Here is a 58,550-nt window from a genome sequence, read left to right on the forward strand (position 1 = left end):
ACATGCTAGTCGCATGCTAATCATGCTAAAATCATGCTAGCAACATGCTAGTCATGCTAAACTCATGCTAGCAACATGCTAGTCGCATGCTAAATTCATGCTAAAATCATGCTAGCAACATGCTAGTCGCATGCTAATCATGCTAAAAATCATGCTTAATCATGCTAAAATCATGCTAGCAACATTAAAATTTTACATTTCAGACTGAAACGTCAAACTTAAAACTTTTTAAACTTCTTATAATTTTTAAACTTTTCAAACTTTTCAAACTTTTTAAACTTTTCAAACTTTTCAAACTTTCTGGTCAGGCTTTCTCAAGCCAACTTAAAGTTTGTCTTGACGAACTTTTTTATCTAGTTATTATTATTATTCTTCTGAGACTAAATTTCTGACTGCTACTCCTCCTAGACGTTAACTCTACAGACTCCAAACTCGGCCAAACTCTCCAGACTAATCTGACTCGAGTTGCTATATCTTTTCTAACTGATTGGACTTACAGTTTTCATAAAAAATTAAGATTAAAAATCATAAAAATCCCATAGACTTGCATTGAAAAGCCTCTGCTCAACTGAACATCCGTAAACTCCAACTGTCAAAAATTCAAATCTAAACACACTGAAGCCCATTAGACTCAATCAGACTTCCTATGTACTATTACTAACCCATTCAAACCCATTCAAACTAATCTATCTATCTATCTATCTATCTATCTATCTATCTATCTATCTATCTATCTATCTATCTATCTATCTATCTATCTTCTGACTGTTTCTATCTATCTATCTATCTATATATCAAACTCTATCTATCTATCTATCTATCTATCTATCTATCTATCTATCTATCTATCTATCATTGAAACTTTTTTCTATCTATCTATCTATCTATCTATCTATCTATCTATCTATCTATCTATCTATCTATCTCTTTCAAAACATGCTATCTATCTATCATTAAAAACTTATCTATCTATCTATCTATCTATCTATCTATCTATCTATCTATCTATCTATCTATCTATCTATCTATCTATCTATCCTAACAACATGCTAGTCATGCTAAAATCATGCTAGCAACTTGCTAGTCGCATGCTAGTCATGCTAGAAACATGCTAGCAACATGCTAATCATGCTAAAAATTATGCTAGCCACATGCTAGTCGCATGTTAATCATGCTAAAATCATGCTAGCAACATGCTAATCATGCTAAAATCATGCTAGCAACATGCTAGTCGCATGCTAATCATGCTAAATCATGCTAGCAACATGCTAATCATGCTAAAATCATGCTAGCAACATGCTAGTCGCATGCTAGTCATGCTAGAGACATGCTAGCAACATGCTAATCATGCTAAAATCATGCTAGCAACATGGTAATCATGCTAAAATAATGCTAGCAACATGCTAGTCGCATGCTAGTCATGCTAAAATCATGCTAACAACATGCTAATCATGCTATAATCATGCTAGCAACATGCTAGTCGCATGCTAATCATGCTAAAATCATGCTAGCAACATGCTAATCATGCTAAAATAATGCTAGCAACATGCTAGTCGCATGCTAGAAACATGCTAATCATGCTAAAATCATGCTAACAACTTGCTAGTCGCATGCTAGTCATGCTAGAGACATGCTAGCAACATGCTAATCATGCTAAAAATCATGCTAACAACATGCTAGTCGCATGCTAATCATGGTAACAACATGCTAGCGACATGCTAGTAACTTGCTAATCATGCTAGCGAAATGCTAGCGACATGCTAGTAACTTGCTAATCATGCTAGCGACATGCTAGTAACTTGCTAATCATGCTAACGACATGGCTAGTCACCTGCTAATTATGCTAGCGACATGTTAGCAACATGCTAATCATGCTAGAAACATGCTAACCATGCTAGCAACATGTTAGTCGCATGCTAATAATGCTAGAAACATGTTAGAGACATGATAGTAATTTGCTAATCATGCTAGCGACATGGCTAGTCATTTGCTAATTATGCTAGCAACATGCTAGATACCTTGCTAATCATGCTAAGGACATGCTTGTCACATGGTAGTCACTTGCTTGTAATGCTAGCAATATGTTAATCACTGTCATTTTTATACTTCTTAAACTTTTAAATCTTTTTTAAACTTTTCACATTTTTCAAACTTTCTGGTCAGGCTTTCTCAAGCCAACTTAAAGTTTGTCTTGACGAACTTTTTTATCTAGTTATTATTATTATTCTTTCTGATCCAATTTTAAACACTATCTCCTCCTAGAGCTTTCAAGCTAGAACCACCAAACTCGGGTCAGACCTTCAGACTGGTCTGACTCGGGTTGCTATATCTTTTCTAACTGATTCAGGCTTATGGTTTTCGTAAACCAGACTACCAAAACCACCTTAAATCCCATAAACTTTCATTGAGGGGGGTACAAACTTTTGAAAAATAAGGCTTATAATATATTTAAGCTGTCTACTACCATAGCAAACCTTAAAAACTCTCTACTGAGAATACAGCTAAAACCAGCCTAAGCTGATCAGTTGTTTTGGCTAGTCTCCCAAACTGGTTTTTTAAGTGGTTTTGACCACTCTCACGTTGGTCTTAGCTGGGTTTTAGCTGGTTTTTACTGAATCCACTGTTTTTAGCTGGTTTTGGCCAGATTCGCATAGAAACATGCTAACAACATGCTAGTTACTTGCTAATCAGACTAGAAACATACTTCTAACAAGTTTTAAAGTGGTTTTGGCCACTGTCACGCTGGCCTTAGCTGGTCTTAGCTGGTTTTAGGTGGTTTTCTTTACTGAATCAACTGGTTTTAACTAGATTATCATATAAACATGTTAATAACATGTTAGTAACTTGCTAATCAGACTAGAAACATACTTCTAACATGGTTTAAAGTGGTTTTGGCCACTGTCAAGCTGGCTTTAGCTGGTCTTAGCTGGTTTTAGGTGGTTTTCTTTAATGAATCAACTGGTTTTAGCTAGATTATCATAGAAACATGTTAACAACATGTTAGTAACTTGATAATCAGACTAGAAACATACTTCTAACATGGTTTAAAGTGGTTTTGGCCACTGTCAAGCTGGCTTTTAGCTGGTCTTAGCTGGTTTTAGGTGGTTTTCTTTACTGAATCAACTGGTTTTAGCTAGATTATCATAGAAACATGTTAACAACATGTTAGTAACTTGATAATCATGTCAGAAACATGCTTTTAACATGGTTTTAAAGTAGTTTTGGCCACTGTCACGCTGGTCTTAGCTGGTTTCTAACTGAATCAACTGGTTTTACCTGGATTAGCATAGAAACATGTTAGTCACTTGCTAATCATGCTAATGACATGCTAGTCACTTGCTAGTCATGCTAGCCACATGCTAGTCACATGTTAATCATGCTAGCAACATGCTAGTTGTATACTAATCATTCTAAAAACATGCTAGAGACATACTAGCAACATGCTAATCATGCTACAAACATGCTAACGACATGCTAGTCACTTGCTAATCATGTTAATAAAATCATGCTAGCAACTTGTTAGTCACATGCTAGTCATGCTAGAGACATGCTAGCAACATGCTAATCATGCTAAAAATCATGCTAGCAACATGCTAGTCGCATGCTAGTCATGCTAGAGACATGCTAGCAACATGCTAATCATGCTAAAAATCATGCTAGCAACATGCTAGTCGCATGCTAGTCATGCTAGAGACATGCTAGCAAACATGCTAATCATGCTAAAAATCATGCTAGCAACATGCTAGTCGCATGCTAGTCATGCTAGAGACATGCTAGCAACATGCTAATCATGCTAAAATCATGCTAGCAAACATGCTAGTCGCATGCTAATCATGGTAAAATCATGCTAGCACCATGCTAATCATGCTAAAATCATGCTAGCAACATGCTAGTCGCATGCAAATCATGCTAAAATCATGCTATCAACATTGTAATCATGCTAAAATAATGGTAGCAATATGCTAGTCGCATGCTAATCATGTTAAAATCATGCCTAGCAACATGCTAATCATGCTAAAATCATGCTAGCAACATGCTAGTCGCATGCTAATCATGCTAAAATCATGCTAGCAACATGCTAATCATGCTAAATCATGCCAGCAACATGTTAGTCGCATGCTAATTCATGCTAAAATCATGCTAGCAACATGCTAATCATGCTAAAATCATGCCAGCAACATGCTAGTCGCATGCTAATCATGCTAAAATCATGCTAGCAACATGCTAATCATGCTAAAATCATGCCAGCAACATGCTAGTCGCATGCTAATCATGCTAAAATCATGCTAGCAACATGCGAATCATGCTAAAATCATGCTAGCAACATGCTAGTCGCATGCTAATCATGCTAAATCATGCTAGCAACATGGTAATCATGCTAAAAATCATGCTAGCAACATGCTAATCATGCTAAAAATCATGCTAGCAACATGCTAGTCGCATGCTAGTCATGCTAGAGACATGCTAGCAACATGCTAATCATGCTAAAATCATGCTAGCAACATGCTAATCATGCTAAAATCATGCTAGCAACATGCTAATCGCATGCTAATAATGCTAAAATCATGCTAGCAACATGCTAATCATGCTAAAATAATTCTAGCAACATGCTAGTCGCATGCTAGAAACATGCTTATCATGCTAGCAACATGCTAATCATGCTAAAAATCATGCTAGCAACATGCTAGTCGCATGCTAGTCATGCTAGAGACATGCTAGCAACATGCTAATCATGCTAAAATCATGCTAGCAACATGCTAATCATGCTAAAATCATGCTAGCAACATGCGAGTCGCATGCTAATAATGCTAAAATCATGCTAGCAACATGCTAATCATGCTAAAATAATGCTAGCAACATGCTAGTCGCATGCTAGAAACATGCTAATCATGCTAGCAACATGCTAATCATGCTAGCAACATGCTAATCATGCAAAAATAATTTTAACAACATGCTAGTCGCATGCTAGAAACATGCTAATCATGCTAAAATCATGCTAGCAACTTGCTAGTCGCATGCTAGTCATGCTAGAGACATGCTAGCAACATGCTAATCATGCTAAAAATCATGCTAGCAACATGCTAGTCGCATGCTAGTCATGCTAGAGACATGCTAGCAACATGCTAATCATGCTAAGATCATGCTAGCAACATGCTAATCATGCTAAGATCATGCTAGCAAAATGCTAATCATGCTAAAATCATGCTAGCAACATGCTAGTCGCATGCAAATCATGCTAAAATCATGCTACCAACATGTTAATCATGCTAAAATAATGCTAGCAACATGCTAGGCGCATGCTAGAAACATGCTAATCATGCTAACAACATGCTAATCATGCTAGCAACATGCTAATCATGCTAGCAACTTGCTAGTCGCATGCTAGTCATGCTAGAGACATGCTAGCAACATGCTAATCATGCTAAAATCATGCTAGTAACATGCTAGTCGCATGCTAATCATGATAAAATAATGCTAGCAACATGCTAATCATGCTAAAATAATGCTAGCAACATGCTAGTTGCATGCTAGAAACATGCTAATCATGCTAAAATCATGCTAGCAACTTGCTAGTCGCATGCTAGTCATGCTAGAGACATGCTAGCAACATGCTAATCATGCTAGCAAAATGCTAGTGATATGCTAGCCACATGTTAATCATGCTAGAAACATACTAGCCACATGCTAATCATGCTAGAAACATGCTAGAAAAATGCTAGTCGCATGCTAATCATGCTATAAACATGCTAGCATCATGTTAATCCTGCTAAAATCAAGGTAGCAACATGCTAGTCACATGCTAGAAACATGCTAGCAACTTTGCTAATCATGCTAACGACATGGTAGTCACTTGCTTATAATGCTAGTAATATGTTTATCACTTTCTTTTTTAAACTTCTTAACTTTTCAAACTTTTAAATCTTTTTAAACTTTTTAAGCTTTTCAAACTTTCTAAATTTTTCTAACTTGCTGGCCAGGCTTTTTCAAGCCAACTTAAAGTTTGAAAACAAACTTTATTATCTAGTTAACATCTGCTGTTATTGAGAATTACAGAGGATCAGATGTGGATGTTTTATTGGTTAAAAAGTTGCCACCATCATGGAGATCAGTGTTTGGTTTAATTGTGCTCTTGACCCTTGACTTGTTGTGCTAGATCTCTCTATGTAGCTCTGCATGGGTTGTTGTGGAGAAGACAGAACTGTGACATATGAAAAACATACAGTTACAATGAGCTGGTTTAACTATATCTCAAATATTTTTGTCTTATCACATGTCTAGGTTTTGAATAATTCCAGTGAAACTACAGCATGCAGACAAAAAAAAAAGCATTGCTCTAATATTTACAGGATATGGATATTTTTTTTATTTGTAACACATAAAAGTTTGAACTCCAGTGCTTTTTAGACACACACAGATATCAAGAACCAGCATATGAATCTCTACAATGGTTACAATCAACAAAATGCTTCATGTTGCAATACATGAATTACTCCCATAATGCACTGCAGTATGAATAATAATTTTCACCACTGTTGAGGATCACATGATACATGTTCATGGCTAAATGCCTAAATCCATTTTTTTTTCTTAATATTGAAGTGTTATAAAGCATTATATGGTGGCATGTGCATAATGAGATTTCTCTCTTTTTTGTCAAAGTGACATACAGTTAAGTGTGGTGACCCGTACTCAGAAATCATATTCTGTATTTAACCCATCCAAAGTGCACAGACAGAGCAGCGAATTCACAGCAGTTCTCTCTAACAACTAAACCACGAACTCTTCTCATATAATCAAGAAATATAATCAAGATCATACAGTCATCAAAAGCATAAGTCACCTGCTAGATCAAGAGTTGTATCAGCATTGCACAAATGTTTGCTGCAAAACAATAATGCAATTGTATAGAAGCAAATTTGTGAAAACCGTTTAAAGGCACAAGATATCAACTGAAGCAAATACTCACCACAATTATGGTGGCAAAGTTTTTTTTTTTTTTTTTATTTTTTTTATTGATTTCATCCAAGGCTGTGCTTAAAGTCAGTTGTAGTTCTTGTGTTTCTCTTTTCTTCAGTGATGTAAACAGCAGGTGTTCATCACTAATGCATCTTCATTTAATTAGTCACTTAATTATCTCTTTAGCTTTAACTCTTTGAGGACTTGGGATTTGACTCAAGACTCGTTTGTGACTTGGAAGGAATGACTTGGTTCCTCCACTGGTGAAATCGGCTGCTGAGTTCATGGGTGGAACAAAAATATGGCAGGACTTTTACTCTTTGGCACCTGGACTTCCCACCTCTGCTGATAGCTTAAGATGCAATGAATGTTAAATAAAATGATGAATGAGCTTCTATCATCATTAAGCCTACTCATGTCTTTCTACAGGCTTGATTTTGAAGATTTTTTTTTACACCTCATCTAGACTAAAGTCAGCTCATTGAAAATATAAAAATTATTTTTATGTATTTATTTATTTTCTTACAGAAATCCACATCCATTGTTGTGATACTGTTGAAGCTGTGATCCGATTGGTCATCTCTGCTCTGATGGGCGTGGCTACTGCAGCTGCTGTGGTTGTTTTGGTCAATGACGTCAGATCTACAAGAGGATAAAAGAAAACGAAAAAATATCATAAATAGTCTGACATATTGTAGTTTTAATTGTAAAGATGAAAATATGTTTGGTATAAAAGTGTTGAGTGAAAGTGAAACAAAGCTTTTCTTACCGTTTTCCATTGAATTTAAACAGAAAGGGTTCATTACCTTAATCTGGTGTTTTAGGAGACATCTGGTATCCAAAACGATGAACATTTTTTAATCTTTCATTTTCTTCTTTAATAATAAGTAGTATGCACTGTACATTTATTAGTTATTTACAGTTTTCATTAAATTTTATCAGTTTATGTAATGTTGCTTTTTACATTTTGTTTTATAATTGTTTGCAACAACCATGAAAATACAAATGTAATATTTGTCACATCAGTAAATCATACTAGAATTAAACTGAAACTGAATATTTACAGACTGAACTCATATACATCTATGAATCATACACAGGCCTGTATTATAACTGCAGGAATGCCATAATAAACATATTAATTAATTAATTAAACAAAATTCTGATTCAGACTTAAATTATGGTTGAATAGAAACATTTGCAGCATTAAACAGTTTATTTAAAACCAAGTGTAAAGTTTATTACGAGACAATATAAGTGCAATATAGCAACAGTTTCAGTAGCCTTAGTTCTGGAAGTATTTTTTCCTATTTTTTTTATTTTTTATATATATATATAAGGATTTTACTAAAATAGCAATATCTCAAATATAAATCAGAGCAGTACACACTTTAATCTGAAGGGAGAAGCAACAAATAAACTTATCTTCGCATGTACAAGTTTACATACAGAATCATCAAAAGTAATTTTCTTATCTACACTGTAAAACCTGACAAGTAAACTTAACTCAAACCGTTTGAGTAAACATATTGCCTTGATTTAAACCCTGAAAGTTTTAAAACTTTGCATTCAAATAATTAAGTGATTAACTAAGTGCTGATTGAGAATTAGTGATGAACAGCTGCTGTTAACAAACAGAATCACTGAAGAAAAGAGAAACACAAGAACTACTACAACTGACTTCAAACACAGACTTAGATGAAATCAACTGAAATAAAATACATGAAATCTCTCAAGATCTGATTAAACAACCCCACAAACAGCATCACCAGCTCCACTTATTAATAACCAGACTGACTTTATTTCTGTCAGACGTCTACAGAAGATCTTATTGAGAATGAACTAAGGTTTAGATGTTGATTTATTATTTCATTTGAAGTAACCATGTTAGAGATCAGTGTTTGCTTTAGTTGGGCTCTTGACCCTTGACTTCTGTCTTAGTCTTTTCTCTGGCTGTTATAACCGTGTGTTTCTAAAACACATTTGTTGTAACTCAAAAGCCCAGAAGAAATGCCATCAGGTATTAACCTGTACCTAGGTGTAGGTTGTTTTACTTTATATCGGCGATGATAATCATCAATTATTGAACTGCTAGGAGTCTAATCTCTGATGACATAGGTGTTGTGTAATTTGATTGGTTATAGTGAAAGTGATTCTAAGAGCCAGTGGTTCTGTAATAATCAGTTAATACAAAGACTTTCCAAACAGTGTGGTCTTCTACGGTGTCAAACAGTCACACACAGACATCAATAATCAGAATATGAACCTCAACAATGGTGACTATAAAAAAAAAAAAAAGCTGCAGAGCATGCTGGGAGCCATGGATGAGTTTTGTACTACAATAGTACCCAGCATGCACTGCAGCATGTTTTTTTGTCACCATTGTTGAGGTTCATATTCTGATTATTGATGTCTGTGTCTGACCAACTACTGGGATGGAATACAAATGTATGTGTACAAAATGTTTATGAAGCCATTTTTATATTAACTGATTATCACAGACTCTTAGTGTCACTTGTATTAGATCCACTTCTACTAATTACACATTTGTTTCCTCAGAGATTAGACTCTGTACAGATCAATATTTGTGAACAATAATGAATAATTATCATCACCTATATGAAGTATAACAACCTACACCTAGGTACAGGTTAACACCTGATGGCATTTATTCTGGGCTTTTGAGTTACAACAAATATGTTTTAGAAACACACGGTTATAACAGCCAGAGAAAAGACTAAGACAGAAGTAAAGGGTCAAGAGCCCAACTAAAGCAAACACTGATCTCTAACATGGTTACTTCAAATGAAACAATAAAATCAACATCTAAACCTTAGTTCATTCTCAATAAGATCTTCTGTAGACGTCTGACAGAAATAAAGTCAGTCTGGTTATTAATAAGTGGAGCTGGTGATGCTGTTTGTGGGGTTGTTTAATCAGATCTTGAGAGATTTCATGTATTTTATTTCAGTTGATTTCATCTAAGTCTGTGTCTGAAGTCAGTTGTAGTAGTTCTTGTGTTTCTCTTTTCTTCAGTGATTCTGTTTGTTAACAGCAGCTGTTCATCACTAATTCTCAATCAGCACTTAGTTAATCACTTAATTACTTAATTGCAATGTATATCTTCTTTCAGGGAACTCAACTGAATTAAGTTCAGAGTACTCCTAACTGTTAGTTTTTTCAACTTAAATGGTTTAAGGCAATCAGTTTCCTCAAACGGTTTGAGTTAACATAACTTGTCAGGTTTGAGTGAGGCTGTGTCTGAAGTCAGCTGTTGTTCCTTTCTCTCTTTTCTTCAGTAATTATGTTTGTTAACAGCAGGTGTTCATCACTAAAGCTCAATTAATCACTTAATCACTTAATTGCAATGTATATCTTCTTTCAGGGAACTCAACTGAATTAAGTTCAGAGTACTCATAACTGTTAGTTTTTTCAACTTAAATGGTTTAAGGCAATCGGTTTCCTCAAACGGTTTGAGTTAACATAACTTAAGGATATCTGTTTACTCAAACCGTTTGAGTTAAGTTTACTTGTCGGGTATTACAGTCAAGGCAATCGGTTTACTCAAACGATTTGAGTTAAGTTAACTTGTCGGATTTTACAGTGTAGAAAATGAAGATTTGAACTTCCAGAGTCTACAACAGCAGCTGCTTTTAAAGTTATTATAAATCTTTTCTTTGTCAACTTCTGTCAAAGTAAAAGCAGTGAACGGTGTCTTTTTGTCCTTGTTTTGATGCTACAAACATTCATTCATCTTCATCAGCGAGCTCAACTGATTCTTTGTTTCTGATAAATGGGCTTTTTAGCTATTTTCATCTTTTTAATAATCACAAAGCATCTGCTGTATAAATTTAGACAAAACATTTATTTGTGATGTAAATGCAAACTACAAAAATAATTCAAGAAGAACATGGGGTGCAAATATATTTTTCAAAGCTTTCACTTACTGTTTAAAAATAAAACAAAAAAACAAACTAATAAGTACTTATTACATGAACTATAACAAACTGCAGATGTTTTTATTTTTCTTTTCTTTTTTTTTTTTGGATAAAAACATCTGTTCAAAGACTACATGAACTTGTAGGGACTTTTCTTTGACAATTAATTACAGGAGATTTAAATGATAAAATTAAAAATTAACGACAAAACAGACCATATGACTGTGAGCATCCCCCAGTTAATATTAGCTACACTGTAAAATCTTTCCATGACAGTCACAGCATGCAATTGTAATATTTCACAGTAAATTACATTGCTATCACTTTACAGGTTTTTACTGTGATATTCACAATATAATACTGTTTTCAGGAATTTTACCACACGATGTGTCCTCTGGCTGAGCTCTCTCATCTACTCCTTGTTCTAATCAGAGTCCAGAGTTCTGAAATGACAAATTAAATATATTTTTTGAATATGATGATGCATTTCATTTAAAAGTAACCAAGTAGAGTTGAGTTGTAGGTTCTGTTGTCATGTTGTTAGTGGTTAGCTCACTAGAGTGCACAATATTTTGATTTTGTGGTTGACTTTTGTATTGGTACAAATATGTGATCTAAATGCTTCTATATGAAAGTCACATTGGATGAAACCATCTGATACTGTAAATACAGTAAATTTGTATATTTAATCTGTTCACTGAAAATAAATCGATTGTGTATCATTTTTGATCCATTATTGTGTGCAAGGACATTTTGGTTGGCTTAATCAAACTGATTATGAACCACGGACCGACCGTGGACCACCAGCAAACAATGATTATAAACCAGAGGCTCGTCAGCGGACACCTGTCAGAGAAGCTGCAGCTGCTGCTGGTGGTCCACTGGAAAAACAATGAGCAAAACGCTGGTGAACCGTGGCTAGCATCCACCGTTAGCACGGGGGGTAGGTTTAAGCGCTCCGATTTTTTTACCATAAACAGACGGTGGTTGTGTTGATTGTACTGTATTAAGGTAGTAGCTAACTGTAAGACATTAACAATTTTGTGAAGCTACCAATTGCATCCCTTGCTTGATTTCTCAAGGTAATGTTGTCCTTCTCATTTTTATTGTATTTTCCAGCATCATGTCATCCACAAATCTGTTGTCAGAAGTTTCAAGGAGGAACTCTTTTCTTTCTACAGATCGTTTCTACATGAAACTGCTCACAATAAGGTCTGTGGATTATCTTAAGTTACCGGGTCATTCTTTCTGGAAAAAACATTGCTGTAGAGTCATGATTATTATACTTATGATGTATTCATTTCATTTAAAGGATCTAAATGTGAACACAAAGGTTGCCTCACTGCCTCAAGATTTTTATTTGTTACATACATGGTTATATGGAGAGCATATGACCAGCAGTGAATAAAAAAAATAGAAAAAATAATAAAATAAAATGCTTATAAAAATAAAATAAAAAGTGCAGGACAGTATACTGGAAACTTAAGGAATATTAAGATGAGCAGGACTGTACAAGAGAGCAATGTGCAATGGTATTTACATGCAGCAATAGAGGTAAAAGAAAAATACAGAAATTGCTGTGTGCAAGTGACGATGTCAGTATATTAAACATCTTACTGATAATTAAGTGAAGATATGTAGAAGTAGTAAAATAAGAAGTAAAATAACACAAACGGGGCAAAAATGCATTTAAGTTTAGAAAGATTTTTAAGTTTAGAAAGATTTTTCTAAAAGTTTTCTAAAGTTTTCTAAAGTCTTCCCCTCCCTTGCCTTGCAGTGCTTTGGTCCAATCACTGCTTTGCTCTTTTACATCATCTAGGCTAATTATTTCACCTGTGCCGTACAGAGAGTGATGCATCAGCAAGTTCGCTTGTGTCCGGATGGAAAATATGACGTCATCACCGTGTTGTCGGAAGTTTGCTTTGTGCACGGAAACTCATTTTGTGTGGCAGTTTCGCTGCATTTTTTGTGACTCTAGCAAACAGTTCACACTGCACTGCAGTCAACATGAACATCTTCGAAGAGATACTGGCTGAACAGCCAGTGTAATTTACATAGACAATATTAATTGTGCTGAAACGTTCATAGCTATGTTCCTTTTGCAAACAACAGAGAAAGAGATAAACCAAACACACTATTGTTTAGCTTGAAAACTAGAAAATACCCCTGTATTATTTAGAAGAATGTTGAAGATCTGGATCTGTATTCACAAAACATCTTAAGGCTAAACATCTTAAGTTCATAACTCACTGATTTAGGACAAAATCTTAAAAATAATGGTCACAAAGTCACAAACTATCCTAAAAAGTGTGTTGACAGCAATCTGCCTTTGAATGTAAACATTTTTTAAACATTAGATGATAATGACCTTTAAAAAAAAAGGTATCACCTTTGGTTTTGGAGGTTACTCCAACTCCAAATTTTCCTATGATTATATCCTTGTTTTCATTAACCAGTCAGACAAGAAGTAACAGCTGCATCTAGTGTGGTTTTCTTTTACATTCGTGTGTGTATTTCTATCAGTCATGATTATTCTACTCTGTTAATTAAAAGGCTGTTTATATAAATACCCACTTATTGTTTTTGAGAAGAATACATGTGAAAGGCTGACAATAAGTTGAACATATACTTGTTTAATTAGTGACACTTATCCTGCATTTTAAAATCTTTATTTGAATGTGGCAATTTACTTTTTTTAAGCTTCTATTTGAATATGGTAACACAATATTGTGTTCTACACTATTTCCATGAATAAATATCTCACACTATCAGCCAATCACTGTGTGCGTAGTTAGTAAGCATGCTGACATCATCCACAGCAGCAAGGTCAACCCTGCCCTTACTCTTAGCTTTAGAATTTTTTCTCTATTTCTTAATAAAAGTGTGTCTCAGCAGCTTTGTGAATGGGTTTTAAGAGAAAACTCTTAGCTAAAACCTTGTCCTGCTGTTTAGTTCACTGGATGGAAAGAAGCACTACTGAAAGTTGATCAGTGAAATGGCAAGGCAACAGGACAATGAGGACCAAAGATTTGATGCTGTGCTTTTCTTTTTGAGGTTCTGGACAAACAGCAAACAAAGAAAAGACACATAAAGCTACGTGTCTTTATGCATCTCAAGACTTGTTACAACAGCATCAGTATTTACTATTGGTTGTAACAGACTACTCAAAAGTTCTTCAAGTTGAAAAATGCCATTAGCATTTTATTTATAACTTTAATTGTTTGCTCTTTTATTTGAAATTTGATATTTTTCTAGTGTATTTTTAATTTTTGAAAAATAAATTATGATAATGTGTCCATGATTTCAGTTATTAAAAATGTTCTCCTTTATCTTGAATTCATATAAACGTTTCAGTTGAATTCACTGGGATGAAATGCTTTATTGTTAAGTAACTGTAAAATAAATAAAAAAAGAAAAAAATTCAGCTAACAACAAACACAAATTCTCCTCTGTTTTCTTATTGATCAACGGCTTGTGGGACACCATATTAAATGACCTGACAAAATTCCAGAAAAGTCCTACTCCGTTATTCCTGCTGATTAAAAGGACGATATCATTTGAGCATCACCCTGTCGTTTCAAATAATATTTCAACGGCAAACGCGTCAAATATAAAGCCTCGTCAGTTTGGGAAGGTGCGCGCGCAGTCAGCGGAGGATAGCGAAGCAGAGCCAGGTGAAAGTATAAATGCATGTTGTGCCACACCTCTCACGACAGCATCATCAGTTTGAGATCAGCCTTTTAGAGAGCACCCATCAATCATCCTAACGTGTTTATCTATCAATAGTGATCGGTAGCCAATCAATCAGAGCACCCCTACTCAAAACACAATCTTCTTTTCCTATTATGTATTTTTATTAGAGTTTCTTTTTTGCCCAAGCTGTTGTAATCCTCTCAGACTTTTATCATTCTGTGTCTGTAAGAAAGATTAACAAAGTAAAGAGTAAAGTATGTTTCGTTTTTCTTCTTGTCCGTTTAGAAAAATCATCACACACAATTAAACACTAATTTTGCTAAATGAAAAGGTTTTCCTCTCACTAGAGAATCTGTAGCTGATACTTGCCATTTAAGGAGGTCAGTTTTTTTATCACACCACCAACAACAACTGCAGCCAGAAGCAGAACACCAACAACAATTCCTGCTACAACAGCTGAAGATGGACCTGAACCTGGAACATCTGGAGACAGACTTGAATCTTGAACATCTGGAGACAGACCTGAACCTGGAACAGATAAAGACAGACCATCATTAGTGTGAGGAAATCTGACATGGAGTTTACGTCATATTCACTGTATAAATATTCTCTGGACACCTTTACAGGTCCAGTGTGTGGATGTCAAAAACGTATTTATCTATTAACATACAGAGATTATTTAATATTATTGATGGTTTAAAAACAAAGAGCTCTCAGATCAGAAAGATCAAACCAGTTAATAACATCTAGTTCATTTAAAACATGATGAGATTAAATCAGCTTCCAGAAGACATCAAATGTGCCTCTAAATAACTCCTCTTAAATCCAGATTGAAATCACATCTTTTTATCTGTGCATTCCCTGATTGAGCAAAGTTTCTGTAATATACTTGTCATGACTTAGGTCTGAGTTGCTGTATTTTTGTCTTGTTGTCTGTGTGTCGAGTCTCAGAACACAGGGGTTTTGTTTTGGCAGCTCATGTGTTCTGCTGTCAGTGTTGTTTCTTCCCCCTCCCACGCGTTACCCTTAATTCTCTGTGTTCTGTCACACATGTAGCCACTCTTTCCTCATTACCTCTCCTCTATTTTAGTTCCTCTCATGCTCTGTCTTTTGTCAGACCGTTGTAATTGTTTAATGCTTCGCTGGTGACCGTCTTGTACTGTTTGCCTAGTCCTGCATTATGTTGTCTTAGGCTCCAAGTGTTTTTTGATTTTATTTTTTTGTCTGGAACTGTTCCCTCTCTTCCTGTCAGACTAGTCTGGTTCAGCCTCCGGTCCTTGCATCTCTTTTCTGTTGGGATCCTCAATGTTGCGTCCCCAATGACGCTCTGGTTGATGTGATTTTGACGTTGCGTCACAGAAGACGCTAGGACTGGTCCCCGCTGAGAGGTTTCTTTTTTTTGCCCTGTGCTCTTGGAGTGATAATTCTTTTGTTTTCCCTGTTTGCCCAGTGAGGGCTAAATAAACTTTTTGTTACCTGAAACTGAATCCTGCGTATCCCTTACAATACTGTTTATATTAAGCCTTTTCTCCTTTAAGGTCCCTCACATTCATTTTAATGTAAAACTTTTTTCAAATCATATTTTTTCTTAAATATTTCCTTTAAGCATTAAGCTGTTATTTATTTTAATATACAAATAAACTTGCTTTGTCTAATTAAATGTGTAATATAAATGATGATAATGGTAACATTCTTGCTTACACACCTGAACACGACAGACAGAAGTACAGGGAAAACGAATTCAGAAAAATCTACATTTATGATTACATTGTAATATACTTTTTGTGTAACTAAAAAAGGATGATCCATACCTGTCTCCATCTCTTTGTCCTCTGGTACTATTTGGGCTTCATTCTTGTTTTTGCCAAAATCAGCAGCTGGAAAACACAAGAAAATAAATGAAACACAAAAGAACACCAGAATTTATATACAGTAAAAGTAAAAAGTCATTATGTCATTATGTAAAAACAGGAAATAAACTTCCTGCAATGTATCAGCTGATAAAGATGAAGAAACACATCTCTAGTCAGAGTGATCTTTTATAATTAAGACTGTTAAGCATTCAGAAAATGGTCTTAAATGACCAATTATTCATATTATATTTAAAATAATATTGTGTTAAGTATTCACAGAATATTTGTGATCAAAGGGAATAATCTTATTTTATTCAATGTTGCTACTAAACTAACAGCATGGCATTGCCAATGGAAACTGATTTCTTTTTTAATTATTTTCTTCTGCAAGAAACCAGTTAGTGCAGTAAAATCGGTTATGTAGATGAACAATAACATACGAGAAAAGACAATAAACAGGTCTAAGATCACTGTTCAAACAGACTAAAAAGAAAAATCAGTTATTTCAGGCTAAATGAGATTAAATGACTTACTACTGACTGTCAGACTGAATGATTTTATGATGTCTTCAGGGTTAATGTTTTTTTGTACATTTTCGTGCCATCGCACTTGGGGTTCCTGTTCAAGCTTTGGGTTTTTCCTGAACTCTCACTTCTGATGATCTCTGCTTCATAAAGTCCAGTGTGTTCAGTTGTGATGTTTGTGATGATCAGAGATCCAGACTCATATTCCACCTCCAGTCTGTCTCTGAATCTCCCATCTTCTCCATCATACAAACAGCTCGTGTTGGGATCATTGATCAGAGCGATGAGAGTGTCAGTAAAATACCAGCGCATTGTGTCATAGTGTTGTACACAAACATCAGTGTTTAGAAAGACAGTTTCTCCCTCCAGCACTGATACTGACATCACTGCATCAGTGTGACAAAACATCCCTGCAAACACAAATTAGCAGTTACTAGTGTGTGTGTGAGTGTGTGCGTGCGTGCGTGCGTGCGTGTGTATGTGGTCATCTACACACATGTATATATATTAGGGATGGGCATTTTGGGAAATTTCTCATTGCGATCATCGATAGGTTTCAAAAACGATTAATCGATTAATCGGGGGTGGGGCTTATGCGGGGGGGGGGGGGGGGCATGGGCATAATGTATATAATGGAAAAAAAAATCTGAAGATTGTTATGAAAATGAAAAAAAAAAATCTGACATGATAATCTGTCTATTAAAACATGAACAAATGATTAGGACAGGTTAGATGTTTATGATGAAGCAATGTAAAGGAGCAAGAAATATCTGAGGTGAAAGTATACCAATAAATGGAAGCTAATTCTATGACAAATCCTATGATAAATCAGATAACAGATACATATCAGACATAACATTACAACTTGTATCAGCACAATAGGATGCTAAGTTATGCGTTAGACCGAGAGAGAGAGAGAGAGAGAGAGAGAGAGAGAGAGAGCGCGCGCATGAGCTCCCTCTGATGCATTTTCATGACAGCTGAAAGATGGTCAAGGATAGATTTTAATATAGATTCCTATAAAGTTCTCATTATAAATGTATGGCAGATTTGTGCTATATTTTCATCTACGTTATTAAGTGTAATAGTTGTAATTAAGTTTTATTTTTAAGTTAAGTTTTATTTTCCATAAACAACCTGCGCGTTTTCAAAGCCTATTGAATTATGCTCACAAATATGACGGGAAAAAAAGCTCGGCTGCATTATTATAACATCATTAATAAAATAATATCAATAATAATAGAAAAATAAAACATTTAAGAGCAATATCATTATCGGGCATTGCTTAAATGAGCATGAAACAAATCGCTGATATGCAGCGATTTCAGCCTAATTGTTCATGTTAATTAATCAGACGTAGACTAGCTCTTGCAATTTCTTTTAAATTTTTTTTTTTTTTTTTTTCCGATGCAGATGTGAACTTGACCGAAAGTTTAACTCGGATTGCCCTTTACAAACACGAAAGTACAATAAATTTACATAGTGTCACTATCATTTTTTTTTTATTTTTATGTATTGTAATATTTCATTTATATTTTGTATTCAATTTGCACTTTCTGATCAACCAAAATATTTTTTAACAGCATGGAAATATTATTTAACAGCATGGAAATCACTGATTATTGCTAAATAATTGAATAAGATTTTAAATATATTTAAGATAAAAACTATGACAAACAAATAATTTAGATTTTCGTCATCTCGAATATGTTTAATGTAATTAGGCTACAAATATATCCAGTCTATTTTTATTTTATAAAGACCATTTCATTATTTGTCTGTGATTTAAAAATGAACACACAAAGATTCTTTTTCTTTTTTGATACTTTATTCAACTGCATTTTTTTTTTTTTTTTTTACAAAACATTGTCTTCCAGAATAACTTTAGGAGCATATTTTGATCCAGTGGTGAAACGTAGTTCTTAAAAGAAAAAGAAAAAAGTTCACCAAGTTTAGCCAAACAACTATTATAAGGTATAAAACAGAGACCAAATAGCCTAGATATTTTAACTATGGCTAAAACTCAAAACTAAAATAATAATTATAAAAAAAAATGGATATTATATTTACCACAACCGGTGAAACATTCAAATGTCTATTCAAAAAGATAAGGCGGTCTACATGCTCAGATGAGAGCCGAGTGCGCAGCCTGTTCACATTTAGTGGAATAAATTAGCTCCGCTGGAACAGATGTTGCAGGAACAGCCAGGTACCACTGGACAAGTAAACCTTCTCTGTCCCTGAAACTAATGGGCAGCAAATCTTTCACCACCATTTCAGCGAATAGCTTTGTCGTCTTCTCGGTTCTGCCTGCGTTGCATTTAGGTCTTACGGCAAGGGATTCAGTGCTCGTCTGAGTTGCCACTCTGTTATCGCCAGATATTTTATGTACGCATTTTAGATGATAGCGCATTGTATTTGTTGTAGATTTGAGTGACAGCTTGGCGCTGCACAGCTTACCCTGAACTGTATTTTCATCGTTCTTCTCAAAGGGAAGCCAGCCATTACTACGTGACTTTGAGGCCATGCTTATCTGTCTTCTTACGTCTTTTGAGGCATCAAGTGGGAAGCTAACCAATCAGAGATCTGGTCGCCGCCCAACGTGCTGGCATAACCAATCAGAAAAAAATAATAATAATAATTTCGATCATCGTTTACGTGATCGATCATCGCTGTCGCGGTCGAGTACTCGAGTACTCGATCACTGTTGCACATCCCTAATATATATACCCGTATTTTTCGGACTATAAGTCGCACCTGAGTATAAGCCGCATCAGTCCAAAAATACATCATGATGAGGAAAAAAACATATATAAGTCGCAATTATTTAGAACCAAGTACCAAGAGGAAATATTACAGTCTATAGCCACGAGAGAGCAGTCTATATTTTCAGTGTAGACTACAGGAGCACTGAGCAGCATAGAGCGTCCTCTCGCGGCTGTAGACGGTAATGTTTTCTCTTGGTTCATTTCTCTCGGTTCATGTCAAATTAATTTTGATAAATAAGTCGCACCTGAATATAAGTTGCAGGACCAGCCAAACTATGAAAAAAAGTGTGACTTATAGTCCGGAAAATACTGTATATATATATATATATATATATATATATATATATATATATATATATATATATATATATATATATATATATATATATATAAAAAAGTACAGACCAAAAGTTTGGACACACCTTCTCATTCAAAGAGTTTTCTTTATTTTCATGACTATGAAAATTGTAGATTCACGCTGAAGGCATCAAAACTATGAATTAACATGTGGAATTATATACATAACAAAAAAGTGTGAAACAACTGAAAATATGTCATATTCTAGGTTCTTGAAAGTAGCCACATTTTGCTTTGATTACTGCTTTGCACACTCTTGGCATTCTCCTGATGAGCTTCAAGAGGTCGTCACCTGAAATGCTCTTCCAACAGTCTTGAAGGAGTTCCCCGAGAGATGCTTAGCACTTGTTGGCCCTTTTGCCTTCTGTCTGCGGTCCAGCTCACCCCTAAACCATCTCGATTGGGTTCAGGTCCGGTGACTGTGGAGGCCAGCTCATCTGGCGCAGCACCCCATTACTCTCCTTCTTGGTCAAATAGCCCTTACACAGCCTGGAGGTGTATTTGGGGTCATTGTCCTGTTGAAAAATAAATGGTCCAACTAAACGCAAACCGGATGGAATAACATGCCGCTGCAAGATGCTGTGGTAGCCATGCTGGTTCAGTATGCCTTCAATTTTGAAGAAATCCCCAACAGCATCACCAGTAGAGCACCCCCACACCATCACACCTCCTCCATGCTTCACGGTGGGAACCAGGCATGTAGAGTCCATCCGTTCACCTTTTCTGCATCGCACAAAGACACAGTGGTTGGTTCCAAAGATCTCAAATTTGGACTCATCAGACCAAAGCAGATTTCAACTGGTCTAATGTCCATTCCTTGTGTTCTTTAGCCCAAACAAGTCTCTTCTGCTTGCTTTCTTTCTTTAGCAGTGGTTTTCTAGCAGATATTCTAACATGAAGGCCTTATTCACACAGTCTCCTCTTAACAGTTGTTCTAGAGATGTGTCTGCTGCTAGAACTCTGCGTGTCATTGACCTGGTCTCTAATCTGAGCTGCTCTTAACCTGCGATTTCTGAGGCTGGTGACTCGGATGAACTTGGTCTTCCATGAAAATAAAGAAAACTCTTTGAATGAGAAGGTGTGTCCAAACTTTTGGTCTATACTGTATATATATATATATATATATATATATATATATATATAGAGAGAGAGAGAGAGAGAGAGAGAGAGAGAGAGAGAGAGAGAGATGATTGGTCATGTAACGGCACGAAACAGGGACTGGATCCAAACGCAGGGAAATTGTTACTTGAATATGAACAAAAAGGCCAACAAGGCAAAAACAAAACAGAAACAAATCACAGGGACAAGAGCAGAAGCAGCCAAAATGCAAAACACGATTAATCATAAGCAATTAATCCTGACAGACAGAGTGGCACCAGGTGTGAGTGTGTGTGTGTGTGTGTGTGAAACAGCTGTGTGGAGTGTGTAGAGTAAAGGATAAATGAGTCAGGAGATTAGAAGTGGCCTCTGGTGGTGAGATGGAGGAACACCGGGTTCAGACTCATGACAGGTCATTATCATATGTTAAATATGCTAAGTTATGTTTAAATATGCAAATAAGTAAATTATTATTCGAATTGATATTCAATCACAATTTCTTTACTTTTTAAAGTGCGCTAATTTAAATACTTTTCCAGAACAGAAATCTAAACATTGCACAATTTTTTTTTTTTTTTTTTTTTGACATTCTAAGCTGTAAAATTTGGTGTATGTAATTGCTGCTTAAGTGGAGATCTCTGACTCAATACATGAGAGAACAAGAAAAAAAAATGCTCATTTTGAGAAAACTGCCTCCAAACATAAGTATTGTAGTTAAAATATAGATGCAAAGCATTGCTGTAGGTGTAATAACAAAACAAGGCATAGAATCAAATTAGCCAACATTTTGAAATCAGCCAGTGCACATAAATAATAATAAATACATAGATAAATATCAATGGTTTTGCCTACAGTGTTTGTATAAAAAAAAAAAAGTGTAAAAAAAAAAAAGTTTGAAAAGTTTATTCTGTATATGTTTAGATTTATTTTGATACAGCAATAGGCCGACATTAGTGTAGGTCACAAAAGATTCCATTTTTATTTATATTCATGGTCCATTTGATCGGGCAAATGACAAATTCGCAATTATTTATACCACGTTCATTGGACTACATGTTTAATTTGAACACCGATTAAGAAATGACAGATATAGGCCTACTTGTAGCTTTAATAAGAGTTAAGCAATCACAAGCGTTTTAAAGAAACTGCGTCACTTTCAGGTTTTATATACGTTTTATTTATATATTAATCTAATGTTTTAAACTATCCTGAATAAAATAAAAGACAATATTTTGAAATGTTGGTGAAAAGATTTGGAAACGCGTCATTTTTCATCTCGGAAAACGTAAAAGACTTAAAAATTTAGACACAAATGGATGTCTTACCAAAAATTAGGAAAGCGAACAGAATGAGCACTGTATCGCTTCTCATCATTTTAACTGCTGATGTCTTAGAGATAGTCTCTTGCAGATACGGAGCAGTTGTTTTGCTTTGCTGTAATGGTTAGCCTACTTCCTTTTTCCGGTCTCAGCTGAGGGGGGAAACCACAATTGCATGATTTCCCTTTGATTCTTCTTTTTGCTCTTATGGCAAAGTTGCATTGTTTCACAGTCTGTGTAACACTTCACAATTCAGTTTTCAGACCATATGGTGAAATTGTGTCTTAATTGTAACCATATCACTAAACACACCTGATGAACACAGTCACAGATTTGATGTTTTTCTTAAATATTGCACACAGTACAAAACTGCAGCTCAGTTCAATCTTTAAAGCCCTCGATTTCTAAATATACACTCTGCTTACTCATGTAAAAAAGCACTCTTCTGATCAATCAGTCATCATTTCAATGTCATTGTTTATAATTATAATGTGGCAAATTATGGTCATGAATTATTTGAAATAAAACAGATTCACTTTTGTTGAACCTGCCATATTTTTCACAATGTTGTTTTGGAATTATTGTGAAAGTTATTTTGGAAATGCTCTGGATGTTTAAAAAAGACTGTTAAATAAAATATATTAAATTAAAACTAAAGCTAGAAGTGATGTCATCAAATTAATATGATTATAACTTACCAAGCAGATGAAACAAGCAGAACAAAACAAACATGTGAACCATCTTCATATAACAGCACTTGAAGTGTGTGAACATGCGTGTCAGACTGAGAACCCACAGGACAGTGTTAAACTGCAAGAGTGTTGCATGATTCATCCACCAATCATATTTGAGCACCACTCACTCACTAAACATGCACACACTTCGGCTTGCATTGGTTATAAATATATATATATAGGGGTGTGCTCCTGGTCAAGACAATCTCCTGAACTCCAAACTGAATGTCAGAATGGGAAAGAAAAGTGATTGATAATATATATATATATATCAAATAAAAAATTAATACCCTGTAAATATTAGAGCAATGCTTTTTTTTGTGTATGCTGCAGTTTCACTGGAATTATTCAAAACCTAAACATGCGATAAGAAAGGGAAAAAAAATGTGATATAGTTAAACCAGCTCATTGTAACTATATGTTTTTCATATGTCACAGTTCTGTCTTCTCCACAACAACCCATGCACAGCTACAGAGAGAGATCTAGCACAACAAGTCAAGGGTCAAGAGCACAATTAAACCAAACACTGATCTCCATGATGGTGGCATCTTTTTAACCAATAAAACATCCACATCTGATCCTCTGTAATTCTCAATAACAGCAGGTGTTCATCACTAATGCACAATCAATAGTCACTTAATTATCTCATTAACTTTAACTCTTTGAGGACTTGGGATTTAACTTGAGAGTCGTTTGTGACTTGGAAGGAATGACTTGGTTCCTCTGGTGAAATCAGCTGCTGGACTTTTACTCTTTGGCCACTGGACTTCCCACCTCTGTACAAAAATGGTCTCTTAAGGTACAAATCACAAGGGTACAAATTTGTACCCTAGGCCAAGGGTACAAAGCTGTACCCTTGAGGGTACAGCCCCAGTGACAAGCTAGTGTACCCCTAAAAGTACAATTATGTACTTTATTTTCTGAGAGTGTACCCTCAAGAATACAGCTTTTGTACCCTTGGCTAGGGCTGGGCGATATATCTAACGATATGATCATGCGCATCTAATCAGTAAAGCTGCTTCCGTGATCACCGCTAAAATCTCCATCACCTGCTTATAATTGGAGTGGCATTTAATAGACAGCAGAGGTGGGACTTTCAAGTCACAAGCAAGTCTTCAAGTCATATCCAAGTCCTCAAAGGGTTAAAGTTAATGAGATAATTAAGTGACTAATTAAATGATGATTGTACAGTAGTGATGGACTTCTGCTGTTAACAATCAACATCACTGAAGTAAAGAGAAACACAAGAACTACAACTGAATAAGCCTTCAACTAAAAAAAAAAAAAAACACTATGCCACCATAATTGTGGTCAAGGTTTGCTTTAGGTAGTCTCTTGACCATTTTACTAATTTAAACCGATTTGATTGAAAACAATTTCAATATTGTTTTCGCAACAAACATGTATGCATTGCTGAGTCGAACCTTGTAGTGACAGATGATCTTATGCTTTTTCTGTTTATAACTCATGTTGACTTGGACATCATGAGATAGTCTTCTTTGGATTGTTGACTGACATTCAGCTTTTACCAGAGTTGGGACTTTCAAGTCACAAGCAAGTCTTCAAGTCATATCCCAAGTCCTCAAAGGGTTAAAGTTAATGAGATAATTAAGTGACTAATTAAATGATGATTGTGCATTAATGATGAACACCTGTTGTTCTTGAGAATTACAGAGGATCAGATGTTGATGTTTTATTGGTTAAAGTGATGCAACCATAATGGAGATCAGCGTGTGCTTTAGTGGGGCTCTTGACCCTTGACTGTCCTGTTAGATCTCTTTATGTAGCATTGCCTGAGGTGCTGTAAAGCAGCGAGAAGAAATTAATCTGTATGTGATAGGTGGTCAGATTACAATCAAATTAACATTAGCTCTATTTAAGTTTAACATAATCAACCCAGTAAAACTACACTATGGGAAAAAAAATTAAAGTAATTGAATTTTAAATCTACTAAGTGCATACAAAATTTGAAAAACTTTACTCTGTAGACACACACAGACATCAAGAACCAGCATATGACTCTCAACAGTGCTGACAATCAACAAAATGTTGCATGCTGGGTAAAACCTTAGTAAAAATCTGATCCGCTGTAATTCTCAATAACAGCAGGTGTTCATCACTAATGCATCTTCATTTAATTAGTCACTTAATTATCTCATTAACTTTAACTCTTTGAGGACTTGGGATGTGACTCAAGACTCGTTTGTGACTTGGAAGGAATGACTTGGTTCCTCCTCTGATGAAATCGGCTGATGAGTTCATGGGTGGAACAAAAATATGGCAGGACTTTTTCTCTTTTGCCCCTGGATTTCCCACCTCTGGTTTTTACAGGGCTTTCAACCAAGGAGGTCCTTAAAAAATTATCAGAAGCAGGCATAGAAGTAACCGACGTCGAGATGTACTGCATTCTGAGTCTAGTCCATTGTTTTGGCAAATCAAGTATCTCTTTAACAGACACCATGTGGATTCTTTGTGTAAAAATGTTGAATTCTTTGTCCTATGAGCGTCACTTTCATGCATGCAGTGTCAAGGTTGATAAAAAAAGGATTATACTTAAACCAGGAGATGAAATGGATTTTCAGGCAAATTACACTTACTCAGTAGATGATCATTTCTATGTTATAGTTAGACATTGTTTTTAAAATGAAAAGGATTTAGTCAATTCTGATTTTAATTCAGCGTGTGTGTTAATATAAATGTATCTCATTATAGTCAACGATTGTACCCTTTTTGAAGGTACAAAATTGTCACCACAGGTACAAAACTGGTCTCTTAAGGTACGAATCACAAGGGTACAAAATTGTACCCTATGCCAATGGTACAAAAGCTGTACCCTTGAGGGTACAGCCCCAGTGACAAGCTATTGTACTCCTAAAGGTACAATTATGTACTTTATTTTCTGAGAGTGTACAGCATCAGCAGATCACACTCACACACACCACGGGTTTGAATATAGAAATGCAGAAGCTTTTTTTATTTTTTATTTTATTAATTTTTTACCCAACAGATCAAACCATATCTCCCGAATAAAAAAAAAAAAAAAAAAAAAAAAAAAAAAAAAAAGGATATATAAATAATTATTCAAATGAAATATTAACGTATATTCAGTGTTTGACCACCAGATGGCAACAATACACCAGATTCCGGAAATAAACCCTTAACCTTAGTTTAGAAGCTAGAACAGAGTGCAGGGTGACTTTTCTTTTCTTTTCTTTTCTTTTCTTTTTAAATGTTTAAAATAAGATATGTGGTGGTGGCTCAATACTTTTCTTTAGTACACAGCAAAATCTCCAGTGTTAATTTAACACTCTGAGTGTGGAGTCTGTGGACTCATATAAACACTGAAGCAGTGTTAAAAGTAAAACACTGAAGCAGAGTTGAAGTTAATGAGATAATTAAGAAGTTAATTGAGTTATGATTGAGCATTATTGAAGAAACCTGATGTTAACAAGCAGAATCACCAAACGAGAAAAATCACAATTTGTGTGTCACCATTATAGTGGTCAGTGTTTGCTTTACTTGTGATCTTGGCTTGTGGCTTTTTACATTTTAAATTTGTTTGGCAAGTCAAGAGAAAAAGTCATCGGGTGGTGATGATTATGTTTTAACGTAATCGTTGTTTTACCTGAGTTACTGAACTAATTGACAGTGTTTTCTCTAAATGAAGCTTCCGTTATTGATTGTAACAGCTTTGATTCCACAATGAAAGCGTCTGCATTTTCTATACATTTTGTAGCCATCTTTTGCAAGTGACTGATTTTATTTTATTTTTTAATTAAAGGGTGTTTATTTTAGGCACACACAGTTAACAAGAATCAGCGTATGAATCTCAAAAACGGTGACAAACAGCATATTCAGATAAACAGATCTACTGAGTTTTTATTGGCTACAACATGCTTTTTTGATGGTCACCGTTGTTGTGATGCTCACGCTGATTCTTGATGTCTGTGTTTCTAAACTAAAGATTTTTTTTTTATGTAAAACTAACTTTTAAAAACATGTCACATTATGCCAAAAATGCTGGATTGCTATCTGTTTTTTTTCCCACTTAATGTATGTATACATTAAATAAACCTGAACTCACGCATTCAGATCACTACATGACAATTAGTTCAAACCACAATCAAAAGCACACATGCTTGCCTTTGCTCTGGTCTGTATGTTACAATTCTGTTATCACAGCCGCACAAAGTCTAAAGTAAATAACTGAAGGTTCAAGATCACAACTAAAGCAAACACTGATCACTATAATGGTGACACACAAATTGTGATTTTCTCGTTTGGTGAGTCTGCTTGTTAACATCAGGTGTCTTCAATAATGGTCAATCATAACTCCATTAACTTCTTAATTATCTCATTAACTTCAACTCTTCTTCAGTGTTTTACTTTTAACACTGCTTCAGTGTTTATATGAGTCCATACTCAAGAGTGTTTAATTAACACTGGAGATTTTGCTGTGTATGTCCTTTAGGCATGTAATGATAATAATAAAATAAAAGAAATAATATATATATATATATATATATATATATATATATATATATATATATATATATATATATATATATATATATATATATATATATATATATATATATATATTACATATTGACTGAAATACATGCAACAGAACATCCATGAGACCAGGGGCGTAGCAACCGGGGGGACGGGGAGGACACGTCCCCCGCACTTTTAGAAACAGGTGATTCTGACCCCTGCTCATTTTTTTTTTTTTTTTTTTTTAGGATCCAGCGTGAATATTTCCTGTAGTGTTCTCTGATTTATCACTTAGATTTGAGTGAAGTAACATTCAGCCAATCACAGAGCGAATCATCTCCTGGGCGCGTCTGCTATGAGCTTCAAATCTCTTGTTGCTCTTCTGAATTTTCTCTCGTTCGTTTGTTCACTTTGCTATTAGGCCGTCTGGGATAAAATGCACCCAAAGCAAAGGACGATTACATCCTTTTTTCAAACACACACTGTAAGTATGTTACAGCATGTCGCGATGACACGAATCGCGCGATAAAGTTTTCATGTTATGATTTACCCTATTGAACCCGTATGGACCTCGTCACGTCGCGCCGGATTCAGTGTGTTAAATGCTCTCCTAATTGTCGCTTTGGATAAAAGCGTCTGCTAAATAAGACGTAACAATATTATTGGTTTCTGCTGTCTTTTGTTTGTCTACGTGCTGCTCACGGAGTAAAATTATCATTTCACAATAAATCATATTTTGTTTTGCAACGAATATCTTAAAATACTTTATCAAATGTTATTATTTTAATTCATAACTGTTACTTTATGTCCTAACTGGTCTGTAGGAAAGGCAGGCTGTGACGTCACTGGCAGAGAGAGGGGGCAGTTGCTCAACCTCTCCAGAATGTGTACAGGTGAGATTTGTATAAAAAAAGCAGATTGACTATCTTAAAGCTGCGGTAGGGAACTTTTGACGCTCTAGCGGTTAATATACAGAACTGCTTGCGTCTTGTGGAAGAACATCGTAGCCGGAACTACTTCTCTCTGTTTATGTCTATGAAGAATCACAAAGGTACTGGGTTACTCCGCCGCGGTATCCCCGAAGCAATCTAAAATAGTCCGAATATAAACACTTATTATAGGTGCACCCTAGTGATTCAGGACAAGCCAAAAACACGGTTTGGAAAATGGATTCATGGTGTATTCGCTTATTATATAAATTTTTCTACATTTTGAACACAAACAAAGTTACGGACCGCAGCTCTGATTGGTTATTTTTTACCGGGAGTGATGTATTTCTGCAAATGGCAATAGGACCACTGGGAGGAGCCGGAGGAGCTTGATTTTTTCACAGATTATCTGTCTCATATTTTTCTTAAAATGTATGTTGTATAAAATTACTGTAGATGTAATCTGTATACTCATTTAACACCTCTTTTTGTCCAACTGTTAAAAAGAAAAGTTATTGTTCAAATGTAGTGCAACTGAAATATTGTAAATATAATAAAATATCTTTATTATCTTTAAAAAAAAAAAAAAATTATAGATGGTCTCCCATTGGTCTCAAAGTCCTGCTGTATTTTTACATTTTGAGTATGATTTAACAAAAATAGGTTCCTGTAAGCTATCATGTCATGTTCCCAGTAAAATGCCAATTGGTATTCTATTTAGAATTTATTATGAACATCAGCTTTGGGTCGAATCACCATACAGCTGTCCCCCCCACTTTTAAAATGGCTGCTACGCCCCTGCATGAGACACATGTTAGTGGTTGAGCTCAAGGTGCTGATGTTGTTTAGCTGCTGTTCTTTAACAATCATCCAGATGGCGTCAATAATCAGTTCAAACAAAAACAAACCACCAGAGGTGGGAAGTCCAGGTGCCAAAGAGTAAAAGTCCTGCCATATTTTTGTTCCACCCATGAACTCATCAGCCGATTTCATCAGAGGAGGAACCAAGTCATTCCTTCCAAGTCACAAACGAGTCTTGAGTCAAATCCCAAGTCCTCAAAGAGTTAAAGTTAATGAGATCATTAAGTGACTAATTAAATGATGATTGTGCATTAATGATTAACACCTGCTGTTATTGAGAATTACAGAGGATCAGATGTGGATGTTTTATTGGTTAAAAAGATGCCACCATCATGGAGATCAGTGTTTGGTTTAATTGTGCTCTTGACCCTTGACTTGTTGTGCTAGATCTTTCTCTGTAGCTCTGCATGGGTTGTTGTGGAGAAGACAGAACTGTGACATATGAAAAACATATAGTTACAATGAGCTGGTTTAGCTATATCTCAAATATTTGCGTCTACTTTCTTATCACATGTCTAGGTTTTGAATAATTCCAGTGAAACTACAGCATTCACACAAAAAAAACATTGCTCTAATATTTACAGGATATGGATTTTTTTTTTTTTTATTTGTAACATATAAAAGTTTGAACTCCAGTGCTTTTTAGACACACACAGATATCAAGAACCAGCATATGAATCTCTACAATAGTCACAATCAACAAAATGCTTCATGTTGCAATACATGAATTACTCCCATAATGCACTGCAGTATGAATAATAATTTTCACCACTGTTGAGGATCACATGATAAATGTTCATGGCTAAATGCCTAAATCCATTTTTTTTCTTAATATTGAAGTGTTATAAAGCATTATATGGTGGCATTTGCATAATGAGATTTCTCTCTTTTTTGTGAAAGTGACAAACAGTTAAGTGTGGTGACCCGTACTCAGAAATCATATTCTGTATTTAACCCATCCAAAGTGCACAGACAGAGCAGTGAATTCATGGCAGTTCTCTCTAACAACTAAACCACGAACTCTTCTCATATAATCAAGAAATATAATCAAGATCATACAGTCATCAAAAGCATAAGTCATCTGCTAGATCAAGAGTTGAAAAAGCATTGCACAAATGTTTGCTGCAAAACAATAATGCAATTGTACAGACGTAAATTTGTGAAAACCGCTTAAACGCTCAAGATATCAACTGAAGCAAATACTCACCACAATTATGGTGGCAAAGTTTTTTTTTTTTTTTTATTGATTTCATCCAAGGCTGTGCTTAAAGTCAGTTGTAGTTCTTGTGTTTCTCTTTTCTTCAGTGATGTTGATTGTTAACAGCAGATGTTCATCACTAATGCATCTTCATTTAATTAGTCACTTAATGATCTCATTAACTTTAACTCTTTGAGGACTTGGGACTTGACTCAAGACTCGTTTGTGACTTGGAAGGAATGACTTGGTTCCTCCTCTGGTGAAATCGGCTGCTGAGTTCATGGGTGGAACAAAAATCTGGCAGGACTTTTACTCTTTGGCACCTGGACTTCCCACCTCTGCAAACCACTGATGATCGATCAGTAAACTCTCTTATTGTCATCTCTTCTCTGGGGCCTGTTGCACAAAAGTAGGATAAGGGATTAAGCCAGGATATCTTGGTGATCCTGGCTCAATTGATCCCTAATCTGGTTGCACTAAAGCTGGATAGGGGGCAGGAGGATATGTTATGGTATAAATTACCATGGAGATTTATTCTGTGGAGCTAGCCTGCTCCAGACCAGGCTAAATTCCAGGATCTATTTAATCTCATCCCTAATGTCAGTCAGCAGTCGCCACAAATGGAAACCAATAGTTATTTCACTGCTCACTATACATTGTTATCACATATAACTAGACCCACTGTCATTATTTAAACGTTTGTGATCATTAATTTCAATCATTTTGGATAAATAATGATTTTTAGATGATGTTGCTATCATTAGATAATTTACAGTTTCCCATAGACTATAAGGCTATATATAAAATGATAGAATATTAGGGCCACAGAGGGGAAAAAAAAGACAAGTCATAATATTGTAACCAGTTGTTTTAAAGGAGGACAGTTGTTAAAATGACAGATGTGGGGCATTTCGTGAAATTGTACTTCAGTATGGTTTCATAAACAAAGACATGCTGATGTGCCAGAATATGAAGTATCACATTGTCATAACTATCAAAACTGTAAAAAGAATATGTTGCTTTTCTGCAGAAAGAACCAGCCTCATAAATGTATGACTTTATCCTTTTTCCTCAGTGGGGCCCTAGTACTCTGTCATATAAACAAATACACATTCCATATGAATATAAAAACACAATGTGTAACATTAGGTTCCTTTATTGAATAAGGACAAAACAAAGCAGGTAAACTATCAGCTCCTTTCGAAACTGAAGTCACAGTGACTCTACAAGATGGAAAGCACAGAATCAAAGCAAATTATACAAAATGATACATACACATTCAAAGGTCTGTATATAACACACCCTGCATGTCTGCACACTAAAATAAATGCAGGACAAATCCATACACATCAACTGAACAGACAAATGAATGGATGCAGTAGCCTCCCTGCAGCCTTGTATTACACACAGTATACCGCACAAACATCATAAGAGGCCAAATTCGTAAAAAATACCAACCCAAAAAAACCCTATTTCCTCTGCCACAGCAGGACATTTTTTACCTAAATTGAAAGCACACATACTAACTAAAATAATTCAACACATATTGGTCCCTCAGCAGCCGACCAATGTCGTCATCAGGGAAGATTGCCGGATTGTCCCAGTCCATGGCTGGTGGCACTCTGGGGGCCCTCTCCTTCCTCAGGCAGGCCACATTGTGGAGGACAGCACAAGCAACAGTAATATCACATGCCCTAACAGGGTTGACCCTTAATTTGTGAAGGCAGTGAAAGCGTGCCTTCAGGAGGCCAAAGGTCATTTCAACTCTGGCCCTGGTCCTGGCATGGGCATGGTTGTAGGCCTGCTGTGCTTCCTGGGGGTCTGTGAAAGGTGTCAGGAGAAAAGGCTGGCAGCCATACCCCCTGTCTCCCAGCAACACACCAGAGAATTCACCTGTCAACACAAAATCTCATCATTACTACCTCATAAACACAGTGATATTCTTGACACAGCCATGATGGTTATAAATAGGGGTTGTGTGGCTTACCTTGTGATAGGCACTGATAGATTTCAGAGGCCCGAAAGATTCTGGAGTCATGGACTGAGCCAGGCCATTTTGCCACAACTTTGCTGATCACACAGTCAGCATTGCAGACCATCTGAAATCATAAGATGAGGAATATTACACCAATCAATGCACATCATTGGCAATGCAGAGTGTTCGTCAATGGACAATATCAAAAAGTTATGTTCACCTGAACATTAATGCTGTGAAAGGATTTCCTATTCACAAAATCGGCCTCATGGGCACCTGAGGGGGCTTTTATCCTTATGTGTGTGCAGTCCACTGCACCAATGACATTGGGGAAACCTGTCACACAAAGTAATGAGTATCCTACTATGTGTTAACAGTTGTCCTGTAATTTGTAGATCCTCTTACCTGCAATACTATAGAACTCCCCTTTCATGTCACAGAGTCTTCTGTGGCCAGGGAAGGAGATGAAGACATCTGCTAATGCTTTGATAGCCAGACACACACTCCTTATTGTGCGGCAAATTGTGGCCTTGTTCAGCTGTTCTGCACCCCCCACTGAGTACAGGAAGGCTCCACTAGCAAAAAAGCGCTAGGCCACACAAACCATTTGCTCCACACTCAGTGCATGGCTCCGTGCAGTGCGGTGCTTAATCCTGGGACCCAGTAGTCTGCATAGATACCGGATGCCATCTGCAGAAAACCTGTATCTTTCATATAGATGGTCATCAGGGAAGGCCAGTGGGTCCAACCGGTCCCTGAAGACCCTTTCTCGCCTGAAGGCTCTCCTCAGCACAAGTGCTTCTTCATCCACCACATCTCGCAAGAATGGGCATGCCATTGTCAGAGCAGAAAGTAACACACAATTTTGGGCCTTCATATAGGCTAGTGGCCACACCTGGTCCTGGGGGGGTGGGCAAAAGAGGCCGGTGCCTTATAACGATGACTTGGTTGTACTGATTGCTGTGAAAATAAAAGATACCTTAGAAAGATGCCACCGTCCTGTGTGCTCACAATAAGAGCTCATATGTCATGGCTCACTTGACTTTACGAGAATATACCTAATTTTTATTTTGAGCTGTGTCATCTTCTTGGAGCTGGGGGAGGAAAGAAAAATAATGATTAATACATTTGTGTTACAGTTAGCATACAGTGTACATTGAAGGCATATCTCACCTCCCTCTCAAGTTTTTTTATTTCAAGGTCCAGTTTCCTAATTGTCCTCTTTTTTATTTCGGACTCCAGTGCAAGATTTTCTATCTTTTTCTTCTTGTACTGAATGTCTATGTCTGCCAGTTCTATTTGGCGCCGGAGGTGGTTGCCATACAACTTTCTGATAGCTTGTGAGCTCTGTGAACACAATACAATTAGCGCAGCTGGAATTTGGCAGGATGTGGTGTCCTTTTATTAATACGCACTATGTTGCCAGGCTGGTTTTCCCCACTGTATAGCATCTGGGTCCTGTAAAAGAAATTAGATTTTTTGATTTTGATGAGGACTCCTCACCATTGTAGAGTAAATAGTACTTTCACAGTCTTAACATGATACCTCATGCCTTCTGGAATCCAGAGAGATGGTCTCCTCCTCATCATCGTCTCCATCATGTGCTGTTGCTGCTGCACTGGGGCTTTCACCCTATCACATTTAATCGGATTCATATTGAAGCTAGTAGACAAGACATGCCAGGCCTACAGTATGCCTTTGATGGAGAACTCACTGGATCAGCATCGTCTGGTGCTTGTGCTGGTGGCCCTAACAGGAACACAGTGCTGCCAGACACTGCAAGGCAATAGGTAAACCAAAGTCAGACAGTCCAAATTGATTCAATATGAATGTGGTTGTATTCCATGTAGAGATGGAAGGACATACCTTGAATGAAGCGGGTGGCATCTTGGGAGGAACCTATGCTCATCTCTTTCCCCCCAGGGATCCCCTCTAAGACGGGCCTGTCTTTATTTAGCTCCAAGGCCATGTCCTCTGCTGGGGTAAGGTCAGCCTTTGGTGACCCACCACCCGTGCCTTGTCTGTGGGTATTCTTTTTCACTGCTAAAACAGTACAGACAATGTGGGAGCAGGCACCTTCTGGGTACAATATATGCTTGTGCTTTGTTAAATATTAGTCAGGGACCATACCATTCTGCAGAATGTTCTTGTATTTGATTTTGACCTGCTGCCATGTCCGTTTTGGCCCGTTCATGTTTAATCTACAATCACACGCACGCACACACACACACACACACACACACACATTCTTTATCACAAGAACATTTAATGGAGTCACACTGACAAAAATGACTTGGTATTTTTGTATTGTTTTCAGTAAAAATATTTTTTTTAAAAACAATAAATATGTATTTTCTTGATTTTCTAAATGACCTAGCAAAATAAGTATAGGTTTAGACCAAAAAATATAAACTTCAAGTAAATGTGTGCTTAAAACAAGCAAACAATTTAAATATCTGTCAATATAATAAGAAAAATTCTCTTGAAATAAGTTTACTTTTTCCATAAACACTTACTTTTAGAAAAGTTCTCGTTTCACTGGCAGAGTTTTTTGCTTATTTTCCCAGGTTATTTTGCTCTAGAAAATATTTAAGATTTTTTTTAGATAGTATTTTTGTCTTGTTTTCAGTAAAAAAAAATAAGTAAGAAAGACATTTTTGCAGTGCAGTGAGCAACCGACCTTGGGTCCTTTGAAAGGCGCTATATAAATTAAAGTGATTATTATTATAGCTCATCTATGTATTCAAGAAAATTTTATTTATATAGCACTTTTCACAATTGTTTCATTCTGTCAAAGCTGCTTTACATTAATAAAAGCAGGGGAAACAAAAAAAAAAAAACCGGTGGACAACATAAGTGGAGTACAACGGCTAAGATTAAACCGTACTGAGCGTAGTAACGCAAAATAATAATGTAAGGCTTTAATAATAATATATCATAGCTTTATACAGTGTGATGGAGTTACGTTACACAATTTCACTCATGCAGTGCATTTCAATAAAAAATGTAACCGTTTCATAATTGCAGTACAACTGCGTTTTTGGAGATGTGAATTAAATATTTGATTTGTAATTGTGAGGTTTCAGCGGAGCGGTGAGTGTGTAATTGTGCACTACTTACGCATTCAGGCGGTCTGCAATACTTTGCCACGCTTTTTCTCTTTGCTTTATCACTGTGGCGGTGTTGCCTTTCTTCTTAATTATATCTTTTACCTCCTCGTATGCCTCCATGAGGATTTGTGCTTCCGCAACCCATTCTCACTCCAAAGGCGTCAAAAACTGAAGTATGGTCAAGCGCCCCTAGCGTCACTTTTATGACGCCAAATGTGCCTCTCGGCGTCGAATATCGAAGCACTACGACCTTCATTGCTTTCAGTGGGAAACTTTTGGCGTCAGAATTCGACACGAGGACATGAGATGTTTATCGCTATGAAATCACGTTCAAGAAGTCTCATTCAGCACACATCGCGCGATACTTGCTATCAGTTCCACAGTTTGGGTGAGTAATCGTATATACGCTCTTTTAATGCCTTTTTAAAAATGTATTCTGTCTTCTTTATTAATCAGATTAGTGCCATATGTTTAATCGCTGTATTATATCGGTCATCCGCGGCTGTCTTTGAGTTTCATTGCGTTTAAATAAATGAACACAGCTGCTAATTAGTGTGATTAAACTCTATCTGTCACGTGACGTGCCATAGACCTTCGATCCGTTTTATATTATTATTAATTTCAGGATCAATGATGTAAGTTGTATTTGTAGTAAAATCATGGTAATCACGACAAAATAGTAATAAATGAAATGTGAAGTTAAAACACAGTAAACGGGACATTAGTAACTGTAACTGTAGTTTTACTATGGTATATTAATAATCAATACAACAATACAATAATCACCAAACCAGCTATGTTTGTATCACTGTAATGTTAGTGTTTTTATGTGCTTTTATATGACAGATATCACAGTATTCATATGTTCTGTACCATGCTTTTAATACCTTTTAATGTAAATCCCCCCAAAAAATATTTTTTAATTAAAAATAAATAATAAAACATGTATTTTTCCATCTTGCAGTTCATTCATATCAGTTTATATATATATATATATATATATATATATTTATTATATCTAAATATTTTGCTCACAGATCATTATTAACATTCTGTATATAATTCAATTTTATTTTCTCTCCCCTTTTTTATTATTTTTATTTTTAGCTGAAAAGACGTAAAGGCAGTCAGCCCAGTGGTGTTTCTGGAGAGGGATTCCTTCAGAAATGGAGAAGACAGAAAGCTGCGGAGGCAGATATTTGCAGCAGTAAGTCTGTGATAGTTTGTCTCTTTTATCAAAAATTCCTGCTGTTATAATTTGTACAGCATTTGTTGTTTCTTAAACTGTTGCACTGTCCAAATACCCACACTTGACCACTTGATTATTTATTTGACGTCTTTCTTGTATTTGGCCTAGTGTTCCAGTGAGCATGATGACCACAAGTGTGTGTCGAACTTTTCATGACCTTATGACTGTGTTTCCCAATCCTGATCCTGGAGAACCCCAGCACTGCACGGTTTTGGCGTCTCTCTTATCTGCCTCGGAGTCTTCTCTGATGAGCTGATGAGTTGAATCAGGTGTGTTTGATCAGGGAGACATCTCAAATGTGCAGTGTTGGGCTTCTCCAGGACCAGGATTGGGAGCCACTGCCTTATGGGACACTTATGTGTTTACAGAGATTTTTAATATCTGATTATCAATATTTCACATACTGTACATTGGACAGCTTTCCATGACCTTGAGATCTCGGCAAAAAGTCTGACGATTTATTCCAAAACATGATGCATGATGGGATACACTAAGCTTTGTATAGCGCTCCGGAGCAGTATTGGAGAGGTTTAGTGTGTGTTAAGGACGCTTGCTTTGGCATTATTAAGACCGGGGACAGTCTTGTGCACACACTGTCACGTACACACACTCTCAAGTGGCCAAGACTGCAAGTGTGGGTATCTGGACAGGGTCAAAGTCTTAAAATGATCCCTAAACACATCACAGTCTTAATAATCCAGTTTAACACTTTTATGATATTGTACAAGCCCCAGGACGGTCTCATCTGACACTATCAAAAGAATTCATATGACTATAGCTTGTTATTAATTACTTGCTTTCAATAATGGATGCATTTAACATTTAGTTATACAGCATCTTTACAGAGGTGTAATGTACAAGTTGCACGTAATTAATAATATTTCCTTCCTTCTGTCTTACAGGATTTTTTGCAGATAAAATATCGAGCTCAACAGCTATTTTAAGAGCCAACCCTCACAAACCTTCCTAAAAACTAAAAGAGCTATTACTGAGTCTCAGCGAATCTTGCCATGATCAGCTCTTCCCAGGTACATTTGTTTAGAATATTTTTTTATCAACATTTACTCATCAAATGCTCTGGTCTGAATCTTACTTTAAATTAACTTAATTATGTTTAATGAGCAATAATAATTGCACACAGAGTAAGTAGAGATTTTCTTGTTTCACAGAAGAGAAGGAAGACCGAGGAAATGATTTGCTCAGGATGAGGAATGAAGACGGCCATCTCAAACAAACAGCCTCTGTCTATGCCTCTGGTATGTGTGTGTTGAAGCAATGTTATCCCTTTCGAGTCGATTAACGCATATATGCGTTTTGAGTCATTTTCTCCTGATAACCCCGAAAAGAACTTAAATTACACTCTCAGTTTTAATCGTACAGATAAGAGCAATACATCAATCGAATCTGTAAAGGGTCTAGTTTTTTTTGGATACAGACATAATAACAAAAAAACTTTGTGCACTTATAAAATAAAGATAACAAACAAGGTGGGCTGTCTGCAGTCTTTGTCTCCGCTGATCGTCATGTACAAACAAGTCACTAAAATGAACTGTAACTCCGTGAATACTCAACAAAGAGACATGAGAGAGATATCTATAGAAAGCCTGAAATGTCTACTTTTAAACTAAACTAGTGCTGCCGAAAACAAATATTCTGATATAAAGTAATCCATATGAAAACAACGCGATGTCTATTTTTCATATATCCGCTCATTATATCTAATGTGGCCACGCCCCCGCGCTTAACGCGCTATTCAGATTCAAACTGAAGCGCGCGGCTTGAATACGCCCATAACAGAAGAAAGAGCAGCCAGACTGTTCTTCAAGTTTTTATTTTATTTTACTGTTTGCTTCGCGATGAGAGGAATAAGACATAAATCACTCCAAAAAGATGTGATGTGGTTGAGGAATTTGAGAAATGGATTTCCTCAGAAAAAAGAATGAAGCACTTTATTCAGCAGAGATCATAAACATGAGTAAGTCTCTTTTTATTTAGTTGTACTAGTTTTTACATAACGTGTAAACATTTTACTAGTTAAGACTTTTTTCAAATACTTTTTCCAAACTATAATTCCTGACTAAATGTATAATCAAGTGAAACATTATGAAGTTTCAATAACAGTATACAATACTATACCATTCAAAAGCTTGATGTAAATAATATAAATGTGACAAATAGAGATAACTCTAACAAATGTAAAAACAATGCAGTTCTTTCAATTTATTCCCAATAAAAAAACCTGAAAAATATTCTCAGCTCTTTTCAACAACAACAATAATAATAATAATAATAATAATAATGATGATAATAATAAATGGGTTTTTATTTTTGGTAGAAAATAAGATTGTTAAAATGATTTCTGAAGGATTGTGTGACTGGAGTAAGGATGCCAAAACATTTGTTTGAAAGTCAGCTTTGATTGTTCATAATAAACCGTTTAACTGCTCCCCCCAGTGGATATTAAATTATGTTGTGGGATAATTAAATATATACTTAATAAACTACAAACATAAAATTATATAGATTTATTTTGTTCTCACATTCTTTCTTGTAAGTCCTCCCTCAGTGGCACAGTTGAATGAGAGGCTCATTATTCAGCTCATTATGCGGCCCTTTGTCTTCTCAGGTGTAAATCACAATGATATTCATGATAGTTGACGCCTACTCGCATATGACTTTTACCAACAAAAAGTGTCTTAGAAAATTTAAATCAATATATTGTTTTCTGTGAGTGCGTAAACAAGATGATTTTCACATCATTCAGAAAGAAAAATTCTAGGCTACAAGCTCCAGTTCTCAACAATCCCGGGAACCAATGTTATGTATGTGTTTTATTGCCTTATTCAAGTGATTTAACATTTTTAGTTTTTCACTAACCATGCATAACATTTTTTTTCTCAAAAATACAATCATGTACATGAATGCATTTCACATATTATTATAGCCCAGTTTGTGCTGATTACAGTGATATTAGACTTTACCCATTTAGATATTTATAAGAAACTGAAAAAAGCACAAATATCAGGGCATGACAAAACTTCTCCAGACCCCAAAAATACCCTTAGACTCCAGAGGGTTATACAACATTTTATGATGATCTCTCACAGAACTGGTCATGTCAGCCTTGATTTCGTTTTATACTATTACAATTACAGCATGTTAGCAAAGTGTGAATGGACATTTTTAATATTATGTTTTTAAAAACACACCACCTGTTTTAAAAGTAGACAAGTATCATGAAATTGGTTTAGTTGATATAAACACCAATTGACATTATTTCATTGTTTTGTAAATGTTATGTTATAAATTGTGAATTGATAGTTGATTGGTTTGAAGCCAGGCCTTACACTGCACCGACTAAAACACATTTGTGAGAGAAGTCAGGAACTTTGGAGAAAGATTCTAGAGGAAAAAAACACATTTACTGCAACAATAGATGAATTCTAGAGTCTCTGAGAACTACACATGCTAATGGAGTCTCATGAGCAAGACCTTTGCTTCTGTAACTTTGTCTTAATTCTTGCAGAATGACATATTTATTGCAGTATTTTTATTTGTACAGATGATCTCATGACCAAGTGATGCTCTTGAAAGGAGTGAAAGAAGAGGATGTGGTAAATTGTCTTTAGAGAAAAAGCTTCTCAAAAGGTCTTAAAGCAGTTTGAAGAATGGTAAGTGTACAGTAATACAAGGGTCATAGTTGCCCACCCTGCTAAAATCACACAGAACATAAGCTGCGCTCTCTGTCCATTAAACAACTTCTTCTGCATTGTTTGTTTCACTTTGACCAGGTCTGGGATCTTAGGACTGAGAGATCCTCTGGCTGAGAACAAGCTACACCACACCAGTGCTGGATATCAACCACAAACTGTTTCCAGACACGACAGAAGAAGATCACGATGGGGAGATGAAACCAGTTTAGATGTGATGATAAGGAATCATTATTTTCTGGAACAGTATCACATGTCTTATATGTATCACATGATCTGTATCACAGTTGACTGGATGGGACTGTGTGACTTTTAAGGACATTTCATCACTCATCTGTGTGAACTGATTTATATATGAGGTTAATGTATTTTTGATGATAATTATTTTCATTGAATCTTATTTGTCTTGATGCTACTTTATCAACTTTATAGTCTATGCTTCAATAAAATGAAAATGGTGAATATTGTGTTCTGAAGATTCTTGGTAAATACATAATTTTACTAGGTAGGCTCATATGTTTTTATTTTAGACTTGGAAAAACTACATATTAATTATTGGGATTATTTTTTTATTTAAGACATAAACATTTTTGATCGGATTAATAACATCTGGGACATCAGTACACCAGAAAGTATTTTTTTTTATATTTTAGTAACAAATATGCAAATGTTTTGTGAAATACAGGGAGTTACAAGATTAATTATTCTGCATTACAAGATGGTGCCATGGGCTTTATTGTTACAAAAACTTGAGGGATAACTGAGAATGTAGCAGGAATGAATCAACGTGGATCTTGTACTGCATTAAAACCAAGAACACGCACATTACTGATGTCCAGCACATGAGGAGCAAGATACGGGGGTGAGGAGGACATTTTTACACTGATTTCGGCTAATTAATTATATATAATGCTTATATATATATATATATATATATATATATATATATATATATATATATATATAAATTAATATTCTTAGCACTGCATGAATTTGTCCTTGTGTAATAGTGAAGTATCACAATGTGTATACATTGTCCTTGATTACTGCTTTACAGTGGGGAATAGATAATGGCAAGTTGTTGCAGGTTCATCCATTATATTTCTTGCCATTTACTTCAAAAATCAAAGAAATAATCTATTATTTTCATTATTAAATCATTTCTTTATAATTTTTCCATGTTTCATCAGATGGCCTCACAATGTCCTGTCAAAAGGTATAATAGCCATGATGAATAGAACAGAAAACAGAGGACTGTGAAAACTGTCAGATATAAATGTGACTCAGCTCTGTATGTTGTCCATGATCAGGAGAATACATATATGTAGGTTTTACTGCCCTGCTACCCCCAGGGGCCCAGTAGCACCCCCCGGAAGAGCCCAAAACTGTACATTTCAAATGGCTGTAAATCAGAGTCCAATTAACATATCAAAGAGAAAATGGGCAGGATTATTACTTATGCTATGCTGATAAAATAATGTTGAGCTCAGTTTTCAGAAATAAGTGGAAAGCTGGCATAATGGCATTTTAAATATTGCTCACTGTAAAATACCACATTTCAGCCTGCCTCTCAAATATATCATAGAGGTTTGCACAATAAACATATTTAGATATCCAGTTTACCTTAAAATAAATAATTTATTTCGTTTCGTTAATAAAAAGTTTTAAACTACATTACCCACAAGCCTCCGTCGTTCTATCTATATAAAGGCAACACTAGGGGGCTGTTTTTTTTGTAGTTCATTGAAGTTATGCTTAGGGTTAGGATTAGGATCTCGCTAAAGATGTCATTTTTCTCAAGATAGTAACACTTCATTGTTGACTTAATATATTAATAATGTGATGATAGGAGCAAAACATACTTTTTAACATGATGCGCTGTTTAATATGGGTTAAAAGATAGTCCAACCACAGACTGTCCTGAAAAGTCATAGCCAATGACATCTAAGCTGAGCAGCAGCGTCACACTTCCTTATCCATGTATGACAGATGTCTTTCATTTTTCGGCTGAAGGGATAGATTCGGTTAACAATAGATTAAGCTTGCTACTTATTAGATTCTGTTTTATTAACGTCTTCACCTTCCTCCGTTGTTCAGCTTGACAAAAATTGGGCAATATTGATGTGCACATGCCCAGCAGTCGCAGTTGTATCCAACAGACAGATTCCTCTATAATAAATATAAGACACATTTTTAAGATTTTTTTTGTTTGTTTGTTTTTTTGACCAAAGACAAATATATTTACTAATCAAATGACGTGCTTCTAAAATTTACATTGTATATTACATTGTGTTTTAAAGTTAAAATTGTTCACATTTGTGTTTCTGTGATTTACCATTCTCTACCATTTGAACTCTAGGAATAAAAACAGAAATTAAAAATGAATGAATGAATGAATGAACAAATAAATACATAAAGCATAATAAACATGCATATTTTTGTAAGGATCTTCCATTATTTATTGATATGTCAAACTCATTTAAAGACAACATGCCCAAATTACTACACTGCATCCTCTGTCACCAAGCTCGTTTTTGCCACCATAAAGAATAAAAAGGCAGTTATGTTGTAAACATGAACTATTTTCAGTATGCAAATGAAAATGCTTTTATTAAAAAACAAAACAGTAAATACAGTATGTCTTTCAGAGAACACTGGAAAAAGATCAATTTTATTAAAAAAATTAAATTGACCAAAATGTTATACAACACAATGTAAATGTTTCAAACTCACAAAAAAACACCATGAAGACATGCATGTCAAGTGTGCAATATCATCTATAAAACTATCAGCACAGCATCAAATAAACACTGATTGTCTGAACAATGGAAGACAGAGAAAGTGTTCAGGAAAACAAACACCTGCTAACTTTGACAATAACATCATGAATTCACTTCATGACTGGAGCTAGGGGATGACTGTGTATGAATATCTCCTTTACTGAAACTCTTAATTGAAGTCTAAAAAGTTCACTGTATGAAGCTTGAAAAAGAGAACAAAATGCTTTATCAATACGAAAAATACTATTTTTAAATATTGTTTTCATCACTGGTTCTGTAATGTATTCATTATGAGCTTATAATTAAAACAAAGTTACATCTTCTGCAAAAATCAAACCACTGCAAAGTCTAATCACTGATCCAGGGACCATATCTGTGTGTGTGGGTGATAAAGAGTTAACGAGGTGAGTCCTTGTGCATGATGGAGAGCTACAGCGTTATCCTCAAACAATCCTGTAAGACAGAAAGGAAGGAAATATTAAATTACATTCTTATACATTACACTGTGTTTTGTTTAGACCATGAAAGCAGCCTCTGTAAAGATGCTGTATAATTAAATGTTAAATGCATCCATTATTGAAAGCAAGTAATTAATAACAAGCTATAGTCATATGAATTCTTTTGATAGTGTCAGATGAGACCGTCCTGGGGCTTGTACAATATCATAAAAGTGTTAAACTGGATTATTAAGACTGTGATGTGTTTAGGGATCATTTTTAAGACTTTGACCCTGTCCAGATACCCACACTTGCAGTCTTGGCCACTTGAGAGTGTGTGTACGTGACAGTGTGTGCACAAGACTGTCCCCGGTCTTAATAATGCCAAAGCACAGCGTCCTTAACACACACTAAACCTCTCCAATACTGCTCCGGAGTGCTATACAAAGCTTAGTGTATCCCATCATGCATCATGTTTTGGAATAAATCGTCAGACTTTTTGCAGAGATCTCAAGGTCATGGAAAGCTGTCCAATGTACAGTATGTGAAATATTGATAATCAGATATTAAAAATCTCTGTAAACACATAAGTGTCCCATAAGGCAGTGGCTCCCAATCCTGGTCCTGGAGAAGCCCAACACTGCACATTTGAGATGTCTCCCTGATCAAACACACCTGATTCAACTCATCAGCTCATCAGAGAAGACTCCAAGGCAGATAAGAGAGACGCCAAAACCGTGCAGTGCTGGGGTTCTCCAGGATCAGGATTGGGAAACACAGTCATCAGGTCATGAAAAGTTCGACACACACTTGTGGTCATCATGCTCACTGGAACACTAGGCCAAATACAGGAAAGACGCCAAATAAATAATCAAGTGGTCAAGTGCAAAGATGGCAAGTGTGGGTATTTGGACAGTGCAACAGTTTAAGAAACAACAAATGCTGTACAAATTATAACAGCAGGAATTTTTGATAAAAGAGACAAACTATCACAGACTTACTGCTGCAAATATCTGCCTCCGCAGCTTTCTGTCTTCTCCATTTCTGAAGGAATCCCTCTCCAGAAACACCACTGGGCTGACTGCCTTTACGTCTTTTCAGCTAAAAATAAAAATAATAAAAAAGGGGAGAGAAAATAAAATTGAATTATATACAGAATGTTAATAATGATCTGTGAGCAAAATATTTAGATATAATAAATATATATATATATATATATAAACTGATATGAATGAACTGCAAGATGGAAAAATACATGTTTTATTATTTATTTTTAATAAAAAAAATTTGGGGGGGGATTTACATTAAAAGGTATTAAAAGCATGGTACAGAACATATGATTACTGTGATATCTGTCATATAAAAGCACATAAAAACACTAACATTACAGTGATACAAACATAGCTGGTTTGGTGATTATTGTATTGTTGTATTGATTATTAATATACCATAGTAAAACTACAGTTACAGTTACTAATGTCCCGTTTACTGTGTTTTAACTTCACATTTCATTTATTACTATTTTGTCGTGATTACCATGATTTTACTACAAATACAACTTACATCATTGATCCTGAAATTAATAATAATATAAAACGGATCGAAGGTCTATGGCACGTCACGTGACAGATAGAGTTTAATCACACTAATTAGCAGCTGTGTTCATTTATTTAAACGCAATGAAACTCAAAGACAGCAGCGGATGACCGATATAATACAGCGATTAAACATATGGCACTAATCTGATTAATAAAGAAGACAGAATACATTTTTAAAAAGGCATTAAAAGAGCGTATAAACGATTACTCACCCAAACTGTGGAACTGATAGCAAGTATAGCGCGATGTGTGCTGAATGAGACTTCTTGAACGTGATTTCATAGCGATAAACATCTCATGTCCTCGTGTCGAATTCTGACGCCAAAAGTTTCCCACTGAAAGCAATGAAGGTCGTAGTGCTTCGATATTCGACGCCGAGAGGCACATTTGGCGTCATAAAAGTGACGCTAGGGGCGCTTGACCATGCTTCAGTTTTTGACGCCTTTGGAGTGAGAATGGGTTGGCTTCCGATGGGGAAAAGTACGCGGCTCTAGTTGCCATGGTAAATCAGTCAATCTGTGATCTGTGGCGGGGTCTATTAGAGTGAGCCGTGAGCGCGCACCTATCCAGGATTGGTTTCACCTGGCTTAATGAATCCGTGTCTGCTCATCCTGGCTTGGTCTTTGTGCAACCAATTAAGCCTGGACGCACATGTTTTGGCTTTATTGAGCTCAGCTGAGTCATTTATCCCGGATGTCTTAATTCTACTTTTGTGCAACAGGCCCCTGGTATTAATTCCGTGTGTTTAGTATTTATTTATTTATTTATTGTCAGAGATTCATCAGTCCTGCTTATTTCTTTACCTTCTGTGAATCGTGGTTGTCTTCCAAGAGAATGATGAAGTGATCCCATAACTCATCCCATAACCCAAATGACATTTGTTTGATGGAGACTTTGACTGATTGGGACATTAATTAAGTGTAGTGTAAAAAGACAAGCTGCCTATTAATGTAATGTTCAGGTTATTGTTCTCCAGTAGGTTTTACTGTGGCAACTGCTTGTAACAACAAGGTTGATGCAACCTCAAGTGCTTTTCTAAATTAAAAAAAAAATATATATATATATTCTTTAAATTATAATAGCGTTATAATATAAAGTGTAATATAAAGTATAATAAAAGTGTTACACTTTACTGTACATCTCGTTATTAACTGGATATTGTTGTAATCACAGGGAGGCCTATAACACCGTTAATTACTCTCTCTTTACCTTGTGTGATTCATATTTTTCCTACAGATGGAGAAAGACAGAACACAGTCTGAAAGCATAAAAACATCAGTGAGAAGCTACTCCATCATTTCCACTGAACTAACACATACAGTCAGGTCCATAAATATTGGGACAATGACACAATTCTAATATTTTTGGCTCTATACACCACCACAATGGATTTGAAATGGAACGAACAAGATGTGCTTTAACTGCAGGCTTTCAGATTTAATCTGAGGGTATTTACACCCAAATCAGGTGAACGGTCTAGGAATTACAACAGTTTGTGTATGTGCCTCGCACCTTTTAAGGGACCAAAAATAATGGGACAATTGGCTGCTCAGCTGTTCCAAGGCCAGGTGTGTGTTATTCCATCATAATCCCATTTACAAGGAGCAGATACAAAGTCCAGAGTTCAATTCAAACGTGCTATTTGCATTTGGAATCTGTTGCTGTCAACTCTCAATATGAGATCTAAAGAGCTGCCACTATCAGTGAAGCAAGCCATCATTAGGCTGAAGAAACAAAACAAACCCATAAGAGGCATAGAAAAAACATTAGGTGTGGCCAGATCCACTCTTTGGAACATTCTTAAAAAGAAAGATCGCACCGGTGAGCTCAGCAACACCAAAAAGACCCGGAAGAACATGGAAAACAACTGTCGTGGATGACTGGATGAATTCTTTCCCTGGTGAAGAAAACACCCTTCACAACAGTTGGCCAGATCAAGAACACTCTCCAGGAGGTAGGTGTATGTGTGTCAAAGTCAACAATCAAGAGAAAACTTCACCAGAGTGAATACAGAGGGTTCACCACAAGATGTAAACCATTGTTGAGCCTCAAAAACAGGAAGGCCAGATTAGAGTTCGCCAAACAACATCTAAAAAAGCCTTCACAGTTCTGGAACAGCATCCTTTGGACAGATGAGACAAAGATATTGTAACAGAGTGATGGGAAGAAAAGAATATGGAGATGGAAAGGAACTGATCATGATCCAAAGCACACCACCTCATCAGTGAAGCATGGTGGTGGTGTCATGTCGGGGGCATGTATGGCTGCCAATGGAACTAGTTCTCTTATATTTATTGATGATGTGACTGCTGACAAAAGCAGCAGGATGAATTCTGAAGTGTTCCGGGCAATATTATCTGCTCATATTCAGCCAAATGCTTCAGAAATCATTGGTCAGCGCTTCACAGTGCAGATGGACAATGACCCGAAGCATACTGCGAAAGCAACAAAAGAGTTTTTTAAGGGAAAGAAGTGGAATGTTATGCAATGGCCAAGTCAATCACCTGACCTGAATACGATTGAGCATGCATTTCACTTGCTGAAGACAAAACTGAAGGGAAAATACCCCAAGAACAAGCAGGAACTGAAGACCGTTGCAGTAGAGGCCTGGCAGAGCATCACCAGGGATGAAACCCAGCATCTGGTGATGTCTATGCATTCCAGACTTCAGGCTGTAATTGACTGCAAAGGATTTGCAACCAAGTATTAAAAAGCGAAAGTTTAATTTATGATTGTTAATCTGTCCCATTACTTTTGGTCCCTTAAAAAGTGGGAGGCACATATACAAACTGTTGTAATTCCTAGACCGTTCACCTGATTTTGATGTAAATACCCTCAAATTAAAGCTGAAAGTCTGCAGTTCAAGCACATCTTGGTCGTTTCGTTTTAAATCAATTGTGGAGGTGTATAGAGCCAAAAAGATTAGAATTGTGTTGATGTCCCAATATTTATGGACCTGACTGTATATTAGTATATTGTTCTTGAGCCGCTAAAATTAGCTTTAGTTGTGCTTATTAATGATAAAACACTTTTATCTGTAATGGGAATATTAAATCACCCGTTACTGTAAGCTTATAATGTCACAGAGTCATACTATCTGACTGGTTTGTCATTTGTAATCATTAATGTTAGAAAATCATATTTTAGCAGAGAAGCCCTGCAGGCCCTGACGGCCCACCACTGCTTAAATGCTGTTGTAGTTTCGTTTCTGACCGTGTTCACATCTGCGTTCATTGGGATACATCACACAGAGAATAAAAGGTAATGAGTGACCTGCGCTCTCTATACCCAGCGTAAGGGACCAACTCCCAGGTGAAGCATCATCCCAGTAATTACAACCCCAAATCAGAAAAAGTTGGGACAGTATGGAAAACGCAAATAAAAAAAGAAAGTAATGATTTCTAAATTTACTTTGACTTGTATTTCATTGCAGACAATATGAACACAAAATATTTCATGGTTTGTCTGGTCAACTTCATGTCACTTGTAAATATGCATCCTTTCCTGTCATTCAGACCTGCAACACATTTCAAAAAAAGTTGGGACAGGAGCAATTTAGGGCTAGTGATGAGGTAAAATGGTTAAATAATGATGTGATTTGAAACAAGTGATGTCAACAGGTGATTGTAGTTATGATTTGGTACAAAAGCAGCATCCAAGAAAGGTCTAATCCTTTAGCAGCAAAGATGGGCCGAGGACCGCCAGTTTGCCAACAAATACGTGAGAAAATTATTGAAATATTTAAAAACAATTTTCCTCAAAGAAAGATAGGAAGAGATTTGGATATTTCACATTCAACAGTGCATAACATAATTAAAAGATTCAAGGAATCTGGAGGAATTTCAGTGCGTAAAGGACAAGGGCGCATGCCTAAGCTGAACAACCGTGATCTCCGATCCCTCAGGCAGCACTGCATCAAGAATCGTCATTCATCTAGAAGCGATATCACCACATGGGCTCAGGACTACTTTGGCAAACCTTTGTCAAGTACCACAGTCCGTAGTTACATCCACAAATGCCAGTTAAAACCGTACTGTGCCAAAAGGAAGCCCTATGTTAACAGTGTCCAGAAGCGCCGTTGACTTCTCTGGGCTCGGAGGCATCTGGGATCGACCATCACACAGTGGAAACGTGTGCTGTGGTCAGATGAATCAGTATTTCAGGTATTTTTTGGGAGGAATGGACGCCGTGTGCTCCGGACCAAAGAAGAAAAGGATCATCCAGACTGTTACCAGCAACAAGTCCAAAAGACAGGGTCTGTCATGGTATGGGGTTGTGTCAGTGCCCTTGGCAAAGGTAACTTGCACTTCTGTGAAGGCACCATTAATGCTGAAAGTACATAGAGAAAAAATAGAAGAGCATTCATAAAATAAAAATCATGCATGCACTTTTTATGTGTGATAAACAGTCACTTTTGTCATAACTTTTGCAGGTTCTATAACACTTGCTATTGCTCCTGATCTTTTTGTAGCAAATAAATAAATGAATAAATAATAATAATAAAAATAAATAAAAATTCACCCATCATGACATGAGGTCCTAAAGCAGAAGGTTGAGGACCGATTATTTCAGGGACCTTCTCAGGTCCATTGTTTCTGTGTTACCTTTGCTATTATATTTACATTTAAAACAATAATTTTGTATTTCTCTTGAGCAACTGTCCTATTTTGTGCACATAAATATGTCTCCTGACAGTTGACACCCAAGTGGTTTCCAATTTTGTCAGCATTAAGGCTGTGAATGATTCAACATAAACATTTTAACCCTTTGATGCACACGCTATGAAAACCCCTTCTAATGCACAACATAGGTGAATGATGCATTACTTTTCTGTGTTGAATTTACATAACGTCAGACATAGTTTTGTTCCAGTTTTGCTATGCTCAAGTCTTCTTTGTGTCCCCAGCCCAGGAATCAGATGCATCAGAACAACAAAGCACAACTGTGGTGGCCTAGGCACATTCAGCAACAAGTAAATTGCTTTAACATTATGATATAATAATCATATAATGATAATACAGTGTCAGTATTTTAATTCAACTTGTCCCATCTGACGTAATTGTTCATGCCAGAGATTTAACAACACTGTCAGTCAGGACCATATTTAACAGGTGGCACACCAGCTGGCTTGATGGTGACTTCAGTAAGTGTGGCTGACCCTCTTGTTTTTTGTGGCTATAACAATTAGGCTAGGTAATCTAACTCTCTTCCATTTCCCTAACATGGAACTTTTGACTGAAACAATTATTATTATTATTATTATTATTTTATGCTGAACAGGTGCAGTGAAGATATTTAAAGAGACACTTTCACTATCTAAAGTACAGAAAGCCGTACATCATCTCTAGGTGCAGTGGCCTACAGCACAGCCAGCTCCACAAAGACTGTGGGGCTGGTCACCAGGAAAATGGACAACAAAGAGTGCTTTTGGGGTTTCACTCCTCAGATGACCACCCTGGCTACTGTAGCTGGGATTGCTTCACAGACGATGGAGGTCTTGAAGAGTAAAGTGTGCGTGCGTGCGCACACATAGTTTTTTTTTTTACTGTAATAAAGTGCATAATTGTACCTTTAGGGGTACAATAGCTTGTCACTGGGGCTGTAATATATATATATATATTAAATACTACTGAGTGAGTGTAATTTGCCTGAAAATCCATTTCATTTGGTTTCAGTACAGTCTTTTTTTTTATCAGCCTTGACACTGCATGCATGAAAGTGACACTCATAAGACAAAGGATTCAACATTTTTCCACAAAGGATCCACATGGTGTCTATGTTAAAAAGATATGTGATTTGCCAAAACAATGGAATAGACTCAGAATGCAGTACATCTCGACGTTGGTGTAGCCGCACTGGGTTGTACATAATTATTAACTCAAATGATATATAGGGAATTTTAATAATTAATCAGGAATATGATTAATACATATCTCATATGACAGTTACATTAAAATTATTGAAGATGGAAAATAGCTCAATTGCATATATCAATAACTCATTACAGGGCACTGTAATTTACTCATTAATATGTCAATATTACATTCAATTATAGTGATATCTCTTACTGTAAATTACCGCAAATCAAACAGGGGTTTGGCCAGCAAACGGCCATAAGATTAACTTATCAATTTTCAATAAAGTTATCACTTCTTATAATTCAAGGAAAAATATTCTCTGGCCATGAAAACATTATCCTATCATTATGATAAATTTAGTTTCTAAATTTAAAGCTTGTAGCTAGATCAGGCATCTCATTGACTCGTAATGTGAGCGTGTTAGACAAAGGCAATCATGAATATATATTGGTCTTTAATAATTGAACTAATAATACATCAAACTACAAATCACACAGAGTAAATACGCGTACGACAATACAGACAGTAAACTTTGTACAAGACATAACGGAATCCAAATGAGGGAGAGAGAGAGAGAGAGAGAGAGAATGAATGAGAGAGAAAGGGCGAGAGGGAGGTGAGAGAGAGAGAGAGAGAGAGAGAGAGAGAGAGAGAGCGTGATCACAGACTAAGCTCAGTTTTGCAAACTCACAGACAGTAACCCTTGAAAGACAACAACGAATCAAATCATAGACAAACTTTAAGCAGCATTTAAATCTCCATAGAGAATGGAACTTGCATGGGTCCAGCGTGTGTGAGCGTGGTCTTTTGAAACCAGCGTGCGTGTGCTGGAGCAGCATGGTCCTTTGTGGCAAGGAGTGTTCGTTCGTCTTCCGGGCTGCTGCGGAATCGCGCTGTATTTGAAAGGTCCAACAAAGCAATGTTTCAAAATTCGTCTTCCTCGTGTGGAGAGGCGAATAGGCGAATAAACTTAGTAATGAAAAGAAACAAAAACAACGGAAATGAAAGCTCCCGAAGGAGCCATGAGAACGGCTGTCCTCTCAGCCTCCATGCTGAGAGGGACGGCGATAGGAGAGCGGCCCAAGGCCGTGCAGAGGGACAAGCAGAAGTGCGGAAGTGAAGAGCTAAGAGGGTCTAAGAGCAAGAGAGCGCGAGGAACTTCCTGGGTCAGCTCTTATGGCTTGAAATGGTTCACGCCTCTGTTCGCGTGAACAACCAATGAACGTCCGCGATCTGAAGCGGGAAAAGTTCCGTTGTCTCTGTGGAAACACACATCCTAATAAATTAGGGCTTATCAGATTTCAGCAGTGATATTCTAGCAAGTTCGTAATTCAAGATTAATAGATTTTTCATTAATTTGCTTTAGATAAGTGAGTCCATCAAAGCATGACGATTAAATAGATATGAAAAATAACATATATAAAGGATCAAAACATGAAGTTACATTCAAATGCAGAATTACACACATTTGAAGTTTGATTAACACACGATATAAACTGCAGATACTCCAATTTATATGGGGAAACATCTAATGCACCAAAAAGCAATACTTAATACATTGAGAATACATTTGAATAGATTTTACTATTCTCTTTTCTAAGAGTTAGCTTTCCTGTCCTGTTTCCCAGTGGGATCATAAAGTTTTATGAGCTGGTCAGGGGTAGGGTTACAACCCATGGTTCTTTTTGAGAACATTCTTGCTTAAAACATTTCTCATTTACAATTCAGCAACTTTAACCATTTACACAGGATTAACAATTTTTATGCAATACACAAACCTATTCAAAATACATCTTATTAATAAAATGCCGAAGGCAAAGAACGTTACGAAAGGTTTGTTTCTGTGTGTGTGCTTATGTGTGTGTCTGGCGCCAGGCCAGACATTTAGTTTACAAAGGTTTCATTTTATATGCCTGAATTCAACCCATGAATCGTTGACCTGCATATCTGTTACATCGGTTACTTCTATGCCTGCTTCTGATATTTTTTGAACCCTCAAAAAGGTACATACATGTACCTTGAGGTCCAATAATAAGCCCTATGGGGTAGGTTAGTGTAGATTGTACCTTGGGGGACAGAAAGGGACTCCTACTGTACCCCTGTTTCTGACAGTGTAACAATTATGGTCACTTGCAGTTCATTTGTTTTCAGTGTAGTGTAAGATATGTTTATTATTATTATTACTCAAAAACCATTAAAACTGCTAAATTGTGGAAATTATTCTTTACACTTTACTCTTCAAGACCTCCATCATCTGTGAAGCAATCCCAGCTACAGTAGCCAGGGTGGTCATCTGAGGAGTGAAACCCCAAAAGCACTCTCTGTTGTCCATTTTCCTGGTGACCAGCCCCACAGTCTTTGTGAAGCTGGCTGTGCTGTAGGCCACTGCACCTAGAGATGATGTACGGCTTTCTGTACTTTAGATAGTGAAAGTGTCTCTTTAAATATCTTCACTGCACCTGTTCAGCATAAAATAATAATAATAATTGTTTCAGTCAAAAGTTCCATGTTAGGGAAATGGAAGAGAGTTAGATTACCTAGCCTAATTGTTATAGCCACAAAAAACAAGAGGGTCAGCCACACTTACTGAAGTCACCATCAAGCCAGCTGGTGTGCCACCTGTTAAATATGGTCCTGACTGACAGTGTTGTTAAATCTCTGGCATGAACAATTACGTCAGATGGGACAAGTTGAATTAAAATACTGACACTGTATTATCATTATATGATTATTATATCATAATATTAAAACAATTTACTTGGTGCTGAATGTGCCTAGGCCACCACAGTTGTGCTTTGTTGTTCTGATGCATCTGATTCCTGGGCTGGGGACACAAAGAAGACTTGAGCATAGCAAAACTGGAACAAAACTATGTCTGTTTACTGACGTTATGTAAATTCAACACAGAAAAGTAATGCATCATTCACCTATTGTTAAGTTCATTTAGGAATTGAGTGAGATATATTCCTCATTATTAAGTAAGGAAATGTCTATCTGATCAAATGAAATTAACCTTGATCAAAAGCAGTAAATCTATTGGTTGTGAACCCACAGTATAACCTGGAGGAATTCAGGAAGCTGATTGGCCATCAAAACTTCACATGTTAAATTGAACCAGGTGTGCTTTGGTGATTAGTAGTGAGCAGAGGGATCTCTGTTGGCAAGGTGAATGTGCTTCTCCTACCCAAGTTGGTGGTGATACTGATACTGGAGAAAGATTGCTAAAGCATGTATGGATGTAACCACTGAGTTTGGAGTGAACCAAATGCTGAGACGGCGGTGAAAAGCCACAATGTGTTCATCAACTTTATAGAAGCTACTGGTAGGATAAAGAATCTTTTATTGAACATAGACTGTTTAAAAGACCAATTGTGAATGTCTTGCAAGTTGTTTATTAATGCTAGCAGGTTTAGCATTTAACATGCTATCTGGTCATGTGCAGTAAATGCATTTGATTTAGTGTTAAACCGGTTTGTACTGTACTTCTGATTTGTGAGTATTCTAGTAACATTGGTTGTAATTTAAACCAGTTAAAACCTCTTTAAATGACTGTATTACTGTGTGTAGTGACTCATATTTGTATATTCTCTGTATAGGTTATTAAGCTAAGCATCTGAGTGAAGCATCTGAGTGAAGCATCTGAATTGAACTCTGAAAATAAGCAGTGGAAGACCAAGTTTCTGTTGAAAGATTTTAATAAATTGCTTTGAAGAATCAGAATCAGATGTTTTGAGTTATTCCATGCATCCTATGAAGTTGATTGGAGCCTTGTTCAAGTTTGGGCAGACATTGAGGCTGAGAATCTCTAGATAACTTGACACTTACTAACCAAGCTTGTGGATAAGAAGATGAATGGCTTCTGGTGGTCCAGAGAAGGGAGCTGGTGCAAAGAACAAGAATCAACATTGTTGTTAATATAAGTTTAAGACAACACATTATTTGACTTAAAATGGCAGAAGAAGCCTTGGGGAAAACGGTGGATCAACTTAAGAGAGAGAGAACCACTACAAAAATGTGTTTTACTAAGCAAGTAAACCTTCTCACTCGAGAGTCAAGTCAAATGATTGAATCTGAACTCAGGAAGGAATTCCAGAAACTATCTTCTATTGCAAGAGCACTTTTTGATGCAAATGATGATTATAAGATGGGATTGGTTGCAGAGCTGGAGGCTAGTGCAAAGAGTGATGTGAAATTCAGCAGGTAGCAGATATTGAGAAGACCGTGAGCAACTGTGAGACAAAGCTTGAAGAGGTGAGGAAAAATTGTTCAAATTAACTTGTGGCAGAGATATGGCCAAGAGGAATTAACAGCTGCAGTCCAAGAAGCTGAGAAGGCTTGTGACCATTCTGCTTCAATACCCGTTGCTGGTGTCAATTGTGAATGATATGAAGTTTAACTAATTCATTTGGAAAGGCTTGTGAGCAGAGCAGTCAAAACTCTATCCAGCTGGGAGCGATGGATTCCTACAACAGAGAAGAAGGACTTTGAGAGCAGAGTGAGGCAGGTAAAAGTCCAAAATAGTGGACTCGTTTTGAGAAACGGTGAGTTTATTACTGCACGTAATTAGGGGTGCTCCGATCACGATCGGCCGATCGTTAATGCGCATCTCGTCAGTAAAGCCGGTTCTCTAATCAGCTGTTAATTCCATCAGGTGCGTGATTTCACATAGAGCCGCTGTTACTACACAGAGCCGTTGTTAATAGAGAAGATGCGCCAAAAAACCCTGAAAATGAAGTGGATTTGCGCATCTTCTCTATTAACAACGGCTCTGTGTAGTAACAGCTGCTCTATGTGAAATCTAGGGATGTTCCGGTACTAGTCTGGACAAATTCCAAATGGAAGTGATCATCCCTATCCCCTTGAAGTGAGGACTTTGGAGTGAGTGGGGCATGTGCGTGCCATTAAGTAGTCGTTAGGAAAGCACTTTGCTAAAGGAGCGACATAATTTCCTCATTATCTTCAGCTGAGATGTTCCCGTGACAGCGCAGCATGTGTCCGTCAGCAGATGTCGCTGTTTTACTGTTATAAATGTTAATTTTTTTATTTTATTTTTATTGTTGTTAGCATAACCGTTGCAAATAAGCATACATTTAACATTTAAATACGTTTTAAAAATATGCTACACTGTAAAACCCGACATATAACTTAACTCAAACCGTTTGAGTAAATAGATTGCCTTGATTTAAACCATGTAAGTTTTAAAACTTTGCATTTAAGTAATTAAGTGATTAACTAAGTGCTGATTGAGAATTAGTGATGAACAGCTGCTGTTAACAAACAGAATCACTGAAGAAAAGAGAAACACAAGAACTACTACAACTGACTTCAGACACAGACTTAGATGAAATCAACTGAAATAAAATACATGAAATCTCTCAAGATCTGATTAAACAACCCACAAACAGCATCACCAGCTCCACTTATTAATACCCAGACTGACTTTATTTCTGTCAGACGTCTACAGAAGATCTTATTGAGAATGAACTAAGGTTTAGATGTTGATTTATTGTTTCATTTGAAGTAACCATGTTAGAGATCAGTGTTTGCTTTAGTTGGGCTCTTGACCCTTGTCTTCTGTCTTTGTTTTTTCTGGCTGTTATAACCATGTGTTTCTGAAACATGTTTGTTGTATCTCAAAAACCCAGAAGAAATGCCATTAACATTTTTACTTACCCCATTGATGAATATCATCAATTATTGAAATTAGCAATTATTAAAATTATCTGAGTGTAACTTCTGTTGAAATGTTTGTTTAATTAGTTAGATAATATAGTAAAAGTGATGCTATATAATTCTGTGATAATTATTTAATATAAAAGACTTTCCAAACAGTGTGGTCTTCTACAGTGTCAAACAGTCACACACAGACATCAACAATCAGCATATGAACCTCAACAATCTTGATCATAATTACAATAAAATGCAGCAGAGCATGCTGAGAGCCATATATTAGTTTTGTACTATAATAATGCCCAGCATGCATTGCTATTTTTTATTTTTTTTGTGTGTGTGTGTGTGTCACCATTGTTGAGGTTCATATTCTGATTATTGATGTCTGTGTGTGACTAATTACTGCCATAGAAAAAAGATGAATGTGCATAAAGTGTTCAGTATTTTTTTGTAAACTGATTTCGATGAAACCACAGGCTCTTTAAACATATTCCATTATAATGAAGTAAACTAATCATGCATCAGGTACCTTGTCAGTTTTTGGACTCTAAACAGCTCCATAATTGACAGTTGTCATCACCAGGAAGCTGCATAACAACCAATATCTGTTAATATTTTTTTCTGGGCTTTTGAGTTATAACAAACATGTTTTAGAAACACACGGTTATAACAGCCAGAGAAAAGACAAAGACAGAAGTCAAGGGTCAAGAGCCCAACTAAAGCAAACACTGATCTCTAACATGGTTACTTCAAATGAAACAATAAATCAACATCTAAACCTTAGTTCATTCTCAATAAGATCTTCTGTAGACGTCTGACAGAAATAAAGTCAGTCTGGTTATTAATAAGTGGAGCTGGTGATGCTGTTTGTGGGGTTGTTTAATCAGATCTTGAGAGATTTCATGTATTTTATTTCAGTTGATTTCATCTAAGTCTGTGTCTGAAGTCAGTTGTAGTAGTTCTTGTGTTTCTCTTTTCTTCAGTGATTCTGTTTGTTAACAGCAGCTGTTCATCACTAATTCTCAATCAGCACTTAGTTAATCACTTAATTACTTAAATGCAAAGTTTTAAAACTTACATGGTTTAAATCAAGGCAATCTATTTAGTCAAACGGTTTGAGTTAAGTTATATGTCGGGTTTTACAGTATATAATATATAAAAACGAATATATTTAAAACTTTTTAAAACATTAAATGTATATTGTTTTTATGTCGATGTCCATCAGTGAATCTGCTGTCACGGGAACATCTCAGCTGAAGATAATGAGGAAATTATGTCGCTTTTGCGAAGTTCATTCCTAACGACTAGTTAATGGCACGCACATGCACTACTCACTCCAAGGGGATAAGGATGATCACTTCCAAATTTAATTAGCCCCGGTACCGTTTGGTACCGGTACTAGTACCGGAACATCCCTAGTGAAATCACCTGATGGA

At 36.2% G+C, this 58,550-nt stretch overlaps 3 long non-coding RNA genes across 3 annotated transcripts; all 3 read right to left on the minus strand.

Annotated features, from left to right (window-relative positions):
* Window positions 1-33,598: 33,598 nt before the first annotated feature.
* Window positions 33,599-34,140, minus strand: LOC113082491 (uncharacterized). The gene is made up of 4 exons (XR_003282700.1): window positions 34,118-34,140; window positions 33,876-34,049; window positions 33,761-33,796; window positions 33,599-33,662 (listed from the first exon to the last, which is right to left on the minus strand). It is a non-coding gene; the product is annotated as an uncharacterized LOC113082491 (long non-coding RNA).
* On the minus strand, window positions 34,138-34,448 carry LOC113082493 (uncharacterized). The gene is made up of 3 exons (XR_003282702.1): window positions 34,417-34,448; window positions 34,248-34,334; window positions 34,138-34,160 (listed from the first exon to the last, which is right to left on the minus strand). It is a non-coding gene; the product is annotated as an uncharacterized LOC113082493 (long non-coding RNA).
* Window positions 34,449-34,649: 201 nt separating this feature from the next.
* On the minus strand, window positions 34,650-35,947 carry LOC113082489 (uncharacterized). The gene is made up of 3 exons (XR_003282698.1): window positions 35,823-35,947; window positions 34,833-34,903; window positions 34,650-34,745 (listed from the first exon to the last, which is right to left on the minus strand). It is a non-coding gene; the product is annotated as an uncharacterized LOC113082489 (long non-coding RNA).
* Between the last annotated feature and the right edge of the window lie 22,603 nt (window positions 35,948-58,550).

The sequence above is a fragment of the Carassius auratus genome, unplaced genomic scaffold (assembly GCF_003368295.1).
Source record: "Carassius auratus strain Wakin unplaced genomic scaffold, ASM336829v1 scaf_tig00036308, whole genome shotgun sequence".
NCBI lineage: Eukaryota > Metazoa > Chordata > Actinopteri > Cypriniformes > Cyprinidae > Carassius > Carassius auratus.